Source organism: Phyllostomus hastatus, unplaced genomic scaffold, assembly GCF_019186645.2.
Source record: "Phyllostomus hastatus isolate PE091 unplaced genomic scaffold, TTU_PhHast_1.1 phas_scaffold_317, whole genome shotgun sequence".
NCBI lineage: Eukaryota > Metazoa > Chordata > Mammalia > Chiroptera > Phyllostomidae > Phyllostomus > Phyllostomus hastatus.
In genome coordinates this window covers 3,077,411-3,149,499 of record NW_025334023.1, presented here as the reverse complement: position 1 = coordinate 3,149,499, position 72,089 = coordinate 3,077,411, and the positions used below count along the sequence as shown (strand labels likewise).

Sequence of the window (72,089 nt, the reverse complement as noted above, 5' to 3'; positions counted from 1 at the left end):
AACAAAATTGTTTTGAATGTAGTTAAAAGACAGCTAAGCTATTAGAGCCACATTACAGAAAAAAACAAACAAACTTATTGGCCAACCCAGTATTTTTCATGTCATCCGAATGTTAATACCAGTAAAAGGATTCTGGTCCTATTTGGTACAGTGGCTTACTTCTTAAACCAATTGTATAAATATATAAATAATTCTTTACTCCTAACAAATACTTTATAAAGTTGACCTTGAAAGAGTATCTAGGGAGAGGCTTATTATAAAAATACATATCACCATGAGTGGGCACAATATTTAGATCTTACCAGGTTTTGCATTGACCTTTTTAATTTATTAACTTAAATATAAGACTAGAACTATCATAAAGCATTTCACATCAATGTAGCAGTGTTATGATGGGCAATCACATTATTATCATTAGATTATAGAATTATTTTTATTACTGTTAAAAAGTATTATTATTATTATTAAATTATAGCATAATGGTTAGAAAGAGGACCTTTGCTCGTAACAGCAAAAACTGAAAGCAACCTAATTTTCCTGTTATGCTTTCACAGTAAAATATTGATCAGGAATGTAAATTCAGTGACCAAAAATTTCAGTAACAGAAAATCCTAGAAGATAACATAGATTATTTAAATATTTTTATAAAAATAAAAAATAAGTAAATGTGATATGTATGTGATAAAATACCCACTTCCCTCAAAGTAAGGATAAAAACAAAATTCAAGAGGGTGGGTGTCTTGGTGGGGACAGGGATAGAGAACATAGGAAGGTATAAGTTATTTGTCCTTAGCTTAGGTGGTAGGTTCATGGGTGTTCCTTTTATTTGTACAGATAAATAAAAATACATACTTGAATAACTGGGCTCTGCATTGGACCAATGATGATAGTATACCATAAACTAAGGATTATATTTAACTCAATACTCCCTACTTAGGAACAAGAACATTCTTCACCAGGAATAAGGTTTATGACAGCTTTACTATAATGGAAAAAAAAACTGAAAATCACCCAAATGTCCAACCCAAATAACATCAACTGAAGTGGGTGAATGATTAAATAAACAGACACATCCATGCAGCGGATACTACTGAGTGATAAGAAGGAATGAACTAGTGACAAACACAATAACCTGGATGGATATCAAGGGCATTATGCTTAGTGAAAAAAAAAATAATTTCAAAAGCTATTTGCTGCATGACTCCATTTAAAAACATTTTTGAAATAACAAAACTATAGATGTGAAGAACAAATTAGGGGTTGCCAGGAGCATGACGCGGGGTGGTGAAAATATAAAGGGCTAACTCTAGGGAGTTCCTTTGTGTTTATGGACCAGTTCTGTGTCTTGGAAGTGGCAGTGGTTACATAAATATGCACATGGGATACAATCTCATAGACCTCATCACGAGTGTGCATGTGCATGCACACATATACCCGAAACAGCATATTACACAGATACACTATGTTGGATTATTTAATTGAAATTATCTGTCCATGCCCTGGCTGGTGTGCCTCAGTGGACTGAGTGCCAGCCTGTGAACCAAAACAAAGGGTTGCCGGTTCAATTCCCAATCAGGACACATGTCTAGGTTGTGGGCCAGGTCGCCAGTAGGCAGTGCGTGAGAGACAACCACACCTTGATATTTCTCTCTCTCTCCCTCTCTCTCTCTCTCTCTCTCTCTCTCGCTCTCTCTCTCTCTCTCTCCCCCTACCCCTATGTCTAAATCAGTTGTTTTGTTTTAAATCAGTCCTTTCCTCTGTCTGAAAATAAATAAATCTTTTTAAAAATTGCTCTAAGTAGATCAAAAATATATATATCTTTGTGTGTGTGAGTGTGTATATATGGTAAAATATATATATTTGTGTATATATATATATGGCAAAATAGTTAAAGTGCTAGAAGAAAGCATGGGATAATTTTTCTTAAGTAATCAAGGTGAAACTCAAAAAACACAAAATATTTACATAGAAGACTATATAAAAATTAAAAATAATGCACAGTAAATAATGCAATAAACAAGTCAAAATATAAGTGACAAACTGGAGAAAATATTTGCAAGACATATGACAGACAAAAAAACTGATTTCCTAAATATGAAAGAGTTCTTACAAATGAATAAGAGATAACCTATATAAAAATTGGAAAAGATACAAACAGAAGTTAATAACAAACTAAAAAATGGCTTCAGCCATGGCCAGTGTGGCTCAACAGGCTGGAGTACTGTCCGGTAACCAAAAGGTCACAGGTTTAATTCCAGTCAGGCACATGCCTGGGTTATGGGTTCCCTGTTTGGGGTGCATATGGGAGGCAACCAATCGATGCTTCTCTTTCACATCAACATTTCTCTCTCTCCCTTCCTCTCTCTCTCACCCTCTCTCTCTAAAGAGCCATGGGCAAATGTCCTCAGGTGAAGATAAAAAAAAATTTTAATACTAAAAAAATTTTAAGTGGTTGCAAAATATCTAATATTATGGACAGTCTCACCCACAAGTATAAAGATATAAATTAAAATTAAAAACTTTTTAAAAGTTTGACAATTAATTGTATTGACCAAGGTTTAAAGAGAAAAGGAACTAATTGACATCTTCGAAGGTCAGAGACTCTAAACCATACAGAGAATTATCAATTTATTCATACATTTACTCATTCAAAAACCAACTCTATTTAGCTTCTACATGTACCAAGCATTTTTGGTGCTGAATATGCAGCAACGAATAAAACAGATAAAAGCCCTGGCCCTCCTAAAGCTCACATTCATTTGGATGAGGAAGAGGGAGGCACAGTGGAGGCGAGCTTTGGATGGAAAGAGAGGAGTAAGATGAGAGATGCAAGGATATTTCCATTTCTACACACAAATCTCCGTCCTCTCTATTACCTGGCAATATCCTAACCATCTCCTTCAGGGTTCATTTCTAACAAATCCTTCCTCCTCCCTGGCTACTTCTCACCAACCCCACATTCTAACACATATATTTTTAAATTATAAAACAGTATATAATGTAATGTTATTTTTTACATTTCCTGCAACATGTAAAATTGTGCCTTGGACATGTCAGATATTTGGTAAATGAATAAATAAAATTTTTTCAAAGGCAGCACGTGGAATACGTAAGCAGTAGAGCTTTTATAAGAGAAAGCAGATGGCCTGCGGGAAGGGGGCAGGAAAACAGATGCCCAGGTTGCTATTCCAAGATGCAAAATATACCTCATATTAACTTTGCAATAAATGTGAATCATCAATACTTTCTCAGCTAATATGAAATCATTTTTAATTGTTATAATGTAGCCAAAAGGAATAGTAAAATAAGTAAAGGTAATCCAACATGCACATCCATTTTTGTTTGACTATTTGAAAACAAAGTATTAGTAAGGCTATAAACACAATAAAAATACATTTAATTAATAGCTAACTAAAAATGCTATAGGGTCCAAGAATTACTTTTTAAGATTTTCACCACCCCAGCTTTAACTAAAGTTCTTTTGAAATAGAACCTATTCAGTCATTTTGAAATAAAATATTTCAATGCTATTATTTATAAAGCTGGAACACAGCACTCCCACCTTAGCATGTAATAAAAGTCACGTCTTTTACATACACTTGAAATTTAAGCATGCAAGAGAGATTGCAGAACATTCAGGAATAAAAACTGAGAACAAGTGGAAAAGAAACATAACATAATGCCAGGATTATGATGTTCAAATGGCATGGTGCCAAGAGCTTAGTGAATACACTTTTCAAATGTTGTACATCACAAACTCCCTCTTCACCAACAAGAGGTCAGGGAAATAGAGGAAGTAACACAAAAAGCAGATTTAGAATAAAGACGTGACATAATTCAAGTCAATGATTCATTAGGACATAGTTCCTGAGGGTCAAATAGACTCACCAATGTTCAGCACTAAAATTTTCCAATACTTATTTTGGGAAACAGTATTGCAACAAATAAAAAGCATTAAATAAACATATAAAGTGTATTTTTAAAATATATTGCAGCAAATAACAAGTAATAAAAATATAAAAATGTATTTTAAAAAATGGAGGGAGTGATTTTGCATTGTGCTAGGAACCAGAATCAATTCTGAAATAGCCCTTGTGGAAGCTGGGGCCTTAAGTGGTGGCTGTGCCTGAAGCAGGAAAAAACAGAATGAACTACTTACTGCCAAGAAGGGCATCCTGTGTGATGACCAGTCTGTACTGATGTGTACCAAATTAGACCAGGTCCAACTTGGGAACAACAGTCCTCTTTGAAGTTAGTCTCAGCTTGCCAGCTGCTAGTACCTATCCCCAGGGTCACCACAAGAGACAATGTGCCCCAACAGCCCTTGGCTGCTCCATGAGTTGAGGACTTGCTAGCTTCTGCGCTTTGAAGAGGCCCTGTCAGGCCAGCTGCTGCTACTCCACCCCCAGGTCCTTTCCCCTATGGGCACCTCAGCAAGATAGGATCCAGCTGGTTGTGCTTTTCTACTAGAAACCCTACTAATAGGGAGTGGGACTGAGAGAGATTTTTACGTAGCTATTAATTAGATACAGTATTTTCATTGTGTTACTTGCTTGGCTGATGGACAGAGTAGATTAGGCATTTGTAGTCTGGAATGGACAAGGGTCCAAAATCTATGGTGGGGAGATCAGGGGACACCTTGGCTACACAAAAGTTTTCTGCCCCATTGGCCTTTAAGTTTTCCACGTCTTACTCGTGTACTCTGCATTGTATTATGACTCGGCATCATACCCATCTTCCCTACGAAATAACATGAAATGCTCAGCATGGACACATTCAAAGAGCTCGTAGCTCTCATTGTTCCCTGACCTGAATCCATGTTTCTGTACCTGTCCTAGCTCTTCCTCCTATTCTCAGACCAGCAATCAAAACAGTTTTGCCGCCCCTTGAGCCCTCCAGTTGTCATGGTAACAAAAGGCAGGTGCAAAGAAAGAATCACATAGCAGGGCCAGACACCAAATCTGATCTATCCTCAGGTGACTTGCTGAGATCCCTTCATTACTTTTCATCTTCAGTGCATATAATAAACTACAATCTGTATCATTATTTTTAACTGTTTAACTTGATTAAGGAAAGTCAGGGGACTGGCTCAACCTGCTTTATGGAGGCTTGTTGCCAGCTGACTTCTAGGGCTACTTGCCTCAGGTTTTTAAAACTTCATGAAAAAACTTCAGAAGCAACTCACAAAGAAATTTAAAGAAATCCAGCTTGCATCAGACAAATAATATCCCATTTCTTGATGATAAAGAATGCTTTAAGCCTTGGCCGGTGTGGCCCAGTGGATTGAGCGCCAGCCTGCAGACCAGAAGGTGGCTGGTTTGATTCCGGGTCAGGGCACATGCCTGGGTTGTGGGCCAGGTCCTTAACTGGGGTGTGTGTGAGAGACAACAGATCAATGTTTCTCTCATGCATCAGAGTTTCTTTCCCTCTCCTTCTCTCTCCTTTCCCCTTTCTCTAAAAATAAATAAATGAATTTTTTTCTAAAAAGAATGCTTTAAGTAAAAGCAGGTAGTCCACAGAGCTCCATCCTTGCTGACTTTGTTTTGATTGAGATCAAACATAGAAACAATTTCTCCAAGTGTTCCATAAGCACATATCATAGGGTGAGCAAACTGTTTTTGGGCAAACTTTATACAAAATATTTGAAAAAGTACAAGAGACCAATTATTACTTCCTCTAATATAAAAGTTCATGCATCCAAAAATAAGAATTGAGCAACTACTAATCTCTGCATGAACTAGTCTGTCTCCTGAGGTTCCTGTGGGAGACGTATCATATATGTTGATGCCTTCCCAAGGAAACTTTGATGCTGCAGTGCATTCAAGAGCTTAGATAGTGGAGCTTCTGTCTCTTGCTCTCTCTTTTAGTCTCCCCCCACCCACTCCACCCCATGTGCCCTTGTTCTTTTTCCTGTCTTCCTGTCTTTAGCAGATATTGTTGGAGCTTCCCTATATGCCACTTCTTCCTTTTCTCATGTGGACAGAGCTCCACTTTTGTGTAGATTGCAAATTCTTGCCCAAGGCTCTCCAGCTCCAGTCTACTGCAGGAAGGAAGCACAACCCATCTAAGACACCCGTGTGGTCTCATTATCCTTGCCAGGGACTGATTAGGTATGTGTCTAATTTAGGCAATTAGATGTGAGTAGAGAACTGTGAAGGACCTCTGGGGAAAAGCTTCTCAGGCTAATAAAAAGAGACACATTGTTCTTTTCTGCCTTTACACATTACTGGGTCCAGATGTGATGGCTGGAAATGAAGTAGTCCGGTGCAACTATGAGGACAAGGGTGATACATAGGATAGCAGAGTTCTGAGCCACTGAATGAATCAATCCCAGTGTGAGTGCAATGCAGCACTTCTAGTTATGGTAAATAGTGCATTCCCCTATGGTTGTAGCCAAATGAGGTAAGATTTGTTGGTATAGGCAGTGGAAACATCCTAAAAAAATTTATCACAAGTTACTCATGGATAGCTAAGAAATAAAGACACACTATCATTTTTTATCTAATTTGTAATAAAAATTATTGATAGAATTCATTAGCACCAGAATAAAATTGACAATGGCTAAAACTGCACAGAGTAAAATTTGATTTCAGAGAATCAAATCTTCTTCACAAGATTTATCTAATTTTTTTATTGTGGAGAATTTGAAGATATTCAAAAGTATAGAAACTACTATAATGAAGTCCATGTACCTATCATTTCATTTCAAAAATTACCAACTGAATGTAAATTTTGTTTCCTTTAGGGAACTGCCCTGCCTGGTTTCAGAAGCTGTAACCCCCCATGGCTAAGGCTGAGTGAGAGACCTTGGGACCATAAGCCACTAAGGAGACAAAGCTTATCTTCCCAGCAGGGGTGCCACCTCTGCCCCCTTTACTTTACCCTGCTTGGCCTCGAGCCTGGCCAGTTAGCCAATGATGGGTAAGATTCCTCAAGGGAGGGATGACCTAAGACAGGCACAGTCATGGGGGGGGGGCATGCTCAGGGAAGGACTTGAGGGTCTATAGCAAAAGGGGATGATGGACCCTTGCCCCCAGGCTTTGACATAGCCTGAGTACTCATTCTGTCCGCAAGAAGTCTCCTAATCTCTTGGCTGCCTGACTTCCCCTGCCTGACTTAAGCCTGAAACAATGACAGAGGAGGGTGCAGCCCTGTGCTGGAGAGGCTGGGTTCCCTGGGGCGATCAAGCCCTAAGAAAGAATACATAAAATCCTGTGAAACCTGCTTTGCTAAGAATGCTCTCAGTTTTCTGATAAGGGTCCAAGCAGGAAATGAGCTTGTTTCCCAAAGTTTTATAGCCCCTTAGCTAACTGACCCCAACTCAGAATAAGCCCTCACAATTATTTGTATGTTATCTATTGTTTGATCCTTACTGCCTGACAATGATTGATGAGCTTTACCTGTATTCCTGTGCAAATTGAACCTGATAAAAGCCCATTGAGGAAAAGGCTCCTGGTCTTTCTCCTTTGAGAGATCGGCCACCTTTCCTCCCCAAGCAGATCCTGTCTTGGTAGACTTATTCTCATCCCTGGTGGACAGAGGCATGTGGGAGGTGGGTGTCCTGTGGGGGGAGCCCCCCACCCAGTTTCCTCTGTCCCCTACCTACGTTTCCTACTCTTAGAATATTTTGAATTCTAAGGTAATATTATGGAATTACCTTACCATAATTCATGCAGCTCCTATTATGAATTAATTGATGATGTTTCTCAAACCAGTGATTTGTCTCTCTTTTAACCTCCCAACCTTATCGAATATTTCGCTTGGATATCTCATACAACTATTAACCATTCTGACTCCATTATTTTAATACTATTTTAACAACAATATTTCAATCATGAGAACATTTTGAGTGTAAAGAATCATATCAGACTTAGGTCAGTATTGATGAATTTTCATTAAGAAAGTAATTGTAGAGTAAATTCATCCAAATTAATTTAATGCCATGACAAATTTTATCATTTAACCATTTCCAATTTTCCTCTTATTTTTATTTTTTCTAAAATTATATTTAAAATAAATTCTTTGCATTTTATAAGAAAAAAATTGATTCATTGATCAATTTTTATCCATATCAAATGTTTCCATAACTTCTTCCATCTTTTGTGGCCATTATTTCCTATTTTTTATGGTATAGATATTTTTAATGTAATTTTTTGAGAAAAATGAATTATAAGGAAAAACTAGGGAGAGAGAAAGCTGTATATTAGAAGAGACTTAAGAAAAATGTCAGTCAGGACTTCCGACCAAGATGGAAGCATAGTTAGACACACTGTTCCTCCTCGCACAACCAAAAGAAGGATAACAACAAATTTAAAAACAAAAACAACCAGAACTGACAAAAAAAATTGAACTGTTTGGAAGTCTGGCCACCGAGAAGTTAAAGAAGAAACATTCATCCAGATGGGTAGGAGGGGCAGAGATGTGCAGCCAGGTGGACAGGACTCACAGCAAGGCAGTGTGGCCGGCAGACCCAGTAAGGTGGCAGACTGTAGACTGGGAGGTCCCACTTTTGCCTGCAGACAAACCTGGAGGAACAATTGGGGAGCGAGACAGACCGCACAACCCAGGGCCAGCACAGAAAAATAAAGCCTCAAACCTCTGATGAAAACATCTGTGAGGGTTGGGGCGGCAACAAGAGAAACACCCAGCCTCATAGAAGAGTTCATTGGAGAGACCCACAGGGTCCTAGAACGTACACAAGCCTACCCACCCAGGAATCAGCAACAGAGGGGCCCAATTTGATTGTGGGTAGCCGGGAAAATGACTGAAAACTGGCAGAGAGTGGAACAAGTGGTGTTGTTCCTTCTTCGACCCCTCCCCCACAAAGTGTCACAACCAGCACTGTGGATTGCCCCGCCCTGGTAAATACCTAAGGCTCCACCCCTTACTACATAACAGGCACAGCTCAGACCAAAAAAAAAAAAAAGGCCCAAATGAAAGAACAGATCGAAGCTCCAGAAAAAAAATACAACTAAGCGATGAAGAGATAGCCAACCTATGAGATGAATAGTTCAAAACACTGGTAATCAGGATGCTCATGAAATTGGTTGAATATGGTCTCAAGTTAGATGATAAAATGAAGGCTACGCTAAGTGAAATAAAGGAAAATGTACAGGGAACCAACAGTGATGGAAGGAAACAGGGACTCAAATCAATGGTGTGGACCAGAAGGAAGAAAGAAACAAGAATTCAAAAAAATGAGGAGAGGCTTAGGAACCTCTAGGACATCTTTAAAAGTTCTAACATCCAAATCATAGGGGTACCATAAAGAGAAGAGGAAGAGCAACAAGTGGAAAAATTATTTGAACAAATAATGAAGGAGAACTTTCCAAACCTGGCAAAGGAAATAGACTTCCAGGAAGTCCAGGAAGCCCAGAGAGTCCCAAAGAAGTTGGAACCAAGGAGGAATACACCTTGGCACACTATAATTACATTACCCAAGATTAAAGATAAGGAGAGAATCTTAAAAGCAGCAAGACAAAATGAGAGAGTTACTTACAAAGGAGTTCCTATTAGACTATCAGCTGATTTCTCAAAAGAGATCTTACAGGCAAGAAGGGGCTGGAAAGAAGTATTTGAAGTCATGAAAGGCAAGGACCTACATTCAAGATTACTCTATACAGCAAAGCTATCATTTAGAATGGAAGGGCAGATAAAGTGCTTCTCAGATAAGGTCAAGTTAAAAGAGTCCATCATCACCAAGCCCTTATTATATGAGATGTTAAAGGGACTTATCTAAGAAAAAGAAGATAAAAAATATGAACAGTAAAATGACAACAAACTCACAGTTATTAACAACCACACCTAAAACAAAAACAAAAACAAACTAAGCAAACAACTAGAACAGGGACAGAACCACACAAATGGAGATCATGTGGAGGGTTATCAGCAGGGGAATGGGAGGGGGAAAGAGGGGAAAAAGGTACAGAGAATAAGTAGCATAAATGGTAGGTAGAAAACAGATAGAGGGAGGTTAAGAATAGTATGGGAAATGTAGAAGCCAAAGAACTTATGAATATGACACATGAACATGAACTAAATGGGGGGAATGTGGGTGGGAGAGGGTGTGCAGGGTGGAGGGGAGTGAAGGGGGAAAATGGGACAACTGTAATAGCATAATCAATAAAATATATTAAAAAAAGAAAAATGTCAATCAAATGCAATGTGAGTCCCTTGTTTTATCCTGATTTGAACAAATCAACCATCAAATAAAATTATGAAACATCCCAGGAAATTTCTATATTGACAGGATATTTAATAAAAATTATGAGTTATTACTAATTAGATCCTTATGTCTTAAGAGATATTTGCAAATCTTAGAGGTATTTCCTAATGAAATAATATGAGGTTCTGGGTCTGCTTCAAAATATTCTAAGAGTAGGAAACGTAGGTAGGGGACAGAAGAAACTGGGTGGGGGGCTCCCCCCACAGGACACCCACCTCCCACACGCCTCTGTCCACCAGGGATGAGAATAAGTCTACCAAGACAGGATCTGCTTGGGGAGGAAAGGTGGCCGATCTCTCAAAGGAGAAAGACCAGGAGCCTTTTCCTCAATGGGCTTTTATCAGGTTCAATTTGCACAGGAATACAGGTAAAGCTCATCAATCATTGTCAGGCAGTAAGGATCAAACAATAGATAACATACAAATAATTGTGAGGGCTTATTCTGAGTTGGGGTCAGTTAGCTAAGGGGCTATAAAACTTTGGGAAACAAGCTCATTTCCTGCTTGGACCCTTATCAGAAAACTGAGAGCATTCTTAGCAAAGCAGGTTTCACAGGATTTTATGTATTCTTTCTTAGGCTTGATCGCCCCAGGGAACCCAGCCTCTCCAGCACAGGGCTGCACCCTCCTCTGTCATTGTTTCAGGCTTAAGTCAGGCAGGGGAAGTCAGGCAGCCAAGAGATTAGGAGACTTCTTGCGGACAGAATGAGTACTCAGGCTATGTCAAAGCCTGGGGGCAAGGGTCCATCATCCCCTTTTGCTATAGACCCTCAAGTCCTTCCCTGAGCATGCCCCCCCCATGACTGTGCCTGTCTTAGGTCATCCCTCCCTTGAGGAATCTTACCCATCATTGGCTAACTGGCCAGGCTCGAGGCCAAGCAGGGTAAAGTAAAGGGGGCAGAGGTGGCACCCCTGCTGGGAAGATAAGCTTTGTCTCCTTAGTGGCTTATGGTCCCAAGGTCTCTCACTCAGCCTTAGCCATGGGGGGTTACAGCTTCTGAAACCAGGCAGGGCCATTCCCAACAGTGACCATATGATGTATTTCTGGCCAAAAAGATATAAGGGAAATCCTGCGGGGAGGGGCTCATGAGAAAAATTGCTTTTTCTGATGGCCCTTTACCCTTCACCTGGCCTAGACTTTAGATATTGAATACAATGTTAAGGTGGCACAATCATCTTTTTAAAAAAGACTTTAGTTTTTAGAGCAATTTTAGGTTCACAGCAAAGTTAAACAGAAAGTACAGAGATTTCCCAAATATCCCCTTACCCCCTCCAAATGAATAGCCTCTCCCACTTTTAATATTTTGCCACTAGAGCAATGTTACAATTGACAAACCCACCAAAGTCCATAGTTTACATGATGGTTCACTCTTGATACTGTACATTCTATGGGTTTGGGTAAATGCATAATGACATGTATCTATCATTATAGTATCATATAGAGTAGTTTCATTGCTCTACAAATCCTTTGTGCTCTACGTATTTATTCCTCCTTTCCCAGTAACTCCTACCAAACGATGATCTTTTTACTGTCTCTATATTTTGCCTTTTCCAGAATGTCATATAGTTGAAATCATGCAGTATGTAGCCTTTTCAAATTGGCTTCCTTCACTTAGTAATATGCACCTAATCTCCCTCCATGTCCTTTTATGGCTTCATAGCTCATTTCTTTTTAGTATTGAATAATATTCCACAGCCTGGATGTGTCAGGGTATATTTATCCATTTACCTACTGATGGACATCTTCATTGCTTCCAAGATTTGGTAATTACGAATTATGACAAAAGCTTCTGTAAACATCCATAGGCAGGTTTTTGGGTGGTTATAGGGTTTACCTGCTTTGGATAAATACCAATGAACATGCTTGCTGGATTGGATGGTAAGAGTATGTTTAGCTTTTTAAGCAACCGCCAAACTCTTCCAAAGTAGCTGTACCATTTTGCATTCCTACCAGCAATGAAAAAGGGCTCTGTTTCTTCACATCCTTGTCAACACTTAGTACAGTCAGTGTTCTGGATTTTGGCCATTCTAAATAGGTGTGTAGTGGTATCTCATTGTTGTCTTAATTTGCATTTTCCTGATGATGTTTTATGTGAAACATTTTTCATATGCTTTTTTGCCCTGTGTATCTTCTTTGGTGAGGTATCTGTTAGACTTTGTTTCATTTTTAATTGAAACAAAGTGTTGTTCATTTTCTTATTGTCGAGTTTTAAGAGTTCTTTTTTTATTTTGGATAACAATCCTTTATCAAGAACATCGTTGGCAAATATTTTCTCCCACTGTGTGGCTTGTCCTTTCATTCTCTTAACAGTGTCTTGCACAGAACAGGAATTCTTAATTTCAATGAAGTCCAGCTTACCAATTCTTTCTTTCATGAATTGTGCATCTATTGATATAATCATGTGACTTTTCTTCTTTATCCTATTGATGTGATCCATTACATTAATTGATTTTAACATTTTAATACATTTTATTTGTTCCCTTTGCAAACAACCACTTAGTTTTATATTTACATGTGCATAATGTTTTCTACCCTTATCTACAGTCTTCAAACATGAACAGGTCATTCTCTTTTTTAAAGAGAGATATGAGGAGAGAAAAACTCTCTCTTTATTCTTTTTCTCCAACAGCTTTGATATTTATAATGTATATATTTGTTGCTTTTCCTTTTTTGTTTTTTAAATTTTATTGTTTAATTACAGTTGACATCCAATATTCATTTATATTAGTTTCAGGTGTATAAGCACAGTGGTTAAACAATTATATAATTTAGGAGGTGATCTGACTGATAACTCAAGTACCCATCTGACACCATACATAGTTATTACATATTACTGACTATGTTCCCTATACTGCACTTTACATTCCCACGAGTGTGCTGTAACTACCAATTGGTACTTCTTGATCCCTTCACCTTTTTCAGCTAACCCTGCCATCCTCTTGCCATCTGGCAACCATGTTTGTTCTCTGCACCTATGGGTCTATTTCTGTTTTGTTTGTCATTTATTATGTTTTTTTAGATTCTACACATAAGTGAAATCATATATTTGTCTTGGTTTGTCTTATTTCACTTAGCATAATACATTCCAGGTCCGTCCATGTTGTTGCAAGTCTTTCTAGGAAGAGAGAAACACTCATTCAAAGAATCAATGTAAACAGAAGATATTATTTTTAAAAATATTTTATTTACTTATTTTTTTAGACAGAGGGAAAAGTAGGGAGAAAGGGAGAGACACATCAATGTGTGGTTGCCTCTCACATGCCCCCTACTGGGGACCTGGCCTGCAACCCAGGCATGTGCCCTGTTTGGGAATCAACAGCCACCTTTTGGTTCCCAGGCCCATGCTCACTCCATTGAGCTACACCAGCAGGGCTGTCAAAAATCATTAAAGATCTATAATTGGAGAAATATTCAATTGACAAGCTACCTGTAAAATTTATGTGGAATTGTAAGAGGCCTAGAATACTTAAAATAGTCTTGAAGAATAGCAAAGTACTAGTCATATTTCCTGATTTCAAAAACAGTAATTTAGACATTGTGGTACTAGCACAAGACAGGTATAGAGATCAATGGAATAGAGTTGAGAGTCCAGAAATAAACCCTTATGTTTATTAATAAGAATAGCAAGACCATTCAATAGGGAAACAATAATTTTTCAACAAATGGTGCTTGGACAACTGGATAGACACATGCAGATGAATATTAGCTTCCACTCTCACACCATATACAAAAATTAACTCAAAAGGGAGAGAAGACCTAAATCTAAGAACTAGAACTATAAAACTCTTAGAAGAAAACAAAGGGTAAATCTCCATGGCCTTAGATTTGGCTAAGGAGTCTTAGACATGAGACGGGGCCTGAAGTTTTGTTTTTCTTAGTAAGCTCCCAGAGCACACAAATAAACTGGTCATTTCCCACTTTGAGCAGCAAGATTATGGTCTCCTATGTCACAGTCAATAGGTATTTGACAAAATGTAGGTACCTAGGCCCTATCCTGATACACTAGTTCAGTCTCTGGGCATTACCAGGGAACATACATTTTAAACAAAGTCCTCAGGAGACCTGAAAACTAATGGTCTACAAGTTTAAAATTCCCTTTATCTTTTTCTGTACTTATTAATTTTTGTTACTAAAAGCCCAGTGCTGGTCTCTCCTGCTGCTTGTTGCTTTTATTGACCATCTCAGGCTCTGACTTCTTTAATAGTTGTTTGCAACATTTGCTTTTTGTCATGGGCTATCTTTTCTTGCATAGATCCCGACTCCTTAGATAGATTTTATTTTTAAAAAATGAATAATTATGTTATATACTTCCTTGTAGTCTCAGCTCCTAGCACAGCTCTTAGCAGAGTGAATGTTCACTTAATGCTTGTTGTCATGGTCAATAATAGTGATGATGGTGAATGATGAATCTCCAGGACACATGGTTGTTTCCCAACCCTTGTGTGATTAAAAGAACCTGCTGACTCCAATAAAGAAACAATCCAACAGCATAGCAAAAACTGTAACTCAAAACTATGGCATGATATTTTTCAGGAATTGACGCTATGATCCTTTTGTACCTTAGTACTTTGGATTTTATTATGGTAAATGGCACTTCAAAGGAAAGAGTAACACTTTGAATTTATGTCTTTTATCTACGAACTTCAAAGCACTCTAAAGCCATTCATTAAGTTACTGTAGCCATGGTTCAAATATTATTACACCCGTCTTACAAAAAAAGCTGAGTAGGTCAAAATCATAGAGCCAAACCAAGAAACTCAGGAGCAAATTTGAGTGGCAGGTAAGCACTTTGCAGCATCTCCCAGGCCTCACGCTGTGTGAGCTGAAAGATAAGAAGGCCAAAGCAAGAAATTTTAAATTATTTCAATAATCTTTCTTCTTCCTTTGCACTCCTACTGCCATTGTTCTCAAGTGTCTCTCTCATGACGCGAATGCATCGTTACTTATGGTTAAATGCTGACCCATTGTCCCTCCTTCACCACTTCCTTGTCTATTTTTCAGTCATCTTATTCTCCCTACCTCCTAGTTCACTGTAGCAGCAGAGCAAAAAGAACTGCCAGCTGAGATCTGAAGCCAGTTTAGAACCCTGATTCCATCACTTACGAACATCGCTTCTGAGAAAGTCGGTTCACTCTCAGAAAGGCAGTTTCCTCTTTGTGTGTAAAATGGGGATGATCACTCCCACCTACCTCACAGGAGGGACAGCATATCAGCTGTCCCCTTACTGAATCTGTCCTTAATTTAATTTAGGCCCAGGGCCACAAGGCGCAGCGTTACTAACAGGTACAAAGAATGTCCGCAGGGAACAGCCTTGAGATAGCTCTTTTTCCTTTGAGGAAAGGGAGGGTGCGGATCTGATGGGAGTCGTAGTCCTCGCGGCCGTCACCGAAACCACGGGGAAAGAAAAGAACTACAACTCCCGTAATGCCGTGCGGGTACAGCCCTGCGCTCCCTCCTACCAAGCTCTTGCCCCACGCCGAAACTGGAAGATGGTCTGTGCGCTCGCCGGGGACCTGCAGAGCGAGCGCTGAGGTGGGGCGCTCGTGGTAGCCGATCGAGAAAAGGAGACGCGTGGAAGGGTGTGGGAAGTGTAACAAACAAACACCAGTGGCAAAAGGCTGTATGAAAAATAAAAAGAGCCGTGCTCCGTTTCCTCACCACCCTGCCGGGTTCTAACTCCCGCTACTGCTGAGAATTCGCCAGCGCGCTCCCCTCCACTCTCTCTTCACGCCCCAACCCCCGGGCCTAAATTAGCAGGGGCGGGGCCAGCGGTGCTGGGGCGGGGCCTAAGGTAGCCTGGGCGGCGGCGGCAGCAGCGGCGGCCGTGGTGGAGATCCAGGCATCTGGGACTGTTGTTCTCTCTCGGAGCGACCGCCTCAGCCTGTTGGCCCAGACAGAGACCAGTAGCTGGTGTGTTGAGGAGCGGGCGGTTGCATCCTCCTCTCTTCTGCTTCCCAGAGCTGCTGCCGGAGCTGGCGCAAACATCCTGCGGTTGGTCTCCGATGCCCTTCACTGAGGAGGGGGCGTCGGGACCCTGGTAAGCTCACCTTAGGCCCCCGCAACTCGGCGTCTTCGTCAGCTCTCTGGCCCGCGTACCCCAGTCTGTCTGCCATGGCTGAAAACGCAGACGGGGACCTAAACTCCAACCTGCTCCACGCCCCCTACCACACTGGAGACCCTCAGCTAGACACGGCCATCGGGCAGTGGCTCCGTTGGGATAAGGTGGGTACCTGGACAGCCTGGCATCCTCCCTTTCCTCCAGCACGCTCTCCCACACACGGTCTGCTTTCTCCTGTCCCCACCCGGTGCTCGGTTGGCTATGGAGGAGATGGCTCAGGCCACCGGGAGGGAGCCGGTGGAGCCGGGCGTTGCCACCCACCTAAGCTAGGGCTGCCGCCCTGGGACCCTCCGAGCTGGGCAGGGACGTTCGCAGCCGCTTCCTTTTGCGGAGCGCGCAGTTGCAACCTCTGTTTCTTTCCTCCACCCCCTCCCTTCAAGTGCATGCCATCTCTCTCTCTCTCAAATAATAATAATTAATAGTCATCATCATTGTGGTAAGTTGTACGCGTCATAGAGCTATTTTCTGTCCACTTTCTTTTCCCTTGACTTCCTTCTCTGCAAACCTGAAAGCGGTTTTTGTCACCCTTCTCGGACATTTCTAACCGCTATCCGCTTTAGTTCTGGTCTGGTGTGTTTTCACCTAACGTCGCTAGGCAGTCGCTGGTCTTTTATCACTCCCTGGTATTGTCTAGTATCACCTTTTGCTTTTGAGAAAGGTAAGAGTTTTCTTCTCCTTTCTCTTGCCGGGAATTATTTTCTGGAAGTATCCTGTTCCAAAAATCATGTTTTTCAGGTTTTATATGATGCCCTTGATACAGAATTTTTATGTTTTACGCATTCCTCCTCTACTCCCCCCACCCCCTCCAAGGTTTGCGGTGGTTTCATCTTGTGCAGGCGTGTGAGATGGATTGTGAGAGCCAGAATTAAAATGCAGCTCTCTCACTTGTAAAAGAGGCCTCTGATGGCTCCAACAAAGGATGATGATCCAAGCTTCTGCTTTGTGGAATGTGTTAAACGCATTTGTTGAAGTCGAGAAGGCAGCCTTTAAAATGGAATTAATAATACAGATTAAAGAATTAGTATGGTAGTTTGCAAAATCATGTTGTACAAATAATTTCCTAAAAGATCAGCTTTGTGAAAAAGTTTTATTTTCACCGTGTTCAGTCATTCATGCATTCAGCAAAAAATATTTACTGAGCACGGGGTAATGTTCCAGAGCCTTCTCAGCATAGGGAATACTAGTGTTGAGGAAGATAGAAAAAGGATTCCTGCTCTCAACAAGCCTTCAATTAGCAGATAGGGAAGACCAACAAATAAGCAAAAATGAGTTAGTTAGCATTACTTGGTCATATGCATCTTGGACATTCTCATTCTTCCTCTGGAGTCTAAAGCAGTGCTTCTCAAAACTTGAAGTGCTTATAGATCACCAGAGGATCTTAAAATGCAGATTCTGATTTAGGAGGCCTGGAGTAGGGCCTGTGATTCTGCTTCAAAATGAGCTCCCAGGTGATAACAATGCTGCGGGTCTGTGAACCACACTTTGAGCAGCAAGATTCTAGAGCAGCAATGTTCAACTCCTACACCCCAGGAATTTTTAAAACATGCAGTACCTGACCATTTAGTCAGGGGCACTGACCTGTGTTCCCTTAGATTGTCAAATTGAAAAATGGCAACAGCCAACACAATAGCTGTCCAGTGTGACTGAATCAAAATTACACCCTTTTTTGGTCAAATTGGCAACAATGTAGTATATTTTTGGTGTGCTGCAAAATTTTAGTATGTCATTAGTTTATGTGTGCCGTGAGATGAAGAGATTGAAAATTGTTGCTCTAGAGTGTTGTGACTGAGATGCTAAACTGGGGAACCAACTCTCCTTGTGGGATTTGGTTACATATATATGTTTGTACTTAATCAAGGGTACAAAATCTGTGCTATCCCATTAATTAACATAAGGACATGCCTTTAAAGCCGTTTTGCCAGTATTTATAAAATGCCTGCAGTGAAAATAGTTCCTTGCTGTGGAAGGATACAAAGAAGTGACAATTCAAAATTGCTTATCTGCTTTTAGTCCCTGAGGGAGGGAGAAACCTAATAGAAATAAAAGAGCTAAGGTTTAGCATACAGTAAAATGATATACACTACAAACTGACTATATAAATGTCTTCAGCAGGGAAAACTAAGTTACAAATGCATGTTATCCTTATATGTTTAATATAGTTATTTGTTTTTGTTTAAAGTTATCTGCTTTCATTGGTATTGAATGAAATGGTCAGTAAATGAATGTTGTTGGCACTTAATGTCTCCCTAAAGTGAAAGGAAGATCTATGAAATTCAAAGACACTTGTAGAATTACAACACAATTTAATTTATTGGTAACTATTATGTGTGTCAAAGCTTTTGGCATTGCAATAGGAGTTTGTTTTTCATGGCCATGGATGAGATCTTTTGTTCTCTTTTGGTTTTGACTATGCTTTTCTTAATGAATCCCTTGATTGATCTTTTTAAAATTGATTGTCTATGCTATGCCTAGATATTGGAATATACTAAAATATAAAAAGACAATAAAATACATATAAACATAAAAAGATAATGCTAGTGTAGTTTCAGTGGCAATTAAATGGTTTATAGCCCGTTCTTTTAGGAGTTCAAAAGTGAGAGTGACCTATGGACTGGGATGGTCAAGGAGATGTATTCCTTTCTAAGAAGAAGATGGAATACATACGAACAGGATGAGGAGGGCCTTCATTAAAAATGGAAGAGAAAATCTTAATTTATATTTAAAGTGTCATCTATCTTCAAGACACTGTCTGAGAACTGTAGGAAGTACAAAGATGAAATAGATGTGGAGCATATCTTTAAAGAACATAGAAGGGAAGATCAAACAAAAACTCATAAATAAAGTGCATGGAGCAAGTAATAAGTGTCCTTAACAGGAACAAATTTAAATAATTTTAATAATTATTTCATAAAAACAATAAAGATTAATTACTCTCTCAGTGGGCAAAAATACTTTTAATTGGTAAATACAGGTGTATCTACTGTAGACTGATAGTGTAGGTAAGCTAGGCTGTATCCCTGGGCACTGAAATGTAGAATGCAAAAACAAAATAATAGGTCGGACTTACAGATCACATTACGCATTGGCAGCATGTGTAGTCTTTCAGCACAAAGAAACCGAGTTTAATACCTGATTATTACCTAGTTACTGAAAGAAGGAACCTACCAAATGCCACAGATTCTAATGACTCTAAGTGAGGCACATAGTAAGTTATAAATTGATTAGAGAGCAAATTGCTACTTTCCTAAGTCACCAAAATTGTTAGTTTAGTGTTGATGGGGTAGTGTACTTTGAAAAGTCTTCATGAAAAAAGCATTTTTTTTCTGGTAAACTTTCAGAATTAATTAAAATTTAGACTTGTTAACATGGAAAGGAAGACTATTCCAAGCAGAGATTGAAACTTAATGGGTGTTCTTAGACATTTGTTTCTGCTGTAGCTTAGGGTCCGTAGAGGGAATTGTTGGAAAGGCAGGTGGAAACAAGCTCCTAGAAAGCCTTTATTTTACTGTTGACCCTTGAACAACACAGGTTTCAACTCTATGGGTCCACTTATATGCAGATTTTTTTAATAAATATGTATAATACTGTAAATGTATTTTTCTTCCTTATGATTTTCTTAATATTTTCCTTTTTCTAGCTTACTTTATTATAAGAATACATTATATAATGTTATAAATAAAATATGTGTTAATTGACCATGTTATGGGTAAGGTCAACAGTAGGCTATTTGTAGTTAAGTTTTGGGGAGTCAGTGGTGGATTTTCTACTGCAGGAAGTTTAGGGTGGGCTGGTGCCACTAATGCCTGTATGTTCTAGAGTCAGCTGTGATATGTCTTCAGTGGTCTTGAATAAATAAAGGTGTGTGTAAGTGTTAAAAAGAAAATAGTGCAACACAGGGTGTTCACTGGGCAGTCCGGAGTATCCCATGTAGTTTCAGTGGGGGCATTCTTTTGGTAAATTAACTATAGTCCAGGATCTGACCCTTGGTTCCTCTGCCTTCAGAATAATTTGTTATTCTGTCTTGTTTTAGGATAGAATAATCCTACTCAAGGTCACAGAAACGGGTATCTGAATTCATCACTTTCTATTTCATTAATTTATGATACAAATGTAATATAAGTGGATTTGTCTCTAGTCGGGGCATTTTCTGGGTGCACCATAAGGGGAGTCAAAGAATCAGAAAATTTTTAATGACTATGAAATGAAATCATAGGGTGTCAGTCACATGGCATAAATGTTTAACAGCATCAGTCTGTAATAAGTAAATGAGTGCATTCATCTCTATGATAGAACTATCCTACAACTAGATCCCAGCGAGTGCATGGATCAGGGCGCACCCCTCCAGGCCACACACAGATGACTCTTCTGCAGTGCTGTCTCCCTTCTATGCTCTAGGGCTGCCCAAGGCTTTCATTTCCTTCCTAGTTCTTTCTTTCTGTGCTTTCTCTCAAATTACAAACACGTCTTGCTTGCCTAGAAGTTAGGTTCTCTTTAACATGACAACTATCTCTTCTTTCTGATCCACTGTATATTTTAGCTTTTGAAAGCAAAGTTACATCCAAGATTAAGCATTGACCAAGTTTTGGTGGAAGCGACATGCATACAGGGCGGAGCTGCTCAGGCAGCTGTAGCAGCAGCAGCTCTATATTGACCACAAAGTGGAGGCAGAAATTGATGGTGACATTTTGAAAAATAGTGAGTAGAGAACTCTGGTGTCAATGTAGGTATGTTGAGAAAGAGCAGAATGTAAAGTTAAAGATAGATTAGGTTAGATTAGGGTTATGAGATGCATGGAAATAGAAATAAAAGACTTCAATCTAAGCGAGTGACTAGACATCTAGCAGACATCTAGCAGTGAAATTTTTTTCAAGCAAAATATAGTCCAGATAAAAAAGTGGTGAATGAATTCACTCTTAAATCATCTTCATGTGATGGAAAATACACAAGGAAACACCTCTATAGAGGTGGTCTAGTCCAATTTCACCGTGTAGAAGCACAAAGAAATTGTGGAAATTATCCATTTGTGGTAGAGCCGGGACCAGAGCTTGGATCTGCCACCTAGTTCAATCCAGTTTTTACAGTAATATTTTATATTACATTGTTTTATTCACATTTTTATACTACTTTAATTAATTTGGCATTTAATCAATGAAGAGTACAGAATACATATTGCTGTATCAATCTTGGGAAATATTAATACTTACTACTTGAACTTATTAGTGTAGTGTTTAAAGCTTTGTAAACTGATCTAAATCTCATTTGATAGTCACAACATACCTTGCATGGTAGGCAGGCTAGGTAGTTGTTATCCCCATTTTCACAAGTAAAGAAATTTAATTCCAGAAGAGGAAAAATGACTCACTAAAGGACATAGGGCTTTCACATAGCAGAGTTGGGACTGGAACCCAGGTCATCTGACCTTCACTGCAATTTTCTTATCACTGTATTAGACTCTGTAACCTGAATACTTAATAATTGTGAGTGACACCATACACCATGTTTCAAGGACTTCATTAAAACTATTGGCATTTTTAAAAGCTGGAATAGGATGTAAGATTCAGCAGGATAAATTATCATGAACTTTTTTCAAAGAGCTAAATTTGCTGCCCAACAACGGTTGCTTCGATCTCCTTGGCAACAACACGCTCCTTCTGTCCAAGAAATTTAGTTCATATGGATGGGAGTTTGGATTTATTTCCCTTTTTAAACATAAAATTTTTTATTTCCAGATTTTTTACATTTCCAAATTTTTACATTTTTCCTTATTTTCTACCATTCTCTTTTTACTTATTTCAAAGAAATACATGCTTATGATAAGAGATAGTACAAAAGGGATTATAATGGAAAGTAATGTTTCTAACTGCCTCTTTTTGTCTACAATTACTCCTTAAAGCCACTTTTAATCCCCTTTGTTTTTCTCATGATTACCATCAAAAGACTAAATAATATGCTGGTACCACTGTTCCGTGATACATTTTAGATATTATCTGTCAAATACATGCTATGAAAAATGGGAGCTCACTCACACCATTTTTTACCCCTCCTAAATTTCATTGTGCTATTAGTTTTCATTATTCTTTTGAGAGTTTACATAATGTAGTTAGTGCTGACAAAGTCTGCAGGACAATAACCCTCACTCACAACACAGAGCTCCCAACTGGCCATCTGCTTAAGAGGAGGCAGGCAGAAAACCTGCCTTTATATACAAAAACAAAAAATCCATACCAGCTCTCCAGAAACATCTGTGGACGTCAGTGACTAACCAAGGATCGTTCTGTAAAGAAAACAAACATTATTTGCTTGCTTTGTTCTTTACCTGCTTTACATGTCTGTTCTGTTTGTTTAAGAAATATTTTCCCCTCAAATAAAGAGTTGATTAGTAATTTAGTGCCGATTTTACCAAAAGAGTGTTTTTGCCATTAAATTACTCTCTTCATTATTGCTTATTAGTACTGGGGCTGCTGCCCTCTGGTGTCTGGAGTTAATGGAGAAAATGATTAATGCTGGTGGAAAGAATAGACATAGTGTATCCAGTCCTGCTTGGGATCTTTTACACCAAGTAATTTAGTGAATACCAAGCAAAACTGTGAACATGGTCATTCAATGCCCGAAAGAGTATGAAAATTATAGTAAGTGAAAAATACTGTACTTCTTATATGCAAAGGCATTTTCACTTTCAGCTAACCAGAACCTTGTTAGAAAATCTCTTCAACAAATTCAGTGTAAGTAGTTATTTTGTAGTTTCTGCTCCAGAATTTTCTAAATTTTCCCTCTGAAATGTTTCATTATTTATGCAAATAAAGATTAGGGAAAACCTAAGTGCCCATTAATAGGGCGAAGGGTAAATAAACTGGAACATAATGCAGTGGTTGAAGAGAGTAGCATAGATCTACATGTATTGAAAGGGTCTCCAAGTCAGTGAAATAAGCAAGTTATAGAGCATCATGTATAATTAATACAGTATATTCAAAATAAAAAGAGACAAAGCAACACTCTATTTCCCTAAATACGTAGATGCAGGGAAAGTTCTGGGCGGATGCATCATAAACAGTACTGGCTCCCCAGAAGCAGGGGTCTCGGAAGGAGGATAACAGTCAAAGTTGTCTGTAGTCTTATCTATATTATTAGTGCTTATTTTATACAAGGAAAGTATGTCAGTGTAGTTTGTACTTAATAATTAAAAAATTAAAATATAAACTAAGAACAATTACTTGGTCAACTGTTTGAATACTGGTTCTGATGAGCGATAGGCGTTCAAAGTGAGGAAGAACCTGTGTAAAAGTAGAATTTGAGCTGGGCCTCGATGGGTAAGTAGGGTAGGAACAGATGATGGGTATGGAGGCAGAGTACATTGCTTTCCATTATAATCCCTTTTGTGTTATTTCTTATCCTAACTTTTCTCTCTAAAGGTGGGAGAAATTTAAAAAAGGAAAACGAAACTGATTAGGGAAATGAAACTGAACAGGGGCATGTAAGAACAATGAAGAGATTTTAAAAAAAACTAAATAGCATATGTTTTTGTACTGCTGTGGTGGATAAGAATAGATGAAGGAAAACTAGTGTTTTTTGAGTGATCATATGCCATACATGGTACTAGAACTTTCTATGTAAAAAGTCTCTTTTAATCCTCTCAAGGATTGTTTGAGGTAGTTATTTCCATTTTTTTCTTTTTTTAATATATTTTATTGATTACGCTATTACAGTTGTCCCATTTTCCCCCCTTCACTCCTCTCCACCCTGCACACCCTCTCCCACCCACATTCCCCCCCTTTAGTTCATGTCCATGTGTCATACTCATAAGTTCTTTGGCTTCTACATTTCCTATACTATTCTTGTCCTCCCCCTGTCTATTTTGTACCTACCATTTATGCTTCCTATTCCCTGTACCTTTTCCCCCAATCCACTCCCCTCCCTCTCCCTGCTGACAACCCTCTATATGGTCTCCATTTCTATGGTTCTGTTCCTGTTCTAGTTGTTTGCTTAGTTTGTTTTTGTTTTTGTTTTAGGTGTGGTTATTAATAACTGTGAGTTTGTTGTCATTTTACTGTTCATATTTTTCATCTTCTTTTTCTGAGATAAGTCCCTTTAACATTTCATATAATAAGGGCTTGGTGATGATGAACTCTTTTAACTTGACCTTATCTGAGAAGCACTTTATCTGCCCTTCCATTCTAAATGATAGCTTTGCTGGATAGAGCAATCTGGGATGTAGGTCCTTGCCTTTCATGACTTGGAATACTTCTTTCCAGCCCCTTCATGCCTGCAAGTTTTCTTTTGAGAAATCAGCTCATAGTCTAATGGGAACTCCTTTGTAGGTAACTGTCTCCTTTTCTCTTGCTGCTTTTAAGATTCTCATCTTTAATCTTGGGTAATGTAATTATGATGTGCTTGGTGTGTTCCTATTTGGGTCCAACTTCTTTGGGACTCTCTGATCTTCCTGGAGTTCCTGGAAGTCTATTTCCTTAGCCACAATTGAGAAGTTCTCCTTTATTTTTTTTTTAAATAACTTTTCCACTAGTTGCTCTTCCTCTTCTCCTTCTGGTACCCCTATAATTCAGATGTTGGAACTTTTAAAGATGTCCTAGAGGTTCCTAAGCCTCTCCTCATTTTTTTGAATTTTTGTTTCTTCATTCTTTTCTGATTAGATGCTTCTTTCTTCCTTCTGGTCCACTCTATTGATTTGAGTCCCAGTTTCTTTCCCATCACTATTGGTTTCCTGTACATTTCCTTTATTTCACTTAGAATAACCTTATTTTTTCATCTAATTTGCAACCAAATTCAACCAATTCTGTGAGCATCCTGATTACCAATGTTTTGAACTGTGCATCTGATAGGTTGGCTATTTCTTTATGACTTAGTTGTTTATGGGCTTATTTTTTCTGGAGCTTTGATCTGTTCTTTCATTTGGGCCATTTTTTTTTGTCTCAACGCACCTGTTATGTAGTGAGGGGCGGAACCTTAGGTGTTCACCAGGGAAGGGCAACCCAGTTGCTGTGTTGTGATGCTGTATGTGGGGGAGGGGTCCGAGAGGGAACAATGCCACTTGCTTCACTCTGCCGGATTTCAGTCAGTTCCCTTGCTTTCCGCAAGCAAATTGGACCCTTCTGGTGCTGATCTCTGGGTAGGTGGGTTTGTGTACTCCTGGGATCCTGTGGGTCTCTTCCCCACACTGGGACCCTGGGTTGCGCGGTCTGTCTTGCTCCCCAGTTTCACTGGTTTATTCCACCAGCCACCTGCGCCACACCCTTCCACAATCCACTGCCTGGCTGGGTCCACCAGAAGCCCTGCGGGGAGCCCTCTCCATCCTGGCTCCCCGCCCCCGCCCCTCCTGCCAGTGTGGATGAATGTGTCTACTTTAACTCTTGGTTGTCAGACTTCCATACAGTTCAATTTTCTGGCAGTACTGGTTGTTTTTTGTATTTAAATTGTTGTTGTCTTTATTTTGGTTGTGCGAGGAGGCACAATGTGTCCACCTACACCTCCATCTTGGTGAGAAGTCCCTATTCCCATTTTTTTAACCTATACACAAACTCAGGCTTAGAGAAGAGAGTATTTGAATCAATCCAAAAAAGGTTTTGAACTTCTCTGCCTTTTGGGACCTAGTCCTACCTCTCCTAACCTTTACATTTGCTGTTACTGGAATTGATTCTGTTGTTGGTTCTTGGATGCTTAATCTGGCTGCAGTATGTATTGTAGGATGGGAGTTGTGGAAGCTAGCCTGGAGACTCTTCTAGAAACACGGATTCAAAGTTTTACATTAGGGTGCTTATAGAGCCTTCTAAGAAAATTAAGGGAGAAGTAAGGAGACATTAATAAATTGATTTCTTTCTTCTTTTTAAAAATAGAGAATGATAAACAGTTCCCATTTTGTTAGATCATAACGTTTTGCCAAATTTGAATCAGATCTCCTTTTTAAAGAAATAAACACTGGCTGGCGTAGCTCAGTGGATTGAGCGCGGGCTGCAAACCAAAGAAATAAACAGATTGCAGATGCCATTTCATTTCTCATATTCCCTTCCCTGATCCCCTTTCCCTTCCTTCCTCCTTTCCCCAAAGTAACCAGGGCATATCCAGGGTTTTGTCTAAATTTTCTGTTTGGTTAGAGTCATTTTGTTTTTCACTTAATCATATAAATATAACCTTGGAAGTTAAACAGCTCCTTTAAAAAAGAAAATCACATAGTCAAAACTATTACAATGCCTGGAAACACTCAAAATTGAAGTATTTATATTTCTTATAATATATAAATACTTACCATATAACTTCTTTTTTAATTTTCACCCAAGGATGTGTCTATTGATTTAAAGAGAGAGGAAGGGAGACAGAGGGAGAGAAAGAGGGAAACATCAATATGAGAGAGAACACCGATCAGTTACCTCCTGTATGCTCCCCGACTGGGGATTGAACCTGCAACCTAGGTATGTGCCCTGATTGGGAATGGAACCTGCAACCTTTTGGCATATGGCACAATGCTCCAACTATTGAGCCACCTGGCCAGGGCCCTATTCTATAACTTTTGAAAATGTAGGTACTATTAACTTATGTCTAAATAGTACACTGTATGATTTTTCAGAACCTATAGTTCCTTAGGAGAATCAAAGTCAACAATACAATAACATTAAATACAGCCTAAGACATTCTCTACATAGAATGTCCTAATTCATAAAAAAAATATATTAAGTTCCATTTGTGGTTTCTGTAAAATTAGATTCATACTTAGATAAAAATAAATGACTTAAATATCTTCTCCCCCAAATATCAAGGAACTTATATATCATTATGAAGAAAAACTTAACAGTAAGAGAGTTGATATTATACTACAGTGTATTTACTTTTGTAATTTGCATGTTCTTGGGGGAGAAAACCCTCTGCTTTATAAAGCCACTGAAAACTCAAGCATCCTTTAAATATTGAGTGTTTGATTTTTTGTGTGTGTTTTCACAGGTAGTTAATTTGGTTGAACTCGAACTGCAAACCATTTCTTGAGAGGCTGCTCAAATCTCAATTTATTCTTTTATCCTTAGCTGGTGTTTATCCCCCGCATACAGGAGCCAGGTAGAGCTTTGGCCAGAGCTGATGTGCAGAATGTGAGGCCCTCCCACTCCAACTGTCTCCTTTTTGGACACGTACACCCCTGTGCTCTGGTTCTTCGGGCCCAAGGACCAGGAAATTTTCATTGGTGTTTTAGCCGCTGTGCATGGCTCTGATTAATATTACCTGCCCTTGCTTAAAAGCCATAAAAATAGGAAACTCATCTTATAGTGGTCGCTTTTCCCAAGTGTCACCTCCCTTTTAGAATTGTTTGCATTTGTCTACTCTCCAGTATTTTTGGGTCTTTATGGTTTTGGTTTTGATTTTTTGTGTTTGTATTTTGTCTAGAGTTTATAGTTGTTACCTGTGAGAAGATCACATATTGTTGGAGTTTACTTGGCCATACAGGAAACAGATGGTTTAAAATTACTTCTTGTTTTGTTTGTTGGTATAGAGAAATGCAGTTGACCTTTGTAGATTGACTTTGTACCCAACGACACAACTATGTTGTAACATTTGTTGTAAAAATTATTTTCTCCTTTGGATTTTTTTGTGTGCTCAGTCATTTCATCTGCAAATGCGTTATGTTTCTTCTTTCTCAGTTCTTGGTACTTTTTGTCTCTTTTTCTTGCTTTACAGCTTTAGCTAGGAGTGTAGGTTCTTCTTTTCTTCTAATTGCTAATTTTCTTCTAATTGCTAATTTTCTTCTAATTGACTAGAAGTCCTGTGTGCTAAAAGTTAAATGTATATACAGTTGACCCTTGAACAATATAGATTTGAACTGCACATGCAGGTCTTTTTCAGTAAATACAGTTGGCCCTTTATACCTTCTGGTTTTTTTATCCTCAGTTTAGGATCTGTGAATGTGGAGGGCCACCCGAATTGATCTGTGCCATTTTCATATATGAGGGACTTGAGCATCCACAGATTTTGGTATCTGCAGGGGTCCTGGAACCAATTCCCCACTGATGTAGTTTTGATGAGTCAAAAAGTTGTATGCCAATTTTCAACAGCATGGGGTTGGGCACCCCAGACACCTGCATTGTTCAAGGGTCAATTGTGTATGTTTACATATATGTATCTTAGGTTGAGCTCCCTAAAAGCAGAGATGAGGATTCTTGGGCAAATGATTTCTAAAACCACTGCCCTCAGGAGGTACCTGTGAGGGAGCGAGGGAATCAGGATAGGGAAGGGAAAGAACTAAGCAATGATGTAGGGGGTGCAGTTTAATCTCAACTTGATGTGTTGGCCCTCTGAAGCGTTGATTGCACAGCCTTGCACTAAACAGTCATTGGCTGCTGGCCCTGGGAGAAGGTGTGTATAACCTTCGTGTACTCTGTACAAGCTGGCTCTGATTGCCCCGGGGCAGTTCTGCAGCGAAGGTTGCCCCTGTGTGAGCTCATAGCAGTAGTGCCTGTAGCAGCCGGAAGTGAGAAGAGCCAACTGGTTAAAAGGATGTCTGGGGAGATCTTAGCACACATACACTGAATTCATATATAGTCCTTGTTTGTAATAAATGTTTAACTTTATCAGGCACTTTGAATGTGTTGAGATTGTTATATGATTTTTCTTCTTTAACCTGTCAATGCTGTGGATAACCGTGATTCATTTTAGAATCTTATGCCAATCTTGTATATTAGTATAAAATCCAATGTTGTCATGATATATTATTCTTTTTATATATGGCTGGATTTGGTTTGATACATTTATTTTTTACTTATGTATAGTGGTATACAATCTTATATTGGTTTTATTAGTTGTAGGTATATTATTCAACATTTTTATACTTTACAGTGTGATCACCTCACTAATTCTAGTAGTCATCTGTCACTGTGTAAACTTACATTATTAACTAAATTCCTCTTCCCCTTTTACCCAGCTCCCCTCCCACAAACCCTCTCTGGTAACCATCCCTTTTGTCTCTGTTTCTATGAGTCTGTTTTTGTTTTGTTTATTTTGATTTGATTTTAGATTCCACATATAAGTGAAACCCTACAGTATTTGTCTTTCTCTGCCCATTTATTTCATTTAGCATAACACCCCCTAGATTCCTCCATGTTTCACAAATGGCAAGAATTCATTCTTTTTTATTGCTGTGTAATATTCCTTTGTGCGCATGTACCACATCTTTATTTATCCATTGATGAACACCTAGGTTGCTTCCATATCTTGTCTATTATAAATTATGCTGCAGTGAACATAGGGATGCATATCTTTTCAAATTAGTTTTCTAGTTTTCTCTGGATTAATACATGGGTAGAATTGCTTTCATGTAAAACCTGAAACCATAAAACTCAAGAAAACAAACATAGGAAGTAAACTGTCTGACATCAGTCTGAGTAATATCTTTGTGGACACATCTCCTTGAGTAAGGGAAACAAAAGAAAAAAAATAAACAAATGGGAACTGTGTCAAACTAAAAAGCTTTTTTACAGTGAAGGAAACCTTCAACAAAACAAAAAGGCAGCCTACTGACTGGGAGAATATATTTGCAAATGGTATATCCAATAAGAGATTGGTATCCAAAATACAGGGTTCGGCAGAAGGAAAGCTTGCTTGAGTGTGGTTGGTAGGGTACATGAATGCCTTGCAAGAGACTCACAGCAATTTGAACATTTCGCCTAAAATGTCATGTTGTGTGCTTGAGTGTGATATTGTTATATTACAGAATTACATGCTTATGATTTTGTAATAAAAGGGGCATTATTTGTGTCATACCCTGTAATATAAGAAATTCATACAACTCAATAACAAAAAAATAATCTGATCAAAAAATGGGCAGAAGACATGAAAGGACATTTTTCTAGAGAAGACATACAGATGGCCAACAGACATATGAAAAGATAATATTTTATTTAAGATTTTTATACCTGTGTTCATCAGTGAGCTTTATGATTTTTCTTTCTAATTATATGTCTGGTGATTTTATCAGAGTTAAGCTAGACAAATAAAGGAATTGATGAGTGTACCTCTTTTTTATCCTTTTAGGAAAGAGTTCTTGTAAGATTTGATTTATGTTTTTTCTTAAATATAAATAATAGTATACTATCCTGCCAGTGTTCTACCCCCTTGCCCTTTTTTCTCACTTAAAATATTTCTATCACTGTATATACAGAACCACACCATTCTTTATAACAGCCAGATAGTATTTCATTGATTGGTAAGCTAAACTAATTAACCAGTCTCTTACTGATAGGCATTTATGGTGCTTTAATTAATTAATTTATTTAGTCTATTATAAGCAGGGAATTACTTCTAGCACACACCTCTTCAGACATGTTTGCAAGTATTTGCATGGGATCAATTCCCAGAAATGGAATCGATGAGTCAAGTTATGTCCATTTAAAAATATAATAGGTATTGCCAAATTGCTCTCCAGAAAGGGTATACCAGTTTATTCTTCTACCACCAATGTGTACGAGTGCCTCTTACCCAAGTTTTTAACTTGTCCCAACAGGCGAAGTCTGCTGGCCGGAGTCTGCCACACGCCTGAGTGCCAGGCTCTATTCTCAGTACTGAAAATGTAGTGATAATTAAACAAAGTAATATTTCAGGGTGATGGCATAATGTGTATATTTCTGATTTAATTTAGCCTCAAAAAACCCCATGAAATACTTTGTACATAGGCCTCTATCTTAAAATATATATATTCACTTATTTAGGAAATTCATTTCAATTGGGAGTTCTTATGTTTGATTGCATGACAACTGAAATTTATTCTACTATTTTCTCTTTCTAATATTTACTTGCAAGATCATCACATATTAAACATCTTCTGTGTACAAGGTGCAGGTTGGGCACTGTGGAGGATAAAGAGGTTTAGAAAATGTTCTCTGCTATCAACTGAAGGTATTCCCATTATGGGAGTAATTGATTACCATTTTTAAGGGAATTCTGCCTATCATCTGTTAACCTTTTCCACTTTTAAATATGTGCTGATGAAACACAGAATCCTAAAATATAGTCGTTGGCATGTCCTGTCTCCCAAGCCACATTTGGACTGAATTGTCATTCTCATTCTTAAATAAGTCCACATATATCACCTAAGACCTTTTTATGGTCAACTCTTAGTATAGGTGAAATAGAATGGTTTTCTGTGATTTTTAAAAACAGTAGGCTTAAGTGGTCATTTTGAATTGCAGAGTTCTGTGTAGGTAGTTGGGTACGCATGTTTTTATGGCATGTACTCAGTAGCTTCTATATTTGCTTTAAAACTTAATATAGACTCTAGTTGATGTCATTTTTGACTGAGAGGTTTACTTTGGATTTGTAGATCTTATCAATTTGTTTTAAAAACATTCTTGAATATGTTATAAATAATACTGTGACAATTAGAGATAATATAAATCACTCTTAATGGAGCCTTGGCTCCTTTAGAGACTCAGTAAATGGCAGGTACTATTTTATTATGCATACTAATATTAAGTAGCACTATGGAATTTATAGTCAATGTAGAAACTCGTGATATATGCATAGTATTAGCTCCTCAGAAACACTTCATATTAGGACTCTGCTTGTGACCCTGATTAAGTTTAGTATTTCTTTTTTATAGAACCCCAAAACAAAAGAGCAAATTGAAAATCTGCTACGGAATGGAATGAACAAGGAGCTGCGAGATCGTCTTTGCTGCCGGATGACGTTTGGGACTGCAGGCCTCCGTTCTGCTATGGGGGCGGGGTTCTGCTATATCAATGACCTTACAGTAATACAGTCAACACAGGTAAGTATTATAAGCGTTATACGTACACTTTTTATCACTCTATTCTTTTTTTTTTTTTGCCTTATAAATTAGGTGTAGTGCCTTTCTAAAACAGAAAAATAAAACCTTAGTATCCACGAAGGTACTCTTGTAGGTAAAAAATGTAGAATACTGACCTTTGATTTATTTTAGAAGTTACTTCTGTATATTCAAGGTCACAGAGTAAATTTCTGATTAAGTGTTATTTTGGTTGCCATTGTCAACTTCTTGACAGTGTTACTTTGCATTTAACACCCAGGAAATGAATATTGACATTTCCAGTGAATAAAAGAAACAAATATAGATTACTCATTTGGGCATATGGCCATTGATAAAGGTTAACCAGATTATTTGGAAAATTTCGATTAAAATATTTTCCTTTCACATGGTCATCCATATCCATTTGAGAGTTCTTTAATACAGTGTTGGACATGATACTATATATTTTATTTCTCCCCATTTTATGTAGCTTATTTTGTAAGCAAATTACTTCTCTTTCCAATGAATCATCTCTGCTTCAAGGAACTATACTTTTTTTTGCTTGAAGCCAAAATGCATTTAGCATATACTAAAATTAGTTCTGGACTAAAGAAATGTTCAGCAGTCCTAATTCTAACCGATGCTGCCAAACAGTAAGTCATCTTTAGCCTTGTTCTGAGGGAATCCTCCAGAGCCAAGGGCTGAGGCAGGGGATGGGGAAGGAGAGATGGCAAGCTGACTGAAGAGGCAGAATACACACCATCTCCCTCCCCCTGGCTCCTCATCCGGAAGTGCCTCTGTTTCGTCTTTTTTATATATGGAGTTTCTTTGTAACCTTTAATTTTAAATGAAGATCCCTTGACTTTACAAAAGGGGCGGAGGAGCTGTTTGAAAGTCATTTCCTATAGAAGTGCAGATTTTCACAGGAGTTCAGTGTGAGTGGAAAAGCCAGATGGAGTCTGATTCTTCAGCCCTCGCCCTCTTAAGAATCCGAGTACAGGGGATCAGATAAAATGTATTTTCATACTAGAGAATAATAGAATAATATGTTTCTATGAGGTTTTAGGATAGTATAATCATTAGAAATAAGTGAGTGAAACTAGCTAATTTGAACATTCTCTCTCTCTCTCTCTCTCTAAGAGAATATGTCAGGAAGAATAATTATTCTTGAAAGATCCGTGGAAGAAGGACCCAGAAGTCTCTGGGGCCTCATTTGCTGCTGCCACATAGTTATTTAGCATTGCTTGCCATATAGGTCTTTAATTAATCAGTATAACTTAGTTTTAGTTGAATGAATGGGCTTGGGCAAGTCATTAAGTGGATCATCAATCTTATTCTGTTTCCTTTTTGAAGAGATGTTGAAAGATAGACAAAAATGGAAATGGTATTGCATCTCTTTCTTTTCAGGGTTGTAAAGGTTAAATGTGGCAACATTTGTGAAAGTAGTTTTAAAGAACTGTGACAATATAAAGTGTTGTATTTAAAAATGAAAGTGTTAAAGTTAGCAAATCTTCCATTGAATAATTAAATGGTTTTAGCTATTCTCATGATGTTTTCAATTATTTTTCATCACCCTTGACTGCTAATATTCCTAGTTTATGGGATTTTCTTTTCTGTGAGATTTTAAAACCAAGGAATTACAAATGGGATAAGCCATCATAAGAAATATTCTGATAGTGGTTTACGTTGCTAAGAAAAATGTTTGTATCATAAATATGTGAAGTCTTTTAGTTAGCTTTGGGCTTATGATTTAGCAAGGCCTAAAGTGGTCAAAATTCTGTTCTCTGGAGCCGTAAGTCAAGAAATAATTTCTTTTAGCTCTTCTAACAATTTGTTTTAGCTACTGACTCTTATGTCCCCTCTTTTTTTTCCTCGTGTTTTACGTATCATATTGGGTTTAATAGTTGGTTACTTGATATTTTTCTGCATCAAATGTGTCTGAAACTCCAGGAAGAAAATGTTAGTCATCTCACCTTTGAGGATTGATCTGTATTGTTCCCACATTGGTAAACCAGGGCATAAAGGCGGAGGCCAGATCCCTATGAGCCCAAGAGCTGCACACTACACATAAAATAACAGATTTTAAGTCACAGGAAACTGCAGGCTTTAGTCAGGAACTAATGTTTTGTGTTTATCTGCTTCAGGGGATGTACAAATACCTTGAGAGATGTTTCTCAGACTTCAAGCAGAGGGGCTTTGTCGTGGGGTATGATACCCGGGGGCAAGTAACTAGCAGCTGCAGCAGCCAGAGGTACAGTGTTAATTGTTTCAGAGATTAAAATGGTTGGGGAAAAAAACATTTTTTTTATCTAGTAGGATTTCTGAAACAGGAAACTGTCAAACAGAAATGTGATCACATGCTAATGTTTATTTTAGAGCTAAAATAGAAGCATTTCAAAGATTAGCTTTAGCTTTTATAGAAAGGAGTAACATTTAAAAATTTTTAGAGTAAGTATATTTAGAATGATATTACGACTTATTTTATGACTTTATATTTTAACACAGGAGTAATGATATAGCTTATATTTTCTCATAGTTTTATTTGATTAGTTTTAGGGTATTTTTACACATGGATCATCATGATATACTGATACTTTTTTTTCAGGGGGTAATTATTCATATTATGTTTATTAAAGTCTCTTATTTCATTTTTCTCTATTCTTTTTGCCTTTTCCAGGTTTTATTTCATAGTAAAAGAATCATCAAAATATGAATGAGGAAAAAGAAAGAAATTAAAGTGTCAATTCTCTTCTTTGTTCAGCTCCTTTAAAAAAATCTCACTTAACATTTATAAGTTGGAGCATGAAGCTTAAATAACCAGTGATTATAAGAATTCATTGTATGAGGCTACTCCGTATTCATAATAATTGTAATATGAAACATTTATTGCAGAAGGTTGCTTTTTAAGGAGTATGGTAAGACTAAGTGAAATCTTTTTTTTTTTTTTTTTTAATTTTTAGGCTTGCTAAACTCACTGCTGCAGTCTTACTGGCCAAAGATGTTCCTGTATACCTTTTTTCAAGATATGTTCCTACACCTTTTGTAGTAAGTGTGTTATGTTATTGATCTTACAGTTTTCTGCTCTTGAAAAGATCTCTTAAATCAACCAGGATTCAAATATTTGTCTTGCATATAGTTTTGTACTAAGTCATAAGAAGTGCCAAAGGAATAGAAATATTGCTCTAAATTTATTTTCATTCAATAAGCATGTGTTGAACTGCCTAAGAATTTGATCTGTAACAAGTGCACAAATCCACCATCATGGTAGTCTATTTTATTACTGTTCTTTCAAAAACCAATCTATCAGGCAGGCAAAAACAATTAGGATATGTCTGAACACACTGTTAGCATGTTTGATCTGTGTGTGTGTGTGCACACATGTATGTAAACTTTGTATGTAGTGATGGTAGATATTCATTCTTATCAAGCAGGGTCACAAAGGACATCTCCACAAATACTGAAGAACTGCTTATCAAGCTATAGCCCTGGGCCCCAATGCAATAAGATTAGAAATAAAGGAACCTAATGTTGGAATTTTAAAAGCACATATATAAGTAATTTATGAGTTAAGGAAGATATCAGAGGACATTAGAAACTCTAGGCAATCCTCACTTTGTATGGCAGTGCAGGACTATAAAACCATGCACATTGATGTTAATAATTAATGGGGAAAATTTGCTCTGTAACCTTTAAATTTTTTTGTGAAAACATACTCTTAACCCTTACTGTTGGTTAAAAATGTATAGGGAAAATAAAAAGTGATAAAGCTAATATTTACTTAGTACACTGTAATTTAAAACATTGAGAACTGAAGTGTTTTATTCCTTTGTAAAATAATTTATCAAGAGTACGAACAGTGCTTGCTCCTTGTACCCCTTGATAGTGTGACCGGGCACCTTTTCCACACCTTAGCCAAGTGTCACACTTCTGAGTTTGGATCAGCTTTCCACATTTCATCCTTGGTACTTTCAATATTGTGAAACATCTCTGAGAATTCCTTTGTTTTGCTACTATCACTTCCTCAGGAACCTCTTCATCCTTTTCATCATAACTGTATCCCCCTCTTAAGTCCATATATCCGCCTCCACTAACTAAGCTCAGCTGGTTGCAGATTTAGAGTCTCTGAAATTCCCAGTTATTTTTTTCTATAACTCCATTTATATTTGATTCAAATTCCACTTTTACTATTATTGCTTTTTGTGTTTTTGCTGCATTTTCATCTTTGCTGGCCAGTTCCCTCTTTCAGTTATCCATTTTTGCAAGCTGTCCTGTGGGTTTGCCACTGGGAAATGAGGAGGTGACACAACTACGTGCTTTCCTGTCTGTGTGGAGCTGAGTAACATGCTCAGTGATTGGTCACTAACAGACCTTAAGAGAGTGACATGATTGATCACTGATCATGATGGATCTCTTATCTACATAGTTATTGTGGACTGAAGAGCTAGCAGCCAAGTTTGTACTGAAATTTGAACATGTTGTGGGAAGAGTGGTATTATTTAACTAATATATGATGTTAGAGCTCTGGCCAGTGTGGCTCAGTTGGTGAGATCATTGTCCTGTAACCAAAAGGTTGCAAGTTCAATTCCCTGTCATGGCATACACCTAGGTTTTGGGTCCAATTCTCGGTCCTGGCACATGCAGCAAGCAACCAGTCAGTATATCTCTCTCCCCCTTCCTCTCTAGGTAAAAGCAGTTAAAAAATGTCCTTGGGTGAGGATAAAATTTTTTTTTAAATAAAATAAAATATAGTGTCAGAAATTCATATATATCAGAACTGTGCAAAGCAAGGACTGCCTGTATTTAAAACTGAGCAACAATAAATAGCAAAAATTATGGGCTATAAATAAAGCCCTACTTAAAGGGAAATTCATAGTCCATGACTATATTAGGAAAATGAGATTTAAAATGATGAGCTAAGCCTTTAACTTAGTATGTTAGAATGAAAACAGAGTAAATCCAAATAAAGTAAAAGGAAGGAAATAATAAACATACGAGGAAAAATCAATTAAATACGAAATAAAGAAAAGAGGGTATCGCCCTGGCTGGCGTAGCTCAGTGGATTGAGCACGGGCTGGGAACCAAAGTGTCCCAGGTTCGATTCCCAGCCAGGGTACATTCCTGGGTTGCAGGCCATGACCCCCAGCAACCGCACATTGATGTTTCTCTCTCTCTCTCTCTCTCTCTCTCTCTCTCTCTCTCTCTCTCTCTCTCTCTCTCTCTCTCTCTCTCTCCCCTCCCTTCCCTCTCTAAAATGAATAAATAAAATCTTTAAAAAAAAAAAAAGAAAGAAAAGAGGGTATCAACAAAAGCATAAGTTGGCTCTCTGGAGAGACTAATAAAATAAATCTTTAGCAAGGGTGCTCAAGAAAAAAGAGAAAAAACAAAAAGAAATTTAAAAGATGAGTAGTAAATATAGCAGAGATTAAGAAAACCATAATATTCTGAACATATTACAAATAAATGTGAAAGCTTAGATGAACTGGCCAATTTCCTAGAATAATCAATACATCAAAACTGATGTAGAAAAACCCGAATAGGCTTTGACCACTAAGGAAATTGAACTGATAACATTTTTTAAAGATTTTATTTTTTATTTTTAGAGAGAGGGTAAGGTAGGGAGAAAGTGATGGAGAGAAACGTTGATGTGAGAGAGAAACACCAATTGTTTGCCTCTTGTATATCCTGACCCAGGACCAAACCTGCAGCCCAGGCATGTGCCCTGACGGGGAATCAAACCAGTGACCTCTTGCTTTGCAGGAATGTGCCCAACAAACTGAGCCACACTAGCCAGGGCTGAACTGATATATATTTTTTAATCTTCTCAAGTTAAATGTGCCAATTCTAGATGATTGTACAGGCAGGATTTACCAAATGTTTGAGGAAGAGATAATGTCTCTATAAATGGTGGCTAGTGATTTACTGGAAATATACTGAGTGGCTCTAAGAATGGAAGAAATTTTTAGACAATTGAGTCTAATGAATGACAGAAACCAGGGAGGCTCCAGAAATTTAGAACATTTCTGCCGGATTCTGCCACTGGGTTGCCAGTCCCAAGTACTTCAGTCCCTGTGCGGCCTCTTCCTCTCTTGTTGAAGGTAGATTTGCTCCAGTTGGTAGGGAAGTTATTTTTCCGCAGCGTCAGATTCACACCCTTTATCACCAAGACCTTGAGTTGAAAGGCATTCTTCCTTGTCTACCTGCAGCAGAAACATCTTAGAAACGACTCCGACCAGGCGTATTCTTAACCAGTTTCTGAACTAAATCGCCAGGGGGTACGTTACTCAGCTCAGAACTGGATCATGTGTCCATACCTCCCCTGCCAGGAGGAGAGAAGTTGGATATAATGGTAGAGGAGTAGGGGGAACATCCTAGGTAGACAAACACTAACTACCACAAACAAAAAGAAAAATCCAACCTCTAAGAATTATGTTTGGTTGCCTGGCTGGCGTAGCTCAGTGGATTGAGCACGGGCTGCGAACCAAGGTGTCGCAGGTTCGATTCCCAGTCAGGCCACATACCTGGGTTGCAGGCCATGGCCCTCAGCAACCACACATTGATGTTTCTCTCTCTATCTCTTTCTCCCTCCCTTCCCTCTCTAAAAATAAATAAATAAAATCTTTAAAAAAAAAAGAATTATGTTTGGAAGCAAAGAGGGTGAGTTGACCTTTATATGATAGTAACAGAATATATGTACAGATTTTCAAATTGGAACACAAGAGACAGATGTGCTGCTCTTGAATCTCCCCCCTTATGATTGTATAATGTTGGATAAACCTCGGTTTAAAATGTGGCGGGTTAGGTGATTTCTAAATTTACTTCCAGCTCTTAACATTTTATGATTATATTCACCACTCATATCTCCAGAGTGTAGAGGAGTGCCTGACATATAGTGAGTGCTTATTAGATATTTTTGAAATTAACAAAATAATAAAAAAACAGCCCTGGCTGGTGTGGCTCAGTGGATTGAGTGCTGGCCTGTGAGCCAAAGGGTCACCAGTTCAATTCCCAGTCTAGGGCACATGCCTGGGTTGTGAACCAGGTCCCCAGCAGAGACCTAAAAATAAATAATTAAAATCTTTTAAAAAAATAATAAAAAACATTTATAGGACTAAGTTAAATGAGTCTAGAGGGGAAATCCATTTACCCTAACAGGTGGTTATTGGTGACCTTTTAGAAATGGGCCCAACCCAATGAACCAGAGTTGGTGGCTGAGGTTTTAAGCTATTTACATCTTAATGTCTTTTACTGTTATTTAGTCAAAGGTGTTCTGATGTCAACTGTATGCATAGCCAGAAAGCAAAATGAAATTATACTGTCACTGTTGTTTCAGCCATATGCAGTCCAGGAGCTCAAAGCAGTTGCAGGTGTGATGATTACAGCATCTCACAACCGCAAAGAAGACAATGGATACAAGGTAAACCTTGGACTCCTATCCTTTGCTTATTTACATAGCTTTTATTTTATTTAAATAAGTGCTGAGTATATTTTCTATACCAAGAAGCAGAGCTAGACATTGAGGACAGGAAGATAAAAACATTGAGGCCTCAAAGAATGTGCATCTCTAATGGCCCTTATTACTTCTCAACATGTACTATCATTACAAAAGTCTCTTTATTGGTCTCTTTACTTCAAATATCTTCCTGCCCTTGATTTCCCCATTCTATGCCAAATCCATCGTCTTTACCATTTCAAAAATAAAATCATACTGTATCAAAAACTTAAAGAATTGGTGGAATTTGCAGAAAGCAAGCCAGAGGAATAGTACTTTGAAGAATCACTGTCCTCACCTCTAACCTTCTGCCCCACTGGCCACAGGCCCCACTTGATGTGTCAGCCTCCGTGACAGAAAGCAGGGTGGGGACAGGAGAAGAGTGGCCCTGGGGGTGCAAACAGCACATACATAGCACAGTACCGAGTCCATGTTTGGGGCTCTTGGGCGATAAGCCAGGGCCTTATATTTGTTTTTCTTCTTGTGCGGAGGTCTCCAGGTACACTGGACTCTGTTTTACTGAAAACAATAAGATTTAATAGTAATCTAAGATTGGGGCCTTGGCCAGCTAGGTGGGTAGTATTGCCAGTCACAGAGGTAGGGAAGAAGCATGATTAACTCAGTTTTGGATATATTAAGTTTAAGATATTTGCTCAACCAGATAGCAACGTCCTACACACAGTTAGATACATAGATCTGGTGCTCAGGGAAGAAATATAGGCTGAAGTTATAGATTTGGGGATCACCATACATATTAGAGTATTTAAGAGTATTTGGGCCCTGGCTGGTGTGGCTCAGTGGATTGAGTGCAGGTCTGTGAACCAAAATGTCACTGGTTTGATTCCCAGTCAGGGTACACGTCTGGGTTGCAGGCCAGTAGGGGGTGTGCAAGAGGCAACTACACATTGCTGTTTCTCTCCTTCTCTCTCCCCCTCTCCCTCTCTCCAAAAATAAATAAATAAAATCTTAAAAAAAAAAACAAAAAGAAGAAGAAGGGAAAAAGAAGAAGTGCTGGAGATAGGAGAAAAACCAGAAAATTTTGGTGTCATAAAAACCAAAGGGCTGGTGTGGCTCAGTGGATTGAGTTCTGGCCTGTAAAACAAAGGGTCTTGGGTTCGATTCCCAGTCAGGGCACATGCTTGGATTGCAGGCTAGGTCCCCCAGTGGGGGATGCATGGGAGGCAGCCACACATAGGTATTTCTCTCCCTCTCTTTCTCCCTCCCTCTCTTTCTCCCTCCCTTCCCCTGTCTAAAAATAAATAAATAAAATCTTAAAAAACAAACAAAGAAATAAAGATTTCAAGGAGAGAAAGGTCAACTGTCAAGAGAGCTAATAACCCAGATCTCCTCTGAGCATCAGACTCCTACATCCAGCTGCCTGCTTGCTATCCACTGGGATGTCTAGCAGACATGTCGGAATTAGTGTCTCCAGAAGAGGTCTTGATTCCCCTACAGCCTGCCCCATGCACACCCAAATGTGTTCCTCTCAGTCTTCCTGTCTCTGCAAATTGATACTACCGCTCCTTCACTCCTGACATTTAATCCACTAACAGGTTTACACATTGTACATCCAAAATATACGATGTATGTTGAATATGTTTACTTCTGTCCATACCTTCTACCACCACCATTCCAAAGCATTGTTGTCTTCTGTCTAAACTCCAGCCTCCCAGCTGGTCTCTCCTCTGCCTCCATTGTTCTCCCCCGCCATCTGTTCTCCACCAAAGGACCAGATGATCGCTTAAAATATAAACAGGTCATGTGACTTCCCTGCTTTGAAAATTCTTCAGTGGCTTCTCATTCTTCAGACAAAATCCAAACTCCCTACCTTAGGGCTCATGGGCCTCTGTCTCCTGCCTGCCTCCTCACCCTCGTTTCATTCGTTGCTGTCCTGTGCTCACTACAAGTCAGTCACACTGCCTCTTCTTCCTGTTCCTCCAGTTCCTCCTGTGTACCAAGCCCTTTCCCACCTCTGAACCTTCATAATTGTGTTTTCCTCTGCTCAGGTCTCTCTTCCCCAGATCTTGCAGATTGGCCTGTTTACATCCTTCAGCTTCCTGCCCAGCTGTTTCTTCCCTGAAGAGACCTCCCCTGGTCACCATATCTAAAGCACCTTCCCTCAGTGACCTGCTGACGTCTTGTTTATTTTCTTCACAGAACTTACGTCCCTCTCTAATTACCTGCTTTCTTTATAATGAATTATCTTGTTTGTTGACATGTTTGTTTGACCGCATTCCCACTGTAAGCTCATGGGTGGAGGGACTTAGTCTGTTTTAATGTTCATTGCTTTTGAACATATTTGCCACACAGTAAACCGTCAAAGATTTCCTCTTCTTAAAATATAAGATAAAAAGTATAAAAGTTAAACAGCCTAAAAAGTTAAACAATAAAAATTACCTCTCCCATCCCTTTTTCCCCAGTACCTCTTTCAGATGCAAATACTGTTTCCAGTTATAGTTTCCTTCTGGAGATAGTCTAAGCATGTATATAATCAGATATGCATTTGTCATTGCCTCCTTTTTTTCCATGAATGGTGGGGTACTCTATACAGTGTTTTGCACCTTGCTTTTTTCATATAGCAGTATGAAACAGTCTGATCATTCAAGATCATTCTCTCCATTGATTCATTGATAGATAGATAGATAGATAGATAGATCTGTCTGCCTCACTGGTCTTTAAAAACCTGTATAGATGAATCCTAGTTTATTTAATTATTCCTCTGTTGATGAGTATTTCATTTGTTTCTGATCATCTGGTTACGAACAGCCCTACAATGAATGTTCTCCTACATAATCTTTGTTCATACATGCAGGCAGATTTATATAGTCAGTGTAGAACAGCAGTTAAAAGTATGGTTTGGAGCCCTGGCTGGCGTAGCCCTGGTGGATTGAGTGCGGGCTGGGAACCAAAGTGTCCCAGGTTTGATTCCCAGCCAGGGTACATGCCTGGGTTGCAGGCCATAACCCCCAGCAACCGCACATTGATGTTTCTCTCTCTCACTCTCTCTCCCTCCCTCCCTTCCCTCTCTAAAAATAAATAAATAAAATCTTAAAAAGAAAAAAGTATGGTTTGGGTTTGAAACCTACCTCTGGGACTCAGAAGCTTTGTGGTTTGAGGCAAATAACTTAATTTCTCTGTGCTTTGGTTCCCCCATCTATAAACTGGGGACATAGTAGAACCAACATCACAGTGTGAGAGTGAGGGTTAAGGCAGATAATGAGTGTAAAATACTACTACAGTGTCTGGCTCCGATAAATCCTCACTAAATGTTAGCTGTTGATATTATTCTTATCATCTATAGTGGCAGGTTAATTTATGAAGTTTCAGTATTTTTATAATATTACTGAGTCTCCTTATTCATGAACAGGATTTATCTTTCTATTCTCTTAAGAGTTCTTTTAGATTCTTTAGTAACATTTTAAAAATTTTCTTTAAATAGATTTTTTTTTACATTCCTTTTAAAGCCCTATTCCTGGGTATATTTTGGAATATATTGCATGGATTTTTTTGTTGTTGTTACTTTATCAGGTAGAGATACTTTCCATTGTAGGTTCAGAAAACCCAGAAAAGTGGCTTAAGCTGATGAATGTCAATTTTTCTTGCATAACAAAAAGTCCACAGGTTGGTGGCTGCTGGCGTTGTTCTCCAGCTCCATGATAGCAGGCCTAGCATCTCTGCCAATTTTTTTTTTTTCAGCCTTTCCCTCAAGTGTGGTCCTCACATGATGGTTACTGTATCTCCAGGCATCGTGTCCACATACAAGGCAAGAAAAAGTGGGCTGGGAAAAAGGCCAGGATTCCTTTCTCATTTTTTGTAGATGCTCACAGTGAGCTTTCAGGGCCTATGGGTAGAATCTTTTTTTGTGGCATGGAATGTGGGAACATCCCTTCACAGCAGTTTTTGTTTTTGCTTTTAATTTCTGCAGGAACCTTGGGAGTTTCGCTGACTGGGAGCAATTTCTGAGTTAATTCAGACCTCAGCTTTGAATTTTTCTAAATCACTCAGAACGAAAAAAACCTAGACATGCTTCCTCACTATCTCTCTATAATAGTGGGCAGAAGTTTTTCTGTTCTGTATTTCCACTGAGGGGTGTCTCAGTGGAAAATTTCCTCCTTTCCACAACTCCAGAACCAGATAAATGGGCAGCTGCTAAACCCCAGGCAGCCACAGCATCAGCCCCACAGCCTCATCACTCTGCTTTTCAATTCTTTCCTTTGTTCCCCCCACCTGGAGTTTTCCCTTTCCTTCTTGTGAACTAAGCTATGCATCTGAGATAATACTTTTTCTACTTTATCTAGAATTTTGAGGTTTTTATACAGTGAGAATTCTCAGGTTATCTTGCCCACCATATTGCATGGCACAGAACTTTGTGCCTAGTGCATATTCAAGTATATTCTTTCCTTCACTGAGGATGCAGTAGAGGGGATTCATGTCAAATACAAGGCTGAAGTCAGCATAGATGTCCCTAAGCAGAGTCCTTTCTAAGTTTGATATCCTGTGAATCAGAGATACGCATTTTTTTGCCTTTTTTTACTACCTGTCTCTAATACTTCTTACTTGACAAACTGACAACGTAATAAAGTGTATTTTCATTAAGTACTGAAAATGCATAAAGTATATATGGGATAATTAACACGGTCTTTCATAGACTTTATTTGTTGTGACATAAATTCTACCTTAATTTATAACTTAAAAATAATTTCTTCTTTATCACTAACAGAACCACTTTATAATACTAAAATTTTACAGTATCATTTTCTGGATATTCCATGGTTGCTTAGATTATCTTAGGTATATAGTTAATATAAGAGTTTGATTGGATATGTCGGTATGTGCATGTTATAATGTTGTCATAGTGATGCCCTATTTTATTAAAGTATACTTCTAAAAGAGAAAGAATAAATGATCATTTTGTTGAAGAGTCCCTGTGTAATTATTGCCATCAGTGTACCTTGGTATTTATTATACTAGTTCTGTGCTGACATTTTCTATTTGGTTAATTATCCTGCTTCTTTTTAAAGTGAAATATCTCTACTGTAGCTAAGAAAATATCTGATCAACATTTTAAGTATTTATAACTGTATTTACTTATTGTCTAGGTTTACTGGGAAACAGGGGCTCAGATCACATCTCCTCATGACAAAGAAATCCTGAAATGTATAGAAGAATGTGTGGAGCCCTGGAATGGTTCCTGGAATGATAATTTAGTGGATACCAGCCCGCTGAAGAGAGATCCTCTGCAGGACATTTGTAGGAGATACATGGAAGATCTGAAAAAGATATGTTTTTACAGGTACCGAGTGGGAATATAGAATAGCATTACCTCAGAATAAGATCAACAAGTAAGACTGAGGGTGGGGCAGGGGAAAGTGGTAGCAGGAAAATGGAGACAACTATACTCGAGCAACAATAAATAAAAAGAAAAAAGAAAAAGAAATGAATAAGAGAAAGAAATAGGGATAAAAAAGTATTGGCCGATTATTATATTTGAAATTATAGCTAAATAATTCTGTTCATAATAGTCAAAAAGTAGAAATAACCTAAATATCCATCAACTGATGAAGAGGTAAATAAAATATGGTATATCCATATAATGAAATATTATTCAACAGTAAAAAGAAATGAATTATGGATGCATACTACAGCATGGTAAGCCTGGAAAATACCTAAGAAAAAGAAGCCAGCCGCCAAGGACCACGTATTATATGATTCCATGTACCTGAAATGTCCAGAGTAGACAATCTAGAGAGACAGAAACAGACAGAAAGTACACTGGTGGCTACCTGTGGTTGGGAGGAATGGGAGGGTTAGAGAGTGGCAGCTATGGGGTCTGGAGGTTTTTTTGGGGGTGGGGGGGTTAATGAGAATGTTCTAAAATTGATTATGAAAATGGTTGAAAAACTCTGAATATAGTGAAAGACATTGAATTAAACACTTTAAATGGATGCATTGTATAGTATATTAATTACCTCTCAGTAAAGCAGTTAAAAAAAGATAGCTAAATATGTAAATTCCCTTTATTTAAGATCAACAGATTTTCTCTAGAATCTTATTTTTCCTTTTCTTTTTCCATATTTTCATTAACTATTGCATAAATAGCTAACACTATTATTAGAAAGCTTCATGGCTGGCTGAGTATGTTTTCCTTATCCTACAAAATAGATGTTAGCTTTTTCTCTAGCTTATTTTAATTATATCACAAGTAATGAATTTTATGATTGATTGAATGATGATTTTCCTTCACAGGGAATTAAACTCAAAGACCACCTTGAAATTTGTACATACATCTTTTCATGGGGTCGGACATGACTACGTGCAGTTGGCTTTTCAAGTGTTCGGTTTTAAGCCTCCAATTCCGGTCCCAGAACAGAAAGATCCGGATCCAGACTTTTCCACCGTTAAATGCCCAAACCCTGAAGAGGGAGAATCTGTGCTGGTATGCTTCTCTATCCTTAAATTATTATTAGTGTATTGTACTTCATCAGATAGATAGAACTCATTGGCAATTCAAAGATACTTACAAAAGCAGAATCCACTTTAGTTTACATCTTTTAAATTATATCGGAGCCATTCTTTTTTGTTTGAAATCTCTATGGTAGATATAGCCCTACTTCTAGGCTTATTTTAAATATAGCTGAATTATATTTCTTCTGAAATTCATGTCACTGACATAGTGCCTACATTTAGAAATATTGACATTGAATTTAACGTCTTAAATGCAATCCAGCTCTTTGGGTCCCTGTTTCAGGAGCTCTCTTTGAGACTGGCAGAGAAAGAAAACGCCCGGATAGTGGTGGCCACAGATCCCGACGCGGACCGACTGGCAGTGGCAGAACTTCAGGAGAAGTCAGTAGAACCTGTCGTCTGATTAAAAGCTTAAATTTTGAAAAACAATTTTTAATTTTAAGTCTTACAGACTTGTTGGAAATGCTAAAATAAATACAGAAATAAGAAATCTCCTGTAAGCCTACTATCTAGGAATAAACACCTACGTTGATTTTAACATTTCCTTTCTAAGTTTTTTCTACTCAAATATTTAAGATATATTTGTTTTTACAAAATTGTGATCATACTATATAGGATGGGACAAAAGTAGGTTTATAGTTGTGAGTACATAAAATAGTTTATTCTTGTATTATTTATTAATTATTGATTTATTTTCCATATGAAGAACTGTAAACCTACTTTTGTCCCACCCTGTGTATAATTTTATATCGATTATTTTTCACTTGATATCATACTGTGAGTTTTCCCATCCTTAAATGTTGTTTAAAATATTAAATTTTAAAATGGCATAGTATTACAACAGACTGCTTATCAATGTGATCCTTTCCCAGTTGTGGTCCCTTGAGTGGCTGTATATTTTTGCCATTATACTGTTGTGACAACTGTCTTTACATAGAATGGACATCATGTTTTTAACTTCTTTCTCATTAAGTAGGGAAGTAAAAGTGATAGTTTTTCAAAAGACATTGCTACCATTTCTACCCTAAGCTTACCTATGGTCGGTTAGAAAAGTAGTAGTAAATGTTTTCTTAAAAATTCCATACAATAGTTCTTGAGTTTTCCTATATGGAGGGTGATAATTTATAGGTCTTGGGTCAAGAAGATATAATGAGAAACTATAAAAGTCTTGGCTTGACCTTTTATTTTCTCCACAGCGGTCACTGGAAAGTCTTCACGGGAAATGAGTTGGCAGCTCTGTTCGGGTGGTGGATGTTTGATTGCTGGAAGAAAAATAAATCACAAAACACTGACATGAAGAACGTTTGTATGTTAGCCACCACGGTCTCTTCCAAGATTCTGAGGGCCATTGCACTTAAAGAAGGGTTTCATTTTGAAGTAAGAATAGATAATATCTCTGTTAATTTTCTAAACCTATTTCTGTAAATTCAAGCTGTCTCCCCACCAAAACTGACTTTTATTAATTTCATGTATAATTCTTACGTTTTTCTAATTTTGCTCACACTTTATCTTTTTGATGATTTAGACACTTCAGCCAAATTCATCCAGTGTGTGAATGTCCGAAACTAAGATAAAATGTTCTTTAAAAATTGCATTAATGGTTATTATTCCATACAACAGTATCTGGTTTTCATACTGAGAAAATATGGCACCTGGTGACCTCATCAGTAACATAAACTCCACTGCAAAACGTTGTAGGTGTCATGGACTACTTGTTTAGGCTCTTCAAGTTCAGTCTTAAGAAACTTTAAGTAGTCTTCTAAATTGCAAATTAAGATCCAATAATTCTACATTCAAAAAACAAATAATGCCTCTCAGCACAGATCACTAACCTTGGGAGCCTCAGGCAATTAAACTGGCCATTTTAACAGCTACTAGGACTAATGTCAATTAAGTTGCTTCTCCTCTGCCATCTTTGCCAAATATCAGTAAAAATGTCACCTCTGGACAGTTTTCTTGAGCCACAGTCCAGCTACAGGTCTTAACATTAGCTGGCTGAAGAAAAGACAATTGTACTTGTCTTAGTGAAATAGAGTTTTCAACCTTAGGCTTTCTAAAATGCAAACAGCAAAATAGAAGAAAGTGAAATTTTATTTAAGCCTAAGAGTCTGAATTACAGTAATGTTAAATTAACATATTTATTATTTCTATTTATGGCAAGAATATGTATAATGAGCACAAAAGAGAAAAAAGAAATTATTCCAAAAACCAATAGTGTAAATTTGCTTCCTTGTTTTTATTGTTGGAAGTAGGGATGGCATGTGGTTTTAGCTTTTATTTTTATTTTCCAGTGAAGAGATAGAGAGGTGAATTAGAATGGTGCACTCTGGAGACAGGGCGTATCACATGCTCTTTCTGTTGACTCTGAAACAGTTCCCGTCTGTAAAGGGAACAATAGCTGTCAGATGCAAAGTCCTCAAATCTAATTACCAAACAAGGGCTTGGTGTTAAGGTAAAAGATGCTTGGTTCAGGCATATGTTGTAATAATGTTGAAACTGCATCATTGAAGTTCCGTGGCCTTTGATTACTTAAGGGGACTAGATCACAATCTTCGTAAGTATTCTTATTTTAGTGCTTTATAATAATACTTTAAGGACAGTTTCTGAGATGCAGTGCAGTTGAATCCTACCTCTATCTCTTGTATACAGCATAATCTTGGGCAAATTTACTGAACCTCTGAGCCTGTTTCAGCAACAGAGTTTTTGTGAGCATTAAAAATGATACTGGGTTCTGGCCTCTGTGGCTCAGTTGGTTGGAGCTTTGTCCCATGGCCGAAGGGTGCCATCCCTGGTCTGGGCACAGAGGTGTATGATCCCCTGCTGGGAGTGTATGCGAGACAACCAGTCAATTCTTCTGTCTTTGTTTCTGTCTCTCTCTTCCTCTCTCACTTCCTCTCTCTCTAAAAGCAATGAAAAAAAAATATCCTCGGGTGAGAATTTAAAAAAAAATAATGGCCCTGGCCAGGTAGCTCAGTTGATTATAGTATCATCCCAATATGCCAAGGTTGTGGGTTCAATCCCTGGCCAGGACACATATAAGAAGCAACTTATTTATATTTGAATGTATAAATAAGTGGAACAACAAATCAATGTTTCTCTCTCCCTCTCCCCCACCTTCAAAAATCAATAAAATAAGTTTTAAAAAATGATAATGATATAAACACTTGTTACACTGTTTGATAAATAGTAGATGGTAATAACATGTTACTTTGTGACTATACGTGTCACCACTTGTAAATATGGGATTATATTTGGTGTAAATCACCTATTACTGTGGTTGATAAATAGTAGGTCATTGGTCCTGGCAGCGTGTGTTCCCATGTACTTTATGACTGTATGTTTACCACCATATAAATCTTTTTTAAGATTTTATTGATTTATTTTTAGAAAGAGGAGAAGGAAGAGAGAAAGAGAGGGAGAGAAATGTCAATGTGTGGTTGCCTCTCATGTGTCCCCCACTAGGGACCTGGCCTGCAACCCAGGCATGTGCCCTGGCTGGAAATCGCACCAGCAACCCTTTGGTTCGCAGCCCGCACTCAACCCACTGAGCCACACCAGCCAAGGCTCACTATATAAACCTTTGTGGACCAAACACCATAACAGAAGATCACTATGAGAGTGTTATATAGTGCATTTAGGGGCTTTTCTCTAATATGTATTTGTGAGAGAGTCACTTAACAAGAGTGGCCTCCTCTGCATTTCAGGAAACATTACCGGGTTTTAAATGGATTGGAAGTAGGATAAAAGACCTCCTGGAAAATGGGAAAGAAGTCCTTTTTGCATTTGAAGAGTCTATTGGTACGTAGTAAATATTAAAATATTTGAAATTTGAATGACAGCATTTTAAAAAAAATGTAGTAATTCTATAGAGAGGAATTTTTGTCTTTTGGTTTTGTATTCTGAGTTGTAAAAACCACAGAGCATTCACAAATGTGTAGATTCATTTCTCATCAGAGAAAAAAAAAGCCACCTAAAGGTCCCCTAAATACCTTCAGTATCAATGGGTTTCATTTGTTACTAGGCTTTTAATTCATCGCTCCTTCTGGAGAAATGTAGAACTATGGAAAGTATTGCAGGCTTACATTTTTCTTCTTTTTTAATTCTCAGGCTTTCTGTGTGGAACCGCAGTTCTAGACAAAGACGGGGTGAGCGCAGCCGTGGTTGTTGCTGAGATGGCATCTTACCTGGAAACCAGGAATGTGACACTGAATCAGCAGCTTATTAAAGTTTATGAAAAGTAAGTCCCACTGAATTTGTTTTTGAGGAATGGTCCTTTTTAAAAAGTACTAAAATTGTCTGAATAAAGGACTGCTACTTTCTACATAATTCTATAACTGGTTTCTCTGTAATACATACTTTTCTAAAGAGTTATCTGAAATCTGATTTGAACTCTTTAAATCTTGGTGCAGGTATGGTTATCACATTTCAAAAACTTCATATTTCTTGTGTTATGATCCAACTACCATCAAAAGTATATTTGAAAGGCTTCGTAATTTTGATTCTCCAAAAGAATATCCAAAATTTTGTGGGACATTTGCTATATTGCATGTACGAGACATTACCACTGGATATGACAGCAGCCAACCTAATAAGAAATCAGTGAGTACCTTTTTAAAAATATTTTTTAAAAAGGGTTTTTAAACAGTTTTTATTTTATTTTTCTTAAAGATTTTATTTATTTATTTTTAGAGAGAGGGGAAGGGAGGGGGAGAAACATCACTGTGTGGTTGCCTCTCACACACCCCTATGGGGGACCTGGCCCAGAACCCAGGCTTGTGCCCCAACTGGGAATCAAACCAGTGACCCTTTGGTTCACAGGCCAGCACTCAGTCCACTGAGCCTCACCAGCCAGGGCTTTTTAACAGTGTTTAATAATTCATACTATGATGAAATAGAGGAAGTTCAAGCCTATTAGTTTCTTGAAACTAAGATCCATTGTTTTTCCCCAGAGCTGTTGTAAGTCCACTCACTGGCTCTCCGACTCTGATTCTGTCTTATTACTCCCCAAGAGAAAATGAACAAGTAAACAGAGAGAAAAAGAATGAGAAAGGCAGGCAGAAAGAAAAAGGGAAGGAAGGGGGGAGAATGTGTGATGATGCTAGATAAATAATGTGGGGGTTTTTTTAGATTCTTTTAAAATTACTTTTTAAAGAGAAGGGAAGGGAGGAAGAACGGGATGGAGTGAAACATCATTTGGTTGCCTCTGGCACACACCCCAACCAGGGACTGGGCCACAACCCAGGCATGTGCCCTGACCAGGAATCGAACTGGCGACCTTTTGCTTTGTAGAACAATGCCCAACTGAGTCACACTGGTCAAGGCTGAATAAATAATGTTGAAAATAAAGTCTAAAAGGCTATAATTTTCAAGCTACACTTCTTTCTGGTTATAATCTCCCTTTTCCAACTTTATTCTCTTATACTTCCAGCCAAATAGTACCATTTATAATTTATCTCATACACACACACACACACACACACACACACATATATTTTTTTTAAGTTTCTCCAATTTTGCTTAAACTGTTTCCTCACTCTAGCTTTTCTTTCTAATGTCGCAGGTCCACACCTTAGCCATTATTCAAGACTTAAGGCAAACGTCACCTCCACGTGTCCTCCAGGTCCCATAAGCAGATATCTTTCTCCTGAGTTTTCATTACATGTTGTAGCTTCCTCTTGTCATTCATCACTTTCTATCTTGTGTTATCTGTGTTTTACCTGGCAGATCCATTTCTGATATATGTACCTTTAGGCCTCTCAAATGTCCTGCCTACATGGTCGGTGCTCAGCAAATATTTAAATGCATGGATTGCTGATCATATTTAGCCTAAATGATCATTTATAACAACATCCTGGTGTTCGCTCAAGATTCTAGGGCATGATATGTTTGGGGAAGTCTGCAGCCTCCCGGGGAGAACACTACCCACACTGCCTTTGTGTATATTCATGCAGTCAGCAAATATCGGTTCCCAGTCATCAGTATTCGGTGCATGTGTGTGTGTATCTGTTTTTGTGTCTTTGTAAACTACTTGAAGAAAAGAACCAATTTTTTTTCTTTTGCTTTTTATTTTTCTATTGTTGCTGTGCTTGGAGTACTTGTATTCTGGTTTTCCCTTCTTAAGTCCCTTTAAAGCGTATATTTGTCATTCAAAGAGCTTTTCTATCTGTTCTTCGCTGATGCTTATGACAATTTTGCAAGGCAGGTAGTATAGATATAGTTAATCCCCTAAGGTCATGTAGTAAGTGTCAAGGACTTCCTGAGCTCTTTCTTCTCCACACCTCAGACTGACATTCTTCTGTGGGCGCAGCAGGCATTTATAATGACCCTTCCGAGCTGCAGGCACAGGCACGCTGGGGTGCTGTTGCTGCACTTAAGAGTCCAGAGAGTAAATGAGCAACTACAGCGATTACCCTACAAACTGAAAGTGTTGCCATGGGGTGCATAGGGTGCCATGGAAGGGCTTAGGAAGGGCCCCTACTCAGATTCGGGGGCTTGTGGAAGACTTTCTGGAGGACTTCTGCGAGCTGAGTTCCAGAGTAGGAGCAGGAGTTACCCAGATGTAGGAGGAACAGAGGGTGTTTCAGGGGAAGGGAACAGCAAGTACTAGGTCTGGAGGTGAGAAGGCTCGTTCTCCTTTAAAGAACCACAAGTAGTTCTCTAGAGTGTGGGGTTCGAGGAAGAGTGGCATGTGTGGATCAGTTAGTGTGCTGTTTCGGTAACTGAGACGAGAGAGAATGGGAGCCTGAACTTAATCATAGCAGCAGGAGTGATGGAGAGAATTGGACAAAGTTCAGGTGAGTCAAAGATAGAACAGATGGGGCTTGCTCATTGATATTCTATGAGCAAAAAGTGGGGGAGGAAGTTTTCGAGAATATGGTGGTGGCACCAACCAAGAGAGGGGTCTCAAGTGGAGGACCAGGCTCAGGACACCTGAGCAAAGGCACCACTGTCAACCCCTGTTTCAGTACCAACTCCACAGCTCCCTTGAGATGACTTCACAGACTGATCTGTGGTCTGGGAAGATTACCAGTGTTGGTCCGTATCTTTACTGTCCATAAAGCTTCATTTCTTTGTTAAAAAATTTTTTCAGTAAAAAATATTTTAAACATTTTTGCACCCCAGTGAATTGTTTTGCCTATCCTCCAGGATATGTGAACTCTACTTTGGTGACTATTACCATATTTTGCCATGTATAGTGCACACTTTTTGCCCAGATTTTTGAGGGAAAAATAGAGTGGACGTTATGCATGGGTATAATGATTACACACCATGGATATAGTAATCCCATGTATAATGTGCACGAAGCCATGGGTGCGCATTGTACACAGGAGCACACTATACATGGCGAAATATGGTAATGAACTGTGAAAGGCCTTTAAAATTAGAAAGCACTTGGCAAATGTAGAGGCGGTGTAGACTTTGTTATAGGTAGACCTGGCTTGAACTTCTTGCTCTGCCACTTAGCAGATGATGACCTTGGGCAGGTTGTGTGCTGTCTTTGGGCCTTGCCTATAAATTGGCAGTAATATTTAGTTTGCAGGGTTTTTGTCGAGGCCCAGAGATCATCTATGTAAGGTACCGAGATCAGTGCACGTACTATTATAATGTCCAGTAAGGGGCATATTTGTGAATTATGTATATAACCTTCTTTTGTCTTTTACAATTCTTTAAAACTTTTTTATTTTTAATTGTGATAAATAATTAAAAATGAAACATAAAATTACCAACTTAAGCGTTTTTAAGCACACAGTTCAGCCGTGTTAACTACATTCACATTGCCATGCAGACGCCCAGAACCTTTTCTCCGTGCTGCCCTGAAGCTCCACACCCACAAAACAACTCCCTGTTGGTCCCTCCCTTCAGCCCTTGGCAACCCCCTGTTACTTTCTGTTTCTATGAATTTGGCTACTTTAAACATCACATATAAGTGTAATGTACTCTAAAACTCTTGAAAGTGAAAATTCACCAGGTGTGATGAAGCCATCGTTACCGTTGTGCACAGGTCCTGCCCGTGAGTAAAAACAGCCAGATGATTACATTCACTTTTCAAAACGGCTGTGTTGCTACCCTTCGGACGAGTGGGACAGAACCGAAGATCAAGTATTATGCAGAGATGTGCGCATCGCCTGAGCAGAGGTGAGGGTTGACTTTTTAAATATCATATGTAAAAGTTTTGTTAAGATCTAATTCACATACCAAAGAGTTCACTCATTAAAGTGTACGATTCCATGGTTTTTAGTGTATTCAGAGTTGTGCAGCCTCACTGAAATCAACTTTACAACATTTTCGTCCCCCGAAAAGGAAACCCCACACCCATGAGCAGTCATTTCCCATTCCCCCCCCCAGCCTGAGGCGATCACCACACCACTATCTGCCACTGCAGATGCGCTGCCTATTCTGAACATTTCGTAGACATGAGATTACACAGTGTATGGTCTTTGTGACTGGCATCTTCTGCTTAGCATAATGTTCTCACCGTTCGTCCATATTGTAGCATGAATCAGCACTTTATTCCTTTGTTTTAAAAAACTGTTTTCATGGCCCAATACTATTGCATTGTATGGATAAACCACATTTTTATCCATTTATCAGGTGATGAACCTTTGGGTTATTTCCACCATTGGGCTATTATGAATAATGGTGCTGTAGAATGTTTGTGTACAAGTTTTTATGTGGACACACGTTTTCATTTCTCTTGGGTGTGTGTCTAGGATAGAACTGTGGGGTTATTCACCATAGGGTAGTTCTGTATTCAACCTTTTGAGAAACTGCCAAACAATTTTCCAGAGCAGCTGTACTGTTTGGGAATTGAATTTTAAAATTCTGGTAAATACGTAGTCCTGAAAAGGCTCTCTGAGCCTTAGTGATGAACATAAAGAAATGATCAACAAATTGTTTATTGTGAAATATCCATTTCCTACATCTACTGTAATATAACTTAGTCTGCCCAATGTATTTCCTTTTAAGAGTATGTGAATAAATAACTTCACTTTAATAAACATATTCAAGGGCTATTTAAACTTATTAAAAGTAGTACTTCCAATAGTGTTGTCATTGATTGATATATTTTGGGGAAGATTTTTTTGGAATTGCCTACTAGGTACGTCATTTTGGATTTTTCTAAATCTTTGTATTTCCTTTGGGGGGAGGGGAAGAGCAGAGTTTAAAGTAAACCAAATTGGGGAATGCTGCTATATTTGGTTTAAAATAGAGGATGATTATAAAAGTAATAAAAACTGATTTGTTGGGTAGCATGTAAAATAAGTGGAGGAGTTCAAAAGAGACTTTCCTGGAAATGTTTGGAGCAGCAGTTGCAGCTCTTCAGGCGGTAACTCTGAAGGGCGCACTAGTGAGTGTATGTTTATTTTTTAAACGTCTCATTCCTTCAGTCACACTCTCCTGTGCCCCCTGAAAGACGTGCCATGCCATCCCATAATATCCGCACAGGTGCCTCAGGAGGCCATTTCCTCTTGATACCTGGAATCGGTGTTCTAGGTCATTAAATCACCTCGACCAGGAGAAATCTTTGGAAGTTCTGTAACTCGTCCATGTACCCTGTGCCGAGGACCTCCTCCCGACGCAGTTCAACTTCAGCTTCTGCGATTTCTTTGTGTGATTTTTTCCCACTTTGGTCTTGTTTTGTTTTAAATGAGTGAATCTCTCTTTTGTTTACCAATTGTTTAATCATTCCATCAAGTTATATGCCTTCTTTAAAAGTTATAACAATTAGGGCAAGATGGAGGAATAGGTGGACGTACCGTACCTCCTCGCACAACCAAGATTAGAACAACAATAATTTATAGATAGAATAACACTCAGAACTGATAAAGGATTTATCTGAATGGAAGTCGGACAGCCAAGAAGTTGAAGTAGACCCGTACATCCAGACCGGTAGGAGACGATGAGCCGGGCTGGCGCGGATCAGCGGTGCACGGAGGTCGGAGAAAATTTGGCGCGAAAGCAGCGCGACAGCCATCCGGGGCGCAAGAACGCAGCGGTGGTCCCTGAGTACACAAGCTGCGGCTGGCGGACCCAGTGAGGCAGCGATTGTGGACCAGGGCAGAGCTCGCAGCCCAGGATCCCAGAGAAGGGTCTGAGCCCAGGAGAACGGAACTACCGCCATTGTTCCCTCCCGTTCCCGCTCCCGCCCCCACATATAACATCACAATCTAGCGACCGGGGTGCCCAGCCCCTGTGAACACCTAAGGCTCCGCCCCCCACCGTAACAAGAGTGACCTGACTGGAAAAAAAAAAAAGGAGAGACAGGGAAAGACATAAGACATGTTTCCAACAGAACAGATCAGTCCCCTAGGACTCATCCTTTTGAGTGACCAAGAAATAGCCAATCAGATGCACAGTTCAAAACACTGGTGGTCAGAAAGCTCACGGAATTGGTTGATTTTGGGCGCAATTTAGATGAAAGGATGCAGGTTACCATAAAAGAGATGCAGGAAGATACGCGGAGGAGAACCAATAGTGAAAGGAAGGAATCTGAGTCTCAAAACAATACAGTGGACCAGAAGGAAGATAGAATCAACCAAGCAGGAAAGCATGATGAAATAAGAATTCAGAAAATCAAGGAAAAACTTAAGAGCATCCAGGACACCTTCAAACGTTCCAACATCCGAATTATAGGGGGTACCAGAATGGGAAGGGGGAAAAGCAACAAATTGAGCATGTATTTGAACAAATAATAAAGGAGAACTTCCCCAATCTGGCAAAGGGAACAGTCTTCCAAGAAATCCAAGAAGCTCAGAGAGCCCCAAAGAAGTTTGACCCAAGAAGAAACACACCAAGGCACATCATAATTACATTAGCCAAGGTAAAAACGAAGGAGAGAATCCTAGAAGCAGCAAGAGATAAGGGGACAGTTACCTACAAAGGAGTTCCCATCAGACTGTCAGCTGATTTCTCCAAAGAGACCTTACAGGCAAGAAGGGGCTGGAAAGAAATATTCCAAGTCATGAAAGACAAGGACCTACATCCCAGATTGCTCTATCCAGCAAAGCTCTCATTTAGAATGGAAGGGCAGATAAAGTGCTTCTCAGATAAGGTCAAGTTAAAGGAGTTCATCATCACCAAGCCCTTATTTTATGAAATGCTAAAGGGACTTATCTAAGAAAAGAAGATAAAGAAAAGACATATAAAGTAAAAGGATAGCAAACTCACAATTATTAACAACCACACCTAAAGCAAAACCAAAAGAAACTAAGTAAACAACTAGAACAGGAACAGAACCACAGAAATGGAGGGCACATGGAGGGCTAGCAGCAGGGGGGGGTGGGAGGAGGAGAGGGGGGAAAAGGTATAGAGAATAAGTAGCATAGAATGTAGGTAGAAAATAGACAGGGGGAGGGCAAGAATAGTACGGGAAATGTAGAAGCTAAAGAACTCATAAGTATGACACATGGACATGAACTAAAGGGGGGGAACGTGGGTGGGAGAGGGGGTACAGGGTGGAGGGGAGAGAAGGGGGGAAATGGGACAACTGTAACAGCATAATCAATAAAATATATTTTAAAAAAGTTATAACAATTAACATTTTAAGGCTCTGAAATCAAGACTTTTAAAACTCTTCATCTTTTTGCTTAGTGACACCACCTTACTAGAAGAGGAATTGAAGAAACTCATTGAAGCTTTGATTGAGAATTTTCTTGAGCCCAGTAAAAATGGCCTGATCTGGCGTTCTGTCTAGTGGACACGGGTCCGCCGTTCCTGGATCCTCTGTGCTGGCGGACAGACGGACAACCGGGAGCTCCGCCTGCAGAACTCGAGTTAGCTTCTCCCTCTCCCTCATCTGGCTGAGTGTCTGTTCACTTTTCTTTTCTTTCTTTTTGGTCAGCTGATTAAACAAATGGTGTAACTTTGACATGAAATGGTCTGGAGAGAAAATGATTCAAGTTTTTTCATATTCTTGAACAAAAGTATTACATTAAAAGTATTATAATAACACATTTTTCCTTTAACAGAAACAAAACAGTGCAAAAGTGAGTTTCCTTGTTCGAGTGTGATTAAGTAAGCTTAGTTCCATGTTCTTGTGATTGTGTATAGCATGGATTTTTTAAATAGGCAGTTATATAATTATAGAATTAGTTAAAGAAATTATCTCATAAAATTGGCAAGAAAACAGCACTTACTCTCAACACTGTGGGAAAGTGTCCATGTTACATCATAGGTATTGACTTACAAATTAGAGTATTTGAAATAAGGTAGTTAGCATTTCTAGCTCAGAACAGATGTTACAAATGTGGTTCATAGCTCTTCTGTGTCAGGTGCTGTTGGTGCAGTGTAAATTTGTCGTATGTGTTTGCAATCCCAGTGTGTGCTGAACATAAAACAATAGTGGCAACACTCCTAGAAGCTTTGTTCTTGTCAGATTTCTCAGTGCCTTCTCAGGGGATGGTGTGAGCTGAAGCAGTGTTCCTGCACTGAAGAGCATTTCATCAGTTCATTCTCAGACAGTTAAGGAAAATCTTCCAAACTATATGGGTGCTTTCCCTCTGTATTAAAAAGGTTTGCTGACTTTAAAATCTTGTGAATGTATATAAAAATCTTAATAAAAGTAGGCTCCGTGTAACTGTAGTTAGGCATCTTCATGTTAGAATTAAGGGTTCAGTTATCACAGCCTTTGAGTAAAGAAAAAATCTGAGCTGAGACAGGAGCTCTGAATGTACTGAAAAGCCTAACTTCTGAATTAATTTTTGTAAGTGGATTTATTCCTTTATGAGATGAAGTAATGCTAATTTTACTAAGAAATAAAACATTCAGATATTACGAAACACTAAAACTACCGTCCAGTTTATCCTACTATCTTGCTGGCTTCCATAGAATCTCCGATCACAGGAATAACTACTAAACTGGAAGGGACTGGTCGATTCTGCAGTCTTCTAAAGAGAACAGCAGAGGAGCTCTGTTCAGTCTCCTTGAAGTGCATCCTGTTGAGCGTATAGCTCGCAGGACACTTACACACACGTGGTACAGTGAAGAGGTAACAATAACAAGGCCTTGAGCATAGTTATCTGAACAAATTGCCTGCGGACGATAACTGGTGAAAATGTATTTCCCAAAATGTTTCCTAAAAAAATGGTGATACAAAATTTGAACTGATTGATATACTTATTAAATCATGGTTTAGTTTGTTGTAGCTATCGGCTAACATTTGGATAAACCCACATAATCCATATATAATTTTCAAATTATTGTATTGCCACTATTGTTCATTTGTTCCTTTCTTATAGAGGGGTCTTGTGTGACTGTAGATAATAGACAGCTAGCTAGCTAAATGTAGAGCACTGTATTTCTAAATGAATGTGTTTTCAAAGGCTTTGCACTGGGAGAAATGTGTAGAATTTTTTTGCTTTATTTGCTTTTAGGAATGTAGACTGTAATTTAGGAAATGGCCTATATCCTACAAAGTGGTATGAGCAATGCTATATGTGTGAAAAATATGTATATTTGGTTTCCGTGTCTGTTTTCCATTGACTGAAGGACAAAGTGGAGCTAAAATGATACAATAGCCCATTTGTAATCCCTAAAGCCATGTTATGATTGTCATTCTATTATTATAAAGAGAACAGTTTTATTGGAGAGCTTTAATATAATGCAACATCTAAGTTGTCTTAATCAAGGTGAAAAGCTATTAAAGCTTGGATTCTTATCTCGAAAATTGAAAAATCCAAAGTTAAAATTAACAAAATTAGTGTTCCTATAGTGTATAGATTGAGGGAATTATTTAATTCTGGCCAAGCTCTCAAGTCTGGCTGAGTGCGATATCTAACATGACCTCCATACAGTGGGTGGGACACTTGCCCGACAGGATAATGCAGGAGCCCGAGCCAACCAGGACAAACAGACGTGCTGGCCAGTGGGTATGAGCCTGGGGCTGTGCAGTGTTTATTTTTTTCGTTATGAGCAATAGCATGGAAATTGGTGCATTCTCACTGAATGTGCAGATCAGAACTGGGACTCTCGAGAGCTCTGGGGCAAAGGAAAGAATTAGTGGGGCCAGATTAAAGTGTAGGCTGGAAATAAACAGTAGAAATAAGCAAACAATGGAAAGGTCAGTAAGGTGGCAGGGAAGTGCTTCTTTGTCAAGGGCAAATTTATCACCCTAAAAATAATAAACTGTGGGTAAGTGGTTTACTTGTGTTTATTTGTTGCGATGATGAGTGATTGGGGAACCTTTTGTTGTCTTTTATTAGTGACCACTGAGGAGGCCAAGTGGTAAAACGTGAGAAAAAGTGCCCCTCTTACTGATTCAGTTTCGGAGATGTTGTTGTTTCTTAGGATCCTATGGGACTGGGTAGGGGATATAGCCCAAATGAAAAGGAATAACGTATAGATTGAAAAATAAAACCTCTGAGTAAAGAAAAGTTAAAAAATTAAGATTATTTAACTCTGGAGAGGAGAAAGCTCTTGAGATAGTTTAATTAATCTGAAGTTATTAAGTCATTTATTGAATGACTTAAATTAAGAAGTAATATGATAAAACTGTCCTCCGTCTCTGGCAAGGATAAAATAGGGGGGGATGAGGAACTTTAAAAAGAAAAAAGGCAGCATGTGTAGTTTAAGATTTAAAAACTTGGGCAGGAATCATTATGAAGCCTTCTTTTTGAGTTCTTTATTTTCAAGAGAATAAAAAATTTAAACAGTACAGGATATACTAAATGGCTTTTATAAATCTCTTCTAAACCTTTTCTTTAAAACTCAGGTTGAAGCAAAGATGTCATAAAGATCACTGGAAGTCACATTTGAATCTCACTCAGTATCTGTAGGAATTTAGCTCACAGGAGAGGTGGTTTTTTTTTGGGGGGGGGGTGGGTTTTGGTAGATGCGTGAATGGGGTGAGTGAAGACCTGCTTAGGTGTTATTTTTAATTTAATCTGGTAAATTGAGACTTGAACACAGCGTTGTTCATCTTGAAGAATGTATAGCATCATAGGATATTTGAGGGGTTTGTTTTAAATATAGACTATTGTTATTTGGATATAATAACTTCTGTAGAGTTTTCTGAGAAATTGGATACTTTGGAATATCTTCATATAGGAACTCAAACTCCTGTTTCCTGAAAAGGTTGCTCAGCTGGAGTTTAATGGAGAAGCTGTTCTTGAGCTGCTGCTATTGGTTTTTCGTTCAGGTCTTTTCCATTGTCGTTCATGATGCTTGAAAAGTCCAAATTCAGCTTAGATACATTTAATTCCATGCCCTTTTTTCTCTACCTCCCTCTTTCCCTATGTGCCCTCCCACATTTTGTTACTGTGAAATGCTATTGCCCTATTACCTCACTGATCAGCCCTAACTGTATCCTCCAGGATGCTTTAAGCTTATTCATAAACTAAGTTGGTTTGTGGACTTTTGGGTATTTTGTTATTGTGAGAATAAGACAGTGTAAGAAGTAATTTTAAATCTATTTCATAACTTTGTGTAGTCTGTCTGGATACTATGTGTTAATTTATTATGGCCTTTTACAATTCATTTGTTTTCTAAGATTGCTCTAAAAACTGATGAGGAGAGAATCGTACTAACCCAAATGAATGGTCAGTTGATCTAGCATTTTCTTTTCAGTTTCCTTGTACTTTGGGCAACCAAAGCACAAGATTTGAGGAAATATTTTTTTGTATTTGTGCCTCAGAGCATCTTACCATAGCCAGAAGGAGTCTGAGTAGAAAGAAGAGAACTCCTATTGTCTCAGTACACAGTGGGACTTCAGTGCTAGTTGTAAACAGTTAGCATTCGCCTGTGGTTGCTTTAACATGTTCATCATCCTGTGCTATCCATTAAGCCATCTTTTCTCTTTATTAATTAAAGACTATGTATTTAAAAAAGAGAACATAAAAGAATGAGTGAAGCAACCAAGATAAGGGCAAAGTGACATAACCAAAGTTTGCTTCTCAAATTTTTCCCCCAGCATGACCCCAAAGCAGCATGTGTAGGGGGAGGGGCCTGAGAGCAAAGTCAGGCGCACCTGCCACTCATGAAATGTCATGTGACGTCTCAACAGTGTGAGTGAAGTTTGCGTTCTCCACAGTAAGACTGTGTTGATATAAAAATGATTCCTTCAATATCCACCAAAATGGGTGCTGCCCGAAAGTAGCACCGTGTTCATCACGGGCCTCCGTTTTCTCCCCCAGCCCCTTCCAATCTCTGCAGGTCCCTGGCCGCACACACCCTGACTCCAGGGCAAGAAACAGAAACATAGAACATAACTGGGATATTCCCTGCCCTTTAGGAGCTGCCCTTTGAAAGTATGAATGCCAGTTTAAACTGATCTGAAACTGTTATGTTACCAATGAACCTTATAATATAGCTGAGGTGTTGGCTGGTTTGTTCTCGTTAATTTGTTGGCATTCCTTGACCGAGATCCTTCTTGACTGTCAGCTCCCTTTATTATGTTCTCATATCCACCCACCTAGTATAGTGTGGTACAGAGTGCTGGTACAGAGTGCTTGATTGATGATAATAGTAATTAAGGGATTTTATTTTAAAGAAGCAAAGCATTTAAGAACAATCAAAAACATAATTTTCTAATTCAGCTTTTAAAGCAATTCTCATTACTGAAATTTAAAATAAGTAATGTTTATCAAGCACACACACCCTTAAATATTCGGTTTCTTTGGAGAAAGAAATTTTCTATTTGGAAATTGTGTATAACACCTAGTATTTTACACTCAAAGCGAGGTGTTGGCCAAGAGGCTAACAAAGTGTCTACGAAGACTTAACATCACTAATATAAGTGCCATTTTGAGCCTCCTAGTGCTACCTTTCAAGTGAGTCATAACTAACTTGATACCATGTGGTACATTGTTGTCCAGCGTTATGATTCAGCGTATATCTTACAGGAGCCACTCAAGCAAGGATCTGTATCTATCCGTGGTGAGGCCTTCTTCTTATAGGCTAAAATAAACTCTTTGTGTACATTATTGAACATGCCAGAGAAAATGTATGCAGTTAAGAATTAATTTGTTTTCCTGACTGTGCAGCAGCAATTCAAATTTGTGCCCTTGTTTTAACAGTTTCTGTCAATATCTTCCCATTTTTCCCTAAGAAAACACCAGGGTGTATTATAAATACTGCCTGTGAGAATTTGCACTTTAAGTATCTGTGTGTGGATATCTTGTGGTTTTAGCCAAATGAAATGTTATCAGTAATAAACAGGTCTCTTCATAAGCATGAATTTCTGTGTAATTTTTATATCTTAGCCATTGTGTAGTTCATAAAGTTTACTATCCAAACCGAATAGTTTTTGAAATGTATGTGTAGCATACCCTAGAATCTACATTGAGCCTAAATAAATATTGTAGCTCATTTTTCAGTCAATATTTTTTTATTGGTTCATCAAAAGTCCCAGAAGAGTTTGTATTCAAGTTCTGTCCATCTTGTTTTTTTTTCTCTCTTTCAGTTGACTAATTTGTCTGTCCATCTTAGAATCTGTTAACATAATATTGTTGTTCATCACATACAAACAAGTGGACAAATAAATTAAGTAGCATTGAGACAGGGACATGCTCTGGCAAGTAGAACAGAGAAACTGAGACAGACAGTGAACAAACTGGCAGAGCAATTTACAGCCAGAGACAAAGGTTGCCTCCCCAGAGATAACATCTGGCCTCAGTTGTGTTTCAGCTCCAGGCCCAGAAAAGCAGCAAAACCACTGGGGTGACTCCAGAACTAACTGCAGTGACTAAAGACCCCCTGCCCTGCCACTGCCCAATCAGTGCAGACCATGCCCCTGAAAGGGCACACCTGGAGCCCTGATGAATGTGCTACTGAAACCACCCTGAGGCCCCCCCCTAAGGTTCCTGCCTGCAAGAGAGAAAAACCTCAAGACAAAGAACGCAGCTCCTGCGCTCTCTTTCTGGGGAGCAGCCCCCTTCTTTCTTCACAGGCACCTGTCTCCTAAACTCTAGCAGGGGCATCCCACCTTTTGGCCTCTCTGGGCCACATTGGAAGAAGAAGAGTTGTTTTGGGCCACACATTAAATATACAAACACTAATGAAAACTGATGAACAAAAAAAGGTCTTAAGTAAATTTACGATTTCGTGTTGGGCTGCATTCATAGCCATCCTGGGCGGCCTGTGGGGTGGACAGGCTGGGAGCTTATATCCCAGGTTAATGCCCTGAACTTGTCCCCAAGGCCCCCTTTTCTCTGACTTCCCAGGGAGCTAAGGCAGCCCACCCTAGGTTCTCTTGTTGCTTTTTCCACACTGAGCCCTTCCTTGTTCTACTGTCCCCAGCTTTACTAAACATACCCTCCCAGTCAGCGGACTCATGCTGTGAAATCTTTCCTGTATGAAATCAAGAACCCAGACACTGCAGCTGGCCCTAAAGGCAGATGCACTCAGGGCCAGACCCTGTCCAGTAACAGTATTATGTGTCTCCGTGGTCTCCATGAGTGTAGCTTTCTCACTACTTTAATGCTGCCTAGAACAGTGCATGGGACAGAGCAGGTGCCTAGTAAATACTGAATGAATGAGTTCATGTTTCTGCCTGCAGAAGAAAAACACTTCCTGGTTGTGCATATGCACAGAGTTGCACGTGAGAAGCATGCGGTAGTGATAGCACCAGCTCCAGAGCTTTATAAACCCATTAGTCCACAGGTCATCCAGGCATTACTTCTTGCTGCCTCAGGATCATCCCTACCCGTGTCCTTTTCTTAGTGCCTTTGTACCCTGGTTCGAAGCCGCCAAGTCATCTTTGATTCCTGCTGCCACTGGGTGTGCTGCTATTTGACAAGGTCCTTACAGTCTCTGAGGGCAAGGCAAGGCCACTGGCCTGAGGCCCATCTAAACAGAGACCAGGAAGCTAACTCACCAAAAATAAAAGAACTTTTATGACTCCCAAAGGAAAAGAGGAGATGTGCGCACAAATGGGGATGTCTTGGAGGAGGGATCACAACAAAACTTTATTCGCCATTCTTCCTTCCCTCCCTATATTAGCACTTTCTGGTTTATTTTAGTGATGGGATCATTCTCCTGCTTGTCTTTATTTCCCTCTCTTTTCCTCTGGTTCTGATCATTAAATATTCCAGCCTTGCATGTAATTTGCTTTAAATTAGCCTTTGACCTTTATCCCTGTGCTTCATTCATGCATTTTATAAATATTTATTGGCTTGGAAATGCACAGGTACCAAGGGTACTCCAAAAGGCTAGTAAGTAGGAAAACAGACACAGCAAACATGGCATTGTTGGAACAGCCTGTCCAGGACAGCTTTCTCCCTGCCCCTGCACCCCCAGGTAAATCACCTTTGTTCCTCCAGACTTTGGATTCAGAGTACCTGGAGGGAAGGCCCAGTTAGCTGGTCTGTTGTCACCTGCCTGCCTCCGAGCTGGAGCTAGAGGTTGATAGTGAAGGACGTCCTTCTGGATGGCAGTGGGAGGTGGGCCACTGCAGTTACCCTGGCAGCAAGGCATGGAGAGAATTAACTTACCAACTGGAAGTTATGTGCAGACAGGGTGGCATACACCTGATGGGGGATTCAAATGTTGGAAAAAATTTAGTCTACCTCCAGCAGCATCTACCCTTCTGTTGCACTTGGAAACTCAGTATTACACAAAGGTCCATTTTCTTTTCACTTAAAAAAAAAAAATCCCCTCAGTCTAAATATACGTAATTCAGCTACTGTTCCTTGTATGGCCAGTTTTTGGTCCCCCTCACCTTTCTGATCACCCTATGCACAGTTTCCAAGGAGCTGATCCAGAATTAATATGATATCCTAGAAATGGGGACACTAGCCCACCCAGAGTAGTGAAAGGTGGGATTTCCAGCTGTCACGAGGGTAGCACAACAAACAGCATGGAGGGGACTCTGCCTGCAGCTCTCTCCTTGACACCTCTCTGCTTTGCAGACAACTGTAACCCTCAACTCAAGCATCATCCCTTCCACAAAGCCTTTCCTGCCTGACCCCCCAACCCCACCACACCGAACAAGTGTTACCAACAAGTTTGAGTTCTTGTCTCCTGATATAAAAGAATTTAGACCAGGGTCACTGATAAAGGAGAAGGCAGATTTATTATGGCTCTGCAGAGGGCAAGGACACCAAGATAGGGCCCCAGGTTCTGCACCCCAAATGTGGAGCTTAGGGGTTTTTATGGCTTGGGAACACGGAAGTTGCTGGGGTTAACCAGTCAGGGTGTAGGTTAGCAGGCTTCTCTTTTTCTGGAACACTGATGTCTGGGTCAACAGCAATAAAGTGAAGTGTTCTGGGATTGTGCAGCACTTATTACGAGCTGCAGAAAGGGACTCTGCCAACCAGGTATTGAGTTTGTCTCTGGGGTTTGTGGCTTGGTTTTCAATCTGAAAAGCTAACTTAGAAGAAGTCGGGGCAGTTCCTGGACCCCTGTTTCAAACGCCTGATTAATGACTGCCACAGTTCCATCAGAGCTCCCCTGGACGGAGCAGTGTGTTCTGGTAGGGCGTGACTCAGTGTGCAATCCAGGGGAACATTCTATTCTAAGTGTTTCACAAGCAGGGCAGGGGTCCCCGCACTCTGTGCTGCCATAGCTCCCTTTGCTGACCTCTGTCACCGCCCTTCCCTCGCAGTGAGTACGTGGTCTGTGTGTGGGACTCAGCCAGACAGCGGTGAGCTAGCTCCCAGGGCTGGAATCGGCGGCTCTGTGCAGCAGTACCCACGGGGCCCCAAACCAAGACAAGCAGGTAATAAGCCCTCAGAAAAAAGGGTTCAACTGAAGTGAAGTGGATTGGAATTTGAGCTGATTTTTGAAAGGCAAGTAGGCTGTGAATTAGCAAAGGGGAGGAGGCACACACGGTATATGAATAAATTCAACACAAAGCAAAGGAAATATATGAGTGAAAACTGGGAAGCAGGAGTACTTGAGACTGGCTAGAGGGCTTCCAGCTGGAGGTGGGCCGCAGCCAAGTCAGAAGCTGCAGGGGGGTGGGGGGGTGGGGGGCAGGGCAGCACTGACCTGAGGTTAAATAAGGAAAGTGGGAGTGGAGGGGAGTTAGAGGTTTATTCCCATCTGGGCAGGGAGCAAGAGCTGAATTTGTGTAATGTGATGTAAGATGTGAGGGATAAAATACTTTTATACCTCACCCAGGGAAAGAAATGCAAGTATACCAATACATTCTAAACTCCCTGTGTGCCCCTCCTAACCAAGCATTTATTTATCACCTGAACTATGTACAGCAGATTCCTAACTGGCCTTTCTACCTCTGGTCTTGCCTCCTCCACTCAGTTCTTCCCATAGGCAGAATGATCTTTAAAGAACAAAAATCTAAAAATCTAATCTAATTATTCCTCTGCTTAAACCTGCCCAACCGCTGCCCTGGCTGGTATGGCTCAGTTGGTCGGAGTGTCATCCACAACTGAAGGGTAGCGGGTTCGATCCCCGGTCTGGGCAACCGATCAGTACTTTTCTGTCACGTAGGTGTCTCTCTCTCTTGGTCCTGAAAGGACAAAGCTAGCGCCATTTGCTTTGTGGCACCCTTTGCTGAACAGGCCTATGACCTTGTTAAACACGCTGCCATTTCACTCTTCTGAGCCTCTGTCCCCAAGACTGGAAACCACTGGAAGAAAGAACAGAACTAACCTTTCCTACAGCCTTGGAACAAACTGCAGCCCCTGTTACAACATCCCATCAGCCTCGGGGCCTCCCCCCGACACACCTTTTTAATCCAATTATAGTCCAATAAAAGCTCAAAGCCCCCACCCCTCAGTGCTGGCGTTTCTCCCTACTCTGTGCCCCTCTCCTTTCTTGGAGAGTCAATAAAAACTTTACCCTCTACACTTTCTTCTCTTTGTGATTCCTTCCACAGCCCGCCTCAGTGACCACCCTAACACCTTCCTCTCTCTCTTCCTTCCTCTGTGAAGTCCTGGGAAAAGTGCCCCGGGGGTAAGGATTAAAAAAAAAAGTTCAGTTGCTAAACTGTCTGACACAATTTGAAGTTGCAACAGAAGAGAACACTATTCTGCTGCTCTCTCCTCTGCCAGACGAGCTGTTATATAGACTTAGTGTTAAGTAAATAAAAAATAAAGCTGTTCGGTTGCTCCGCATTGACCTTAGGATAAAAGCTGAACTCTATTTGGCTCCTGTTTACATTTTATGACTCATTTCCCCCCACCCGTCCCATAATGTGTCGTGGCTTTTCTCAAAACTGATCATTGGGTTCTAGCCAAAGAAGGTGGTTTCCACAGTTCCCCGCACCTCCTCCTGCCTGGCACACCTAACTGTTGTTGGCGATCTGCTTGTCTGTCTCCACTACTTGACTGTGAGGGCTCTCAGGGCCGGGACCATCTAGCCCCTCTGCTGTGTTCCTGGGTGCCAAGCACAGCACCCAGCATCATGGGTGCTCACTAATGGTTGATGGATGCACGCACAAATGAAGGCTAGGCTCTGGAGATAGAGAGAACCTCCACAAAAAGCCCCTAGTCTTGGTGGAGAACAGATACATGCACTGACAAATTAATCTCTCTGCTAAGCAAGCAGCAAATACGTGGCAAGAACGGTAGATTTCTGAGCTCCACCAGGGGGCACTATGGGAATGCCTCAGATTTCTTCTTGCAAACACTCTCTTGGAAGGACCCTTCGTACTTTGAACCGAAATGTGATTTTGAAACGTGGTGGTTATTTTTGTGTGTGTTCTAATAAACCCCCTATTTAGTGCACTTAAGAGAGCTGTAGGTGAGCCATCCATGAATGTGAAGGACTGAAATATCTCCTGTTGGTGTTCACTTCAGACCTGTTGTGGTTATTCAACTAAAATCATCTTCAAATTGGCATCAAGAGCTTTCAAAAACATGATTTAATTTATCTTCCACATCAACTGTTGGGAGCCAGAATAAGGACTGTTATTATTATTTTCATCTTAAGATGGCAACACCAAGGGTCAAAGAGGTGAAGTAATTTTCCCAAGGATCACAGTTGGCAAATACCAAAGCAAGGACTTGACTCTGTCTTCCAAATTCAAATATATTCATTCACTAGAAGTGTATTGAGTATTGAGTTCCAGGTTCTATAAAAGATGATAGAGATACAATGACATACTCTCTAAATTTAGAAGCAATGACCATCAAAGCTGGAGGGAACTTTGGAATAAAAACTAACAGTGTTCTTAATTTAGACATGCTTAAGAATTACCTCAAGAGCCTGTTAAAATGCATATTCCTGGACCTTGCCCCCACCCCTTATAGCTGGATTCAATGAGTCTGGCTGAGGCTCTTGAATCTGAATTTTTCATAAGAACATCCATCTTCCCTCCATGAGTCTGGGACTGATGGACTGTGGACCACACTTTTAGGAACATTGGTCCGTAGGTTGGTTCCTTCCATGATGTAGAGGAGGGACCCGAAGAGAAGTGAATGGAAATGAGTCCCACAGAAACTCTCCTTGAATGTGACCCAGGAACCGATAACAAGCAGCCTGAGGGAAAGATGCAGCGGAAAAAGCACTCAACTGCGAGCTGGAGGCCCTGCGCTCAGTGTTTACCACTCTGCATGGCATTACTTAACTTCAGAGCTCAACAGTTTTCTCAATGGTAAATGCAGAAGAAAAATGCATCCCTCGTAGGCTTATTCTGAGGGAAAGACAACAGATTGTATAAAAGATTTGGCAGAGGACTGGCACAAAGAAGACCCTTTATAAGGACTTTGCTGGGATAGTTTTAAATGCTCTTTCTGCTCCATTATTCTACTTTTGTAAATGAGTGCTACAATTGCCAGGCATTCTGCTAGTCAGTCCTGTCAATATGAAACTTGTGATCTAGTAGAACAGATAGTCATTAATTATAGAAGGAATTATAATTGTAATAAATGCTACCAAGAGAAATATATGGGGTGTTTTGAATAATGTGGGGATTCAAACCTAGTCTGCAGACAAAAGTCCTTGAGGAAATGACTCAAAGGATGAGTAGGAGTTAGTCAGAAACTACACATGAATCCGGACAGAGCTTGGGAGGAACAGGAAATGAAAAGGCCAAGGGCCAGCAGGGCTGGTGTGGCGTGAACCGGGGAGACTCCGCTACACGAAGCCAGGTATGTTCATTATTTCTGGAAAAGCTTCTTTTTCTTGCCTTTATAATTATTTGAAAATCTTGATCCTTTCTTTGGCTCTTTTTATTTCTACTTTAATTTTCTTTATGTTTGTGCCTGAAAAGCCTAGTAATAATAGTAACATTTTTTCAGAGCTATTATATATATTTTTTGGTTTTTGACATTCAGAAATAATGATTGTCTGATAATACAGGTCAAACAATAAGCAAAAAAAAACCCTGATAAATACCAAAAAGAAACATAAGCTGAGCCCTCACAAACTTAGAAAAATTTTTCAAGCCATGCTTGGAAAATATTTATTCTATTGTCACATAATTATTTGTACTTGTTGCATAATTTAGTTAAATTTCAGTTTGGTTTTAATTAAAGTTGGAGTCCTGTTGTTACATAGAGTGATGTATAAAATTCCTCTCTGATGTAGAATTAAAACAAAATATTAAAATGTAGGAAGTTCTTATTGTGGTAAGATATCTTACCACTGATTGAAGCTCTCAAACTTGATCAGAATGCATAGAGCAGGCATTTAAGCAGTCTCAAAAGTAAGTGATAGCCCTGGCTGATGTGGCTCACTTGGGTGGAGCCTTGTCCCATAAAACAAAAGGTTGCAGGTCTGATTCCCGGTCAGGGCACACACTTCAGTTGCAGGTTCGGTCTCTGCTTGGGACACAGATCTCTGCTGTCCCCAGTTGAGATTCGTTTGAGGGGCAACCAATATCTTGTTTCTCTCACACTGATGCTTCTCTCTCTTTCTCTCTCCCTCCCTTCCTCTCTTTCTGAAATCAATAAGCATGTCAGCAGGTGAGGATTAAAAAATTAAAAAGTAAGTGATAGAAGGTAGACTACAGGGAACGGCCAGCATGTGGAGCACCACTAAATTTGCAGTGAGTTTCTCCTTTTTAACCCTCAGTAGTCCCTGCCTCAGAAATTGGCCCCAGGGCGAGGACTGAGAAACCAGCAGGAGCAGCTCAGTGAGAGGGAAAGAGGACGCGCTCCGCACTGAGAGGGAGGGACATACCATGTTTTCCTTCTCTGTCCTCTGTTCTCCTGCACCCCTTTCCCGCAGGCAGCCCCGCTGTGGCGACCTGAACAGCGATGGTGGTGATGAGGGCCTATGGCTGCTTGAAACTTTGAGTTACCTTATGTATGACATCTACATGCAGTGCAACCATATCAAATAATGCTGTAATTTTTACTTTTAGTAATCCCAACAGGGTGGGGCAAAGCCCCACTGTTTGTGTGTTTGTTTTCCCTCTGTTTCCCTGCCTCTGGGCCCTAGGTGCAGGCAATCATGAGAAAAACACAGCAGAGTACGGTAACTGAAGCCTCAGGTTTTTGACCAGAGAACCAAAAAGGGGCTCTTCAGAGGACTGGAAAGTATCAGAGAGATCACAGAGAGGAAATAAATTCAGAGAGCAACCCAATAGTTCCTGGCCTCACCCCTGAGCTGTGCATCCACGGATCTGATGCTAAAACACATGTAATACATTTTAGCACTGATATGGGTTAGCCCACCATCCAGTCCCGAGATTGGCTTCTGGCTTGTGCACCATGGGGACAGATCTGAATAGCATTGCAAAGCTTCAAAAATAGAACTGACATTGGGAGCACAACCACAGAAGGCAGGTCAGGATTTCTGAATCCAGCTGAGTCAACTGAGTGCTAAACCAAAAATATTACGATTATCCATAAGATTTACACAAGATCTAGACACTTATAATATTTAAAATATCTAGTACTTAATTCAGAATTACCCAGTATATGAAGAGCCAGGAAAATCTCAATGAGTATGAGAAAAGGCAATCAATAGATGTCAAGGAAGAAGTGGCACAAATGTCGAAATTGTTGAAGATTATTATAAAATGCTCTAAAAGTAAGTGGAACACTCTTGAAGCAAATGGAAAGGTAGGAAGTATCAACAAAGAAGTAGAAGATATAAAGAGGAACTCAATGGAAATGTTAGAACTGAAAGTATGATCACCAAAACAAAAACTCACTCATGGAGTCAACAGCATAACAGACCTGAAAGAGGAGTCACT

At 39.3% G+C, this 72,089-nt stretch overlaps 1 protein-coding gene across 1 annotated transcript; it reads left to right on the top strand.

Moving 5' to 3' along the window:
- The first annotated feature begins 15,912 nt into the window (after window positions 1-15,912).
- On the top strand, window positions 15,913-63,309 carry PGM2L1 (phosphoglucomutase 2 like 1). The gene is made up of 14 exons (XM_045818094.1): window positions 15,913-16,447; window positions 31,927-32,094; window positions 34,236-34,342; window positions 35,052-35,136; window positions 39,422-39,505; window positions 44,680-44,873; window positions 45,827-46,016; window positions 46,329-46,426; window positions 47,242-47,422; window positions 49,750-49,843; window positions 50,153-50,282; window positions 50,455-50,644; window positions 54,048-54,181; window positions 57,638-63,309. The coding sequence occupies exons 1-14, from the start codon at window positions 16,337-16,339 to the stop codon at window positions 57,738-57,740; spliced, it is 1,869 nt and encodes a 622-aa protein (XP_045674050.1). The 5' UTR covers window positions 15,913-16,336; the 3' UTR covers window positions 57,741-63,309.
- The last annotated feature ends 8,780 nt before the right edge of the window (window positions 63,310-72,089 follow it).

Coding starts and splice junctions, on each gene's coding strand:
- PGM2L1 (XM_045818094.1), top strand. CDS start 16,337: ATGGCTGAAAACGCAGACGGGGACCTAAACTCCAACCTGCTCCACGCC. Junction 39,506..44,679: donor AAGAAGACAATGGATACAAG/GTAAACCTTGGA, acceptor CTTATTGTCTAG/GTTTACTGGGAAACAGGGGC. Junction 50,283..50,454: donor CTTATTAAAGTTTATGAAAA/GTAAGTCCCACT, acceptor ATCTTGGTGCAG/GTATGGTTATCACATTTCAA.